A 62,174-nucleotide genomic window follows, 5' to 3' on the forward strand; every position below is an offset into this window, starting at 1 on the left:
GCGAATTCCACTGCCTAACATTGGAAGACATTATACTTTTTAAGATAAAATCGTTCAATTCATTATTTAGTCCATGATTCAGTTTCATCAAACAAATTCGATGCATGCACCGAATTTGAATGGCTTTACATTGCAATGCCTGCAAAAAAACTTATATACATAGAAGGAAGGCCTGACCACGTAAATCTGACCAAGACATGCATTTGCAATGTTAATTTGAAGAAGAAAAAACAGTTAAAAGGAGATTGGATAAAACAGTTGAAGACTACACGTCCATCAAAAAGATAGGAGAAAACAGTTGAAGAAAATGAAAGAAGGATTACATGCGAAACCGTCTAAACTCTAAAGAACAAGAAACCAACGAATGAAGAAAAATTAAAAAAAGAAAACATTCTGATCACTTGTAGAGTGTGTCTTTTAGAAATGATCCTGGTGTCCCTAGTCTTTTTGAAAGCCTCCTCATGAAAGAGACCAACAAGGTAAGCTGTATGCCCCACAACCAAAATATCAATAATGAAACTGAAAAGTTACTCCAAAAGCATAACCCATTTGAGAGAATGTATATGACAGCGTAAGAATCAATGACCTCACTAATCAAACAGTAAAAGAACATCATAAAAATCTTAGAAAAAGATGAAAAAAATAAACAAACCAAACAAAGAAGTATCAAAGAAAACATTCATAAAGAAAAAGTGAACAACCCACATCAGCAAATCCTAAAAGAAAACCCAAATATATATATATATATATATATATATATATATATATATATATATATATATATATATATATGACAGAGGACTGTCCAACCAAAGGAAGAATCGGACGACTCTCTTTCTCCATTGCTTGAGCATCTCATCTATCGATCGTACCTCTTATACATTTGTTCTTTATAAGATAAATATCAAATCTTTGCACAATCTTTGCAGTGTCGGGTACTCTCTCTCTCTCGTCATCGTTATGTTGAATTTTGAAATGATATAAGGTTGTTTCCATTTCTGAAGAGATTGGTGTTTGAGATCGATGGTTGTTTCATGATGGGTTTAGTTTTTTGGTGCACGCTGTTGTGCGTATTTCGGTGGGGATTTACTTTTGGTTATTCTTGTTTTGTCAAGATTCTTCTTTCCCGCTTTCCTTTCTCTCCCAACCCCCAACTTTAGGTCATCGTTTCCGAGTGCTGTATGGCTTTTGAATATCAAATCTTTCTTGTGCTTTTTTTGGGCATCATTGTTTTCTCTTCTGCAAGTTGATTCTTCATTATTGAAGTTTGCATCTTCTGTTTAATTTTGATGGTGGCTTCACATTCGGGTGATGTATTCCCAAAATAAGAGTTTTTAGCTTTTTTCCTCTTGTTGGGTTTTCAGGTTTTTTTTTTGGGTGTGTGTGTGTGTGGTGGTGGTCTTCAAGTTAACTTTTTTGTTTGATATTTATTGTTCTCATGATAATCTTCTTTTGGTTATTAGGGTACCCTCTCTTTTGGGTGTTTTTGAAATTCTCAAAGATTAAACTCTCTTGAAGTCAATAATGCTTTACTCTTTTTCAATTCAATTATGAGTTGTGATTTGTTCACCATGTGGGGTAGGTGGTTCCTATGTTTCTTGTAGGTTTTTTATTGCGTTCTCAGGTAGTCATTTTGCGTGATTTGTATTTTCTTATACCTTCTTGATTGGTTCTCTATATCCGATTTTTCGTGATATTGTTATTTTGTAGCTCCTCAAACTTTGTGTTGTTTTAACTTGTTTTATAGTTTGGTTTTGTCTTTGTTGTCTATAAGATGTTTGCTTGAAGTTGTTCATGATTTTGTTGTTTCTTCTAGCTTTTTTCCTCTTATTGTTTTTAGGGCATCATTTTGGATATTTTGCAGTTCTTCAAATATGAACATTTTTTTTTCATTTGAAGTTGATATCTTCTGTTCTTGTGTTGGTGTACTCTTCCTTCTTAGAGATTCATTTTGTTTTAGTAGAAAAATTTCTGTCATATTTAGAAGTACTCTTCTGACATTTCTTGGGATCTGAAAATAAAGGAATTTTGGGGGAATTCATGTCTGCATCAATAGCTGAAGTTACTGCAACTCCCGCAGTTGCTGGTGACCCTTCAGCAGGCCATACTTCTAACTCAATACCAACACCAAGAAGGAGGACAGTGGTTCAGACAGAAAAGAGTTCCCATATTGAAATCTTGACGGATAAAGGGATCCATGGCTCCAATGCGGTGAAAGTCATGGACGGAAAGGATTTAAACCATGTGGTAAGAGGAGATTCGGTTGTTGATAAATATAAAGATACACCATTGAGGAAAGGTGTGCCAAATTCAGCCATTACACCCAGGCGTAGGAAAGTTGCCATGAAGCCTGAGAAACCCATATGGAAGAGGTGCATTAGTGTCACTGTGAAGTTTATTATTCTCATTCTTGGGATTGTTGGTTTTGTGAGATTGATATGGTGGCATGGCAACTCCGCTGCCTATGTTGCTCCCTTTGGGTCACTGGATTATGAGCATAAGCTTGCAGAAATTGAGGGTTCAATGAAGGCTGCTGTGAAAATGATGCAGGTTCAGGTTGAGGCCATTGACCACAAGATCGAGGGCCAGATTGGGAGATTTAAGAAGGAACTCATTGAAAAAGTAGAAGAGCAGAGTGTGTTGCTTGGGCACAAAATCAGAAAATTGGAGGATAAAGGATAATTTCTTGAAGGGAAACTAAAGGAGCTGGAATTTTTGTCAAGGGAAGATGTTTCACGGTTTCTGAATGAATTGATTAACAACAAAAATTTTGAAACTGGTGACCAAGAATTGAACTGGGACAAGATAAGGACTATTGTTAAGGACATCATGATGAGAGAAATTGAAAAACATTCAGCTGATGGGCTTGGAAAAGTAGATTATGCATTGGCTTCTGGAGGTGGAAGGGTGATCAGGCACTCCGAGCCATATTATGCAGCCAAGGTCAGCAATTGGTTTCCATCTAAAAGTAGCAATGGAGTTAGTCCAAGCGTACAAAAGATGCTTGAACCTAGTTTTGGAGAGCCTGGTCAGTGTTTTCCATTGAAAGGGAGTAGTGGATTTGTTGAGATCAAGTTGAGGACCCCTATAATACCAGAAGCGGTCACTTTGGAACATGTTACAAAGGTAATTTTCTTGTTCCAAGATTGTGTTAAGTAAGTTCTAAATCTTGTATAGCTATAATATGTTTTATTTATTGGATGTTTTTGCTAGATAAGATATTGTTTTTCAATTGAAAAGTTGTAAGATGCTGAAATGTCAAACTAATATTAAGTATTCTATATATATTTTGAATATCATGACCTATTTTTACCCTTGACTCGTTTATTGTTGTGGTTTTATACATTGTTGGTTGTTTTATTGGTACTATTTGAACATAGGAAGAAATCATTTGTCTAAAATATCAAGACTAACAGAACATTAATAACTCAAGCAATGTTGCACATTATCCTTCAAATATCTTGAAGCAGCCTTCTTTTTTAACAAATATGATCATGTTTCAGTATGATGTACTGTGACAAATGCTCTTCATTTTCAATAGATGCAAATGCAATCATATCTTAGTGTTATGTGTTATAAGTGTCATAAGACATAAAATATAAAAGTGGAGGAATATGGTTGGATCCATCAATTTGTGGCATAAAAATACTAATATTAACTGGCACTTTGGCTTGAAGCCATTTTTCAGGGGGTTGTGCTTTACTGCAGAATAAACAGGCTTAAAATGTAGGATTGCTTTTATGTTTGATTTTGTTTCGAGTTAATGCTCATTCATCCTTGAATGCATTTGTTAGTTTCTTGATGAGTATGATGGGGTTCCACAGTTTATCTTTTGATGGCATTCATTCTTTTATTAATGGGTGTTAAAATTCTGTCCTTGCTTCCATTTCAGTGACTTAATTTGGGTATAATTGAGTTTCTGGTATTGAATATGATACTCAATATTTTGGAGCATGTATTTGATAGGAAGGGGGAAGTTGTCTTAATGTTTTCACCTTCTCTTTGCAAAACAATCTTCCACAATGACATGATATGATAAGGGTCTCACGCCCACTCTTATAACACAATTTTTCATCACCTTCGGGTCTAGTCAGGTGACTAATTTTTCATTATGCACCATTAAATTTTGAAGGACGTTGTGAAGAGCTGAAGGTATCTGAATGCATTTTGTAAGGACCTACTTAATATTGGTTAATTGGAGATATTTGGATTATCATGTTATAGAGTACAACACAACCTTCCAGCTTATGTTGTTACCTAGTTTTGTATTTGTCAACAAACCATAAGTGTGTGCCTTGATGGGCTAAAGAATATTCCTGTGATTAGATCTAGGAGATGCAGAAATCCCCAAGGAGGATTTAAAGAGCAGTGTTACAGATTAATAAGATATTTAGTGAAATTGAGTCATTGTCAAATCCTAAGACATTTTTTATTGTTCTTTGCTTTTTGCACCAATAGTAGAGAGAGAAAAGGCCTTCCTATTTGAAAAGTGGTAATTAAGAATTTCTAGTTAGAAAATTTAATTGTAAAATGGTGGATGTAGTCCATTAATGCCTGGGAAGTTGTTCTCATTTGTACTAGATATTATCAATTGATTTAGCGACCTCGGTAAATAACTCTTCCTCATGGAATATTAGAAAACTGTGGGTTTAGCTTCAAGTAACAAATACAGTGTCTTGTGAACCTTATTTCCAAAAAGAAGCATTAGAGTTACATGGGAGGTCCTGACAACCAGTTCAAGTGGTCATTAGAGGTCTACTGATATATTCAGTGCTTTAATTTTTTTCCCTCTTGTTTTTTTACCTCTTTTCTCAAAATAAATATTATTAGAGAGATAAAAACAGAGGTGAGGATGATATCAATAAATTGCTGCCAATATATTTCTCCTAGGGTTTTTAAGTTGCGATCTTCCAGTATGGAGATGACGGGACGCCCTCCTATCATTTCTCATGATTGTTAAGTGAAGCGTCATTTATGTTCTTTTATTACAGGGCTAGGTCTTGGTATGGTAATGTAACTATTAGATATGCTCTATTATATGGCCAAGAAGTGATGAGAAGATAAAAGACACATGGATATGGTGCATTTATGAGAGTGGATAGCCTCAATAAAAGGAAAAAGTTGAACCATTTGAGATGCCTTGAGCATGTCTGAATGGATGTGAAACCTCGCTGCATAAATTCTCATTTTCATAAAATTAAATGGCACTTGGGAAGGAAGATATCAACAAACGCATTGAGGGAGGTCATGAAATATGGTATTGAGGAAATACTAACTAACTTGTAGTTTAGCCTTTTATTTTCTTCAGTCAAACAGGGAAGGATGAGAAAAAAGTAGATGCGTAAAAGAATGATATTAAAGCCAGTTTCTGCCACGTAAGCAAAAGGAGGAAAGGTTTCTTAGGAAATGTGCTTTATTTTTCAGTCAGTAGTAGAATAGATAAAGCATCTTAAGAATATGAAATAGCATTACTCTTCTGTTGTAGCAACAAATTGTATAATGAAGCACACTAAAAACCCAAAGTATTATGTGTGGACACATTGTTAACAGCTTCACCTGATCAACCTTGTCCTTTTAAAATCCACCCACGAGTATTTCTCCAGACCAGACAGAATATTAGTGAGCATACGTTAGCTACTCTCCCTCTCTCTGCATTCTTTCAGTTTCATACTGTTGTTTCGTGACTTTATTTGAGATTTATTTTCGACTATTTTTTTTTGTGAGTACTTTTAGACTCCATGTGATTTCCCACTGGACTTGTGTGAACACCCCAAATTTTTCAAGGTTTTGTAGAATGACCTTTTTGCCCCTAACTCCACTTTCTGAGAAAACCAAAGCTAAATTTCAATCGTTCTTCAGATTTTCTGAATTAAATTCCATATTGATATATTTAAATTCAATTCAAGATCTGAATCCAGTACTTTAAATCCATATTTCCTCAAAATTCGGATCCAAACCCATCTCTGAAGAAATTTTCTCAAAATAGCTTTTAAATTCTCAGAAAAATTCCCTTTTGTAAATATTTTTGCAAAAACACAAAAAAATTAGTTTTAATCTTTGTTTTCTCACAAATCTTAGGATTTTTTATCTAAAAATACAAAAAATGCAAGATAATGCAAAAACCAAAAAAAATGGGAAAATTATGAGTAAAACGAATGAGTTTAAACCTTTTAAGTCAATTTTGCTAAAAAAAATCATTTTAAAAACACTTTTTTATGAAAAACTTTTGAAGGAGCCTCTTTTTGGAAAATCGAAAGTTTTTTATAAAACCAAAGCTTCACGCATAAACTTTTTCTCTCTCCTCTATCGCCCACCGAAACCCTCTCTTTTCCAAAACCCTCCATCGCATTCCTCCATTTCTCCTCGCAGAGCCACCCATCGTGGAACCACCCGCCTTCTCCTACCTCTCCCGTCGATCTATAACCGAATCCCTCCTGAATCTTCTTCTTCCTCTTTAAAAGAGGCACGAAGGGGAAGGGTTCAAGGGTCGTCTTCTACCCCTCCACCTTCTTCTCCTTCGACGATCCATCTTCACCATCACACCCTTCTTCACGACCTTCTAATCGCCTCTTCACCTCTGCATGACCTCTTCTTCTCCTTCACGGATCCACCCTCACCCTAGAATCCGTTATCACCCCACCATTGCACTTCTCTTCTCAGATGCCTTCCTCTCCACTCCGATTCTGAAAGGAGTTCCACAGTCGAGCTCTCATCTATTGAAAATCCCTGCCAAATAAGGAGGTCGATATGTGGCAAACGATCCGTGATTTAGGTCAACTATCTCTGCTGCAGTTACAGGTAAGTAAGCACTTCTTCCTTCTGGGATTCTCTGCCGAATTCTGCCCTCTTCATTATATTTTCTTTTGTTTGCAGATTCTATCTTCTGGTTTTCTTTTTCTTTCTCCTTTTGTCATTTTTTTTGTTTTCTTCTTTTCATACATATATTTCCTTTTGATCTTCTCCACTTTACCCCATTAACGCATTCCCCATCATCCTGATTTGCCTATGACAGATTCAGTCGATGGGTATGCAATATCAACGGAATCTATGATTCCAACATATTTCGTTCTCTTTTTTTTCCAAAATTTCTTTATATTTAAGTAATTTGAATATCAGTTAACTCTGTGTCTCCTCTTTGTTTTATATCATATTCCCTTTTTCTGTGGATTTTCCATTTATCTCTGAAAGCTATATTGATTTGTAGATTCGACACTTGACCTTCCAATTTCAGCGGTATTTGATATCAGTTTTGCCCGTTCAGTTAAAAGATATGTGACGATTCACGAATTCCCCAAGGCTGTATAAAGGGGAGTGGAGTGTATAATGTTCATCTTCGGTCATCTATGATTAAGTTCTTGTTTGATGTGGGTCATGAATTCTCAGTTAATAGGGCCATGAGAAAAGTTTGTCGGCATTCCTGAGATCTGAAAATAGTTTGGAGATCAAGTATATAAGAAAACATAGCAGAGAATGGTCGGGTTTGCGCTATAATGCTTCTTGTGGGTTAACCTCATCCTCTGAGACATCATAGATAGCATCTCCCCTATCTTCATGTTTCTTTGATTTTTGCAATTTATGGTAAATTTCATTTGCCCATCATAAGCATCCATGTCATCTCTTATATTCATGTTACATTGTGATTTTATACATCTTAAACATTCATGGCGTCTGATCCCTGCACATTAGCATCCATAACGGTGAATCCATGAAACACCAGATTCTGCGCATGAGTAAGTATTGATATGCTCTATTCAACGATGGTAAGCAAAGAAGCACTGGGAAGAAGCCCACTGCTGGCAATGGCATTTCAAGAGGTCAAATCCAGATTTATGAGGTATGTGGAATTATCACTGAATGTCTGTAAATCCACTCGTTGAGTTGCTGAAGGACCAACGAGTAAAGGTTTCATTCGTCAACCCTATTACAATCCATGTTTTCCATAATATATTATCTGTATTTTGTTTCCACTATATTGCTTGATTTCGTTTTTTTGTTTCTGCAACTCTATTTTTTTTTTGTTAGCATATGCGTACCATCTCTAGCATCATGTGATCTGCTAAAGATCATACCCTTCCCCCCCTCCTAAATCTAAGGATGTGATGACAATGAATTCGTAAGACTTGACTAGTCGGTGAAGAGGATAGCAAATTTTCCTCCAGGCTTAGGTTCTTGTGCATTTCCTAAGTTTGACCTTGATGAACACCTTCAAGTCCATTTAAGGTTCGATAGTCTAGACAAAACGAGTTTATTACTTGATATCCCAAATCAAACTGAAGACCACTGGATTGAAGGTCACTCAAGAGAAGATAGCAATATTCTAGTGCTTAATTCAGTTTCTCAAAGCATAGACTTTGGTGTGAGCACTGAAGAATCCTATAGAATAACGTTTGGATTGTGGCTGCTTCTTCTGAATCTATTGAAACTCTGCTGAATTCTGTTGGACAGGGTGAGATGAACACTGACAAAGGGAATCTCTCCTCGTCTGGGCCCATAGTATCACTTGACAATTGGTTGAAAATTTCACCTCCACTAGCAATGGATGCTCCAAATGATAAATGACTCACATGAGAGGAAAGCAGGTAGACCTAGCAGCTCGTCAGCAGATCTCAACTGCAGTTGAATCCTTTCAAGATACTGATGCTGAGTTACTAGTGAAAGATAAAAAATAACTTGAAGGTGCGCATCTGGAAGGTTTAATCCCTCAACAAACAGAGAGGAGTAACTTATTCAGCGAGGACCCATTACATGGTAAATCTGTTGTGAATGGTATAGTGGATTATGATTCTGCTTTTCAAAAAGAGGTAACCTCTAATAAGTTTATCAGCACAGCCAATGATGCCAATGCTACTATTGACAAAATTTTTTGGTACTAATAGATATGCACCCTATGGAAGATAGGAGAAGTGATCGGCTGGATGAAACACATCTGGTTAAATCCCCAAACCGAAACAATGCCTCGGTGTGCCAGAAGAATGGAGTCGCTTAACAGAAGACTTGAAACATTATGTGATGCACAACCAGTTTGAGAAACTGATAAACCACTTTTGCTATATTGTTGGAAATCCATGCGTTGCCTAAGCTGGTTTGTATTAGAAATAAATTAACATTGTGAGGAATTTTCTAATCAGGAATTACCAGACTTCACTGGTAAGCATTACCAAAACAAGGCCACGGTAAGTCAGTAGAAGGCAATTTACAGCTCCTTTGTAGGCTGGTTACCCCTCTTTTCTTGAAAGAAGATATCTACAGGTATGTATTCTCTTTATACTTTCTGGGGGCATTATGTTCTGTTATTATATCAAAATCCTGTTATGTTATAACAAATCATATTTCAGTACATATGTATTTTCAATTCACTGTAGTAACTCACATTTCATTACAGCAATCCTTCTTTCATTGCATGCACATTTGCTGATTTACTGCATTACACACACTCCCAGCAGAATCACCACTCTTGCACAGCCTTTGGCACTTCTAGCATATTATTTGACATGCTTTTAGCATGTCATGGAACATGTCGTCAGCATATCAATTAAGGTATTAAAAGCATATATTCTGCTATCAAAAGCACCAGAGTTGACTCTCCCTCACTGTACATGTTCCATCCTGAGAACATAGGAATCTCATATAGCCAACTGTGGCTATACCCATACCTTCACATTTCTGCACTTATAACTGTGTATATTCACTGCACTACCAGCACACCATTGTCCCTCCATCCCTATCAAGCCTCCAATGACAGTCGGACCCTGTCTTTAATCTCAGCCATGATAGCCGAAAAGCTAGAACATCAGTAATTCCATTTGCTGCAGCTTTTTCCTGCATAGCTTAAACAACAAAACAGGTTGTGGGCTTGCTTTATCTGGTTCATGCAAGGCCCTGGCCAACGACTGCCAATCAACTAAGGCCCCATTACAATAGTCACTGGTGGGGAAGGGTCTGATATGAACTCGGCTTCTCCATAAGCAACTTTCCTCTGTTGTACTCTTTTTTTCCCAAAACACCTGTAAATAGCATTGCAACATATCAATAGCACTTCTTCCCAGCCTGTAGATGCCAGTATCACTCTCATCTATCTATGTTGCATGTATATCACTGGAGGTGTATATATGTATGTATGTATATATATATATCATTTTCCATCCTTTTTTTCATATATATATCTTGGCATATGAGCCTTTTCACTATTGATATATGTGATTTTTCTTCTCTTTTCATACTAACCCGGTTGTTTTGCAGGGAATATGTGGACAAAGTCATTGCTTTGAGTTGTAAATTCAATTTTGTATATTGTAATAAATTAGATCTTAATGAGAAGTTATATTTCTTGCTTTAGATAGGATGTATGAGCATTGTAAATGTCATAAATGGCTCATTTTCATGCTTTTTGCCTTTATTTCTCAAATCCTCACAATGGTGAAACACTAATGGCACATGCACCATTTCGTAAGAGGTAATTAATCCTAAGTTGATGATTTACATCAATGGCCATAGTTAGGATGTAAACAAGACTTAGTATTTTTATCTTTTATAAAATAACACTGGATCCACACTGGACCCTTTTCCAAAAATCATCATATTTTCTTTAAATATTCTCCTCTTTTATCAGAATTTAATCTAAAATTAACTCAATATACATACCAATGACCATAGTCAAGGTATATTGAGAGTTAATTTCATTTTAAATTCTATAAAAGTACCAAAATGTATTTTATTCTTTACTTGAATTTAAATGTAGTTATTACATAATACATTCAATGACCATAGTCAGGGATGTATTATGTCTTCAACCTCATTCTTAATTCATTTAAAGAATGGAATAACTTTTCAAAATCCAATTTCCATTATTTAGATTCATTCATCATTTAGGATAGAATTGCATCATATTTTCAAAAATTCCTTTTAAAGTCCAAGTGATTGTGAATATCTCTTCTTCAAATTCCTATTTCAATTCTATCTCATTTCCAAACTTTGAAATCAAATTCAAAGTTTCAAATTCAACTTGATTCATTTTATAAATTCCAAGTTCAAGTTCAAAAGTCCAATTTGACTTTGAAATTCATTCTCCAAATCAATTTTGAAATTCCAAAAATCCAAAGTTAGATCCTAATCTCAACTTAGTTCCAGATTTTCAAGTATCAATCTCCACTTTTTGGATCTCAAACTTTAGATCCAAAATCCATTCTAGGATCCAGAATCCAATTCACCTTGGATCTCAGATTCAGATCCAAAATCCATTTTAGGATTTAGAACCCAATTCTACTTTTGATCTCAGACTTCATATTCAAATTCACCTTAGGATCTAGAACCCAATTCTACTTTGGATCTCAGACTTTAGATTCAAATCCACCTTAGGATCCAAAACCCAATTCTACTTTGGATCTCAGACTTCAGATCCAAATCCACCATAGGATCCAGAACCCAATTCTACTTTGGATCTTAGACTTCAGATCAAAATCTCATCCCAAACTTCAGATCCAAATTCCATTTCAAAATTCAGATCTAATTTCACCCTGGATCTCAGACTTCAGATCCAAATTTCATCTTGGATTCCAAATCTTGAATCCAATTCCATTTTTCAAATCCAAATCCCATCCTGATTCCGATTCTTAAATCCAATTCCATTTTCATTTCAGATTTCAAACCCAACTCCTATTTCTAGATTTTAAATCCAGAATTCAATTTTGAACTTTATTTAGAATCCAGACTTTGGACTCAGATTTCATCCTAAATTCCAGATTTCAAATCAATTTCTATTCTCACTTTCAATTCCAATCCGATTCCATTTTATCCTAGATTTCAAAATCCAAGTTTTGATTCCCAAAAGTTTCAAAAATCAATTCTATTTCTCAACTCTATTTTTCCCACATTTTATTTTAAAATTTCAAAAGTTAGAATTCAATTCCAATTCATCTCTATTTTGATTCAAAGTTCATTTACGACTTTGAAATTTCCTTTCTTCTCCTTTTATTTTCAACTTCAGAAATCATTCCTTTCAAAATCAAATTCTCAAACTCTGATTATTCCAAAAAAAACTTAGAACTTTAAATCTTAAGTTCTGAGTCAAAGACCATTTCTTCACTCTATTTTCATCTCAGAAACACTTGGAAAATTCCAAAATCATTTTTCAAAAGAGAGCATACATCCTTGCATTGCACAAGCATGATTCTTTGTGCATTTAAACTTAGAATAAATTCGTAGATAATTTCTTAGCAAAGCAAAAGGCATGAATTCGACCCTTGGTTCGATTACCCCTGGTAAAGGTGTCAGGAACGGTCGAACCTCGTACCGACGAGCGGATCCCGTCTCCCAGTTTTCTCGCAAATATTTCAAAAAACGGAGAAGAGTTATTTCTTAAATATTTTCAAAATTAAGGTCAAGTGAGACACCGCAAAAGAATTCCTCTTCTCTTCTTTTCTTTTCTCTTCTCTCTTTCTTTCTGCCCTTTTATTTTCTCCCTTCAAAAGGAGGAAATAGAGGTTGGAAAGAAAAAGAGAAGGAAGAGAGAGAACATTACGAGAGGAAAATTTTTGCGATGATCACAACATGTTAGTGCTTGTTTTGCCTTTTACACCTAATTCTATATTTACTCTGTGGAAGTCATGGACCAATGCTATAGTTGTATGCATCTGTATCAGAAAGCCTTAACTGGTATTGCTTGCTTGTGCCAATGTAAACATGGCAGTAACATCGAATCCATGGTATGTGTTTTGCTTTGTAAATTATACTTATGATGATTTATGACTTTGGAGTGTGAAAAACTTGCATATTTTTTGCTTCATCACAGTAAACAGTTCCTTTTCATGACCAATATACATGTCCAAGATATGATATGGTAGTTGTTAGGCAGGACCATAGAAAAGGTTATCTGTCAATGGTGTCTAGTTAATCCCAAATTAGCCGAGTTTCAACAACACAAGTATCTTTTGGACCCTGAAGGCTTCATATCAAATATCTGTATCCTTATCTTGGCATGAAAAGACACTCTTAGATGATCTATTGCAAAAAATTTGTCCATGCTTAGATTTTTCAGGAAAAGTTTTATGAGCAAGTTCATGCAGTTTTACTCTATGTCCATCATAGCCTTCAAGACTTGTGAAAGGAGAAACTTTTGTAGCTTTTGGCTGGTCTTACCCAGAGTTGCCAGTCGGGTAAGTGGGAGCGGGAAGCGAGGCACATCCAAAATTTTAGGAAGTGGGAAGCGCAGGACGATTTAGAATTGAACCAGAAATCGTCTTGGAAGCGAGAAGAGAAGCGAACCGGATGCAACCTAGGAAACGAGGGGAAAGCAAAAAAAAAGGGAAAAATAAGAAGGAAAAAACAAAAAAAGGACAAAAAGTAGGGGAAGCACGCTTCCCAGTACCTGTAGGAAGCACCACGTTTCGTGCTTTGGGGAAGCATACTTCCCTGGGTCCTATGGCGCTTCCGGTAACCCTGGTCTTACCACTTCCCACCAGGTTAGGCCCATTTCTGTCAGACTGATCACTAGTAGCAGGTCTTTGATATTTTTTATTTTTTGTTAATGACACATTCCTCTAAAAAAATGAGTCTGAAAAAGGTTGTTTGGTTGAGAAAAAATGGATACCTGAAAAGTGAAAAGGAAAAGGTTGCAATGTGGGGTTTTCTTGTTATTGTGGGTTATAGCTGGCTCTGGGGTACTTCACTGCGGTGCCATGTTTTTGCTCGTCTTATGGTTTGGGTGTCTGCCTTACTATTGATTGCAGAGAGCAGAGTATTAGCTTGACCAGTGAAATTTGTGGTCTAGTTAGCGTGCTGCGTCAAAGTCAAAGTGGAAAGGACACTTTTGTTCAGGAAAATAAAGTAAATAATTTGAATTTGTTAAGATTATCTAGACTTTGGATAATGCTTGATTTGCCCCATTTTTATACCATTGTTAATAGTGGCAGCTTTTTTATCTCATTAAAGTTGGTTCCGTGTTTCAGATTCTACATTGTCATTGTCTTGTGTGATGCTGCAATGTTGAGTTTTCTTGTTTCTGTGGGTTATAGCTGGTTCTGGGGTACTTCACTGTGGTGCCATTTGTTTACTCTTGTGCTATTGTTTGTGTGTCTGCCTTATTGTTGACTGCAGAGAGCAGAGTATCAGCTTGATCAGTGAAATTTGTAGTCTAGTTAGTGCACTGTGGCTAAGTCATATTGGGGTGATATTTTAATTTGAAGAATTTATTTAATAATGGGATCTGATGTATATGATGCTGTGTAGATTAGAGGTTGAAGTGTATTCAAAATTGGAAATAGTGGAAGATAGTTTTCTTTAGTTGGGGGTATTGGGAATTTTGTAATAGCTCCAAAGACCATCCAAAATGCTGAAGGCATGCTAATTAAGAAACAAGAGAGATTTGTACGACATGATTGCTGAAGTATTATTGAAAAACCAGCGGGAGCTTGGGTGGGAAAATTTATGGTTTTATAGTCTGTAAACAAAAAGGCTTCACTTGCTTGTGTAGAAGCAATTTCTCTTGAGAGAGCGTAAGAGGTTTAGTGTCCTGCCATCGTTAAAATTTCTGAAATATCTTTTTGTTTTTATGTTGGGTATGTGATCCATTTTTTTGTACAAGTTAACCAGTTTGGCTGTTTATGCAGAGCGTCGCTTATGACAGGACCAGTGCCCCCAAGGAGTTCCAGATTTCTGGTTGGATGTATAGATCTCATGAAGAAGCATCACTTGAATCAGATAAGAAGGTTTTTCTGGGTGAATTTGTGTATGATCTTGAGAAAAGCTATGTGCAGAGTTTTGATCTAAAGCCGTGCACAGCAGGAAGCTGCATGGTTGATGTGATCAGGCTTGACATTATATCGAACCATGGAAGCTCGTTGCACACGTGCATCTATCGCTTAAGAGTTCACGGATCAGAATCAGACTCCCTAATGCCGATTTCTAGCCAATCTTAAATATGCAGACGCGTTGAATATTGCTCAGTTTTGTTCCTCTCCTCAACAGTAGACTGTAAATCCGTGTTTTTTTGTTTAGTTATCTGATTTTTGTATTTCCTCGACACTTGAAATTTTTTTATTGCTTTCATCTTTATTTGAATTCATTGCCATACTGTGAATGTACTGAGGGTAAAAAGGCATCAGATATTGGTTCTGTAATGTGTGAATTCGGGGTATACATGGCATTAACAAGAAAGATTGAGATACATGTACGAGAGAGAGAGAGTTGTGGGATCCTTTTACAAACATGACTTGCATAAATGATTCAGCACTTAATCACCACCCTCCGATTAGGGCTGTCAACGGGGGTCGGGTTTGGTTCGGTTCCCAGGTGAAACCAGACCCAAACCTGATTTGAGATGATGGTACCTGGGTTTGATCGGACCCACTATAAGAGAAACCATACCCGAATCATATGTCTTACATGAACCAGACCTGGACCATAATCAGTAAAATAATATATTTTTTTTATGAATTTTACATTGAAAATGTGTAGATCTTAATTGAAACTCGGGTCGGGCCTGAGTTTGGTATGAAATTTCATAAACCATACCCGGCTCTATTTATTAATTGAACCCTTCAGGTCTGACCCGGATTTTAATCGGGCCTTCTCTTTTATCACCAAACCCTAACCCTAACCCTATAGGGTTTGGTCCGGGTCAAACCTTACTCATTGACACCCTTACTTGGGAGGGTGTCCGAGTGCCTATACGACTACAATCTTGACTATTGTTTAGTTCTTGATGATATCGCAATAAGACCCTTGTTCGAAACATCTAGCTTTAGGGTGTGTTTGCATCGCGGGACAAGCGCTGCGTGGACAGGACGTGCAGCGTTTCTACTGGACTCTGTGCGACTGGTGCATCCCGCCAAAAAAACACCGCACACTGCAAGGGATGCAGTGCGGCACACGTTGTCCAGCGTTATAAAATGTGGTACATGCCATGCACAGAACCGCTTTGTACCCCGTGCATGTTTATACTGCGATTCAACAACGCCCTTTGGTTTTCTTTTCCTTTTTTTCTTTGGTTTAAGATAGGCAAGCAGGGGGATCACCATGACCCTCAGTTCAGTTATGATGGTCAGCCCAATCATCCAGCTATCTCATTCAACCCCTTTTAATAGCAATTTTTTCCGAGTACATATTTAATTCACAAAACAAAAAACTTGCGATACAATGGTAGAGTTGTTCATTTCTAAAATTGAACGGATTAAAATCCCTTGTCTTCTCGGCGATGACGATGTAGAAATACCGGTGTGCACACTTTCACCGACAGGGACCTGTCAAGCCCGCACAACCTGTGCTCTGATACCAATGTTGGGAAGCTATATCGCACAAATCCGAATTCGCAGCGGGATGAAGGCGTCGCAGTTACGCTCGAAATCGCCAGAGGGGTCCGAACTCTCAACTCTCTTCTTCTTTTGCTATGAATTGTTGTGTATCATTTGTTGTATGTTTCATAAACTGTTTCACTTGCATTTATAGACAAAGAAGAGAGTTCAAGCTTTGAGACACAACCCCTGGGAGAAATCCTTTCATTCCTCAAGAGACTCTTCTCTTGAACTGTGTCTGTTCAAGAGACACTTCTTTTGAAACGTGACGGTTGGAGTAGCCACTCCAAGAGTCACTTATGGCCATATGATCTTACAATATTTCCCATCGTGCAGGGGGAGGGGGGGGGATCTTAAGGATTTTATCGACCACCTCCGCTTGTCTGGCAGGAGCAGTTAGTGCACGTCACCTTGTGTTGGGACGTTGCAAGTTTGAATCCCAATAGTATTAGTTGTATAACTGGCAGGGGTCTGCCTAACCTCAGCTTTCTCTGTAAAAAAGAAAAAGGGTTTTATTGACCAGAGGCGAGCCAATGTGTGGTTGTGATGGGGGCAAGGGTTTCCGTTGGGTCTTTCCAAAAAAAAAAAAGTGTCAAGGCAAATTGATGAAAAGTACGAAGTAGAGAAGAAAAAAAAAAAAAAAGAAAGCGTTCCGTTGCCGGGATTTGAACCCGGGTCGCTTGGGTGAAAGCCAGATATCCTAACCGGACTAGACGACAACGGATTGTTGATATGTGATGCTAGCAAAATTTATTAAAACACATTTGGAGGGGCTAAAGAGAACGGGGAAGTGCGGTCGCGTGCCATTGGTATTTGGTAGGTGCACACCTGGCCTATTACTTTATCACCATGGAAATTTCGGGCTCATTCCCAATGGATCTCGCCAAAAAAACCCGTTTAACAGACCTGACCTTTTAGCTAGTAGAATTATTCAAGCACATCTGCCACTTGCAATCTAAGAATTATTGTTCTTATACCCCACTTCTTGGCAGATCGTACTCACCCCCAATCCCCATATGGTCCTAATGGACAGAGCGGATCCAGACCCCACTTCCAGGCATACCATGTGAGACTATGACCAAGGAATTTTGAATTGTGTTTGTTAATTAGCTCATATTCTTACATGATCTGTACCCATGGATCAACAATCATACTTTAATAGTTGACTCAAACTCGTTAGAAAGACTACAAGTTTCAAGCCTGCATGGTCTCGGGAACCCATTTCAAGGCCAAGGGTGTGTTTGGTATCGTTTTGAAATATGACCAAGTTCATGAACAACAATATTCCAACTAATGGCGCAACCACATCTGAGCTTCAGAAAACACTGGAGTTCATGAACCTGATCGTGTCCCATTTAATCTATGCCATGGACTCGCAAGCCTAAGAATAAAGTGGGTCAAGTCCCAAAATCAGTAGGGGTGCAAACGGATCAGACTCGGGCAGGATATTTACAATCCAAAATGTAAATAAAAGATCGAAATCTGAATCAGATCCGAGGAGGTAAGCCAAAATACATGTCATAATACTAGACCCGAAAAAAAAAATTGAACAAAACAAGCTATTTACATGTAAAAAAAAATAATTGGGTCGGGTCTTGAGTCGGATCAATTCTAGATCCGACTTAAAATGCTGATCTGAATTCAACCCCAATCCTAAAGTAATTTTAGTGTACACTTGGATCTTACTTAAATGATCCATATCCAGGAAAAAACATATTGAACTCGGATCAGATACATATCCGATCGGTAGGATATCCAATCCATTTGCAGCCCTATTTGACAGTGACTCAATTTGAAAATGGCTTGGTGTTATGCCACATGGACACATATCTTGGTGGAGTGTCCCCCATGAAATTTTGAAAGTCACCCATCTCAACATTGCATATTCAGCGCCGCTGACAGCCACCCATCTCAACATTTCTCAAGATGAAGACGACACCCAGCTTGAGAAATGCCAATATGGGTGGGGGGCCGTGTGGGTGATGCATGATATGCAGCTGGGGCTGCATTTTATGTGATCACTTAAAAAATAACAAAAATGAGTGGTTTGGGGTAATGGTGGAGCTAAGAACTTAAATTAGGGTAGGCACATATTTTCAGTAATAAAGAAAATTATTGAAGAATTGCATAGTACCATATAATAACATGCATGTATACTTTAAAATTTAGTTTTATTTGATATAAAGATAAAAAATATATATCTTTCATGGATAATGCAATGTGGCCAAGCTCAAGTTTTGATTTTAAAATGCATTCAGCAAGATGTGAGAAAAGGACAAACACAAACGTTCTACAAATAAATACCCAATTAATTAGTTAATCTTTCAAAAAATCTATAAAGAATATCATAAATATTTTATAAATAGTTAGCAAAAGTTCAACCACTCAAAATGAAGCATAAAGTCAATAAATTAAAGTATTAATCTAATGAACAAAAGATAAACTAATAGAAAAACTGAAATATATTAATAATAAAAAAAATCAAATAGTTACTCTAAACACATACTTTTACAATTGGCTTCCTCTAATTTTTTTATATTTTGAAAGTCATTGGCGTTGGTGCACTGGAGGACAGTGATCGGCCAATGGTGAATGGCTAGCCGAAGGATGTTGCCATGTTCTGTTGCTCGTGGGATCCGAGTGAAGAGGGGTCACCCCCTACTGCACACACCACACGACCACAACAAGAGAAAGAGAGGTGGAGTAGAGTAAAAAACCAAATATTGCATATATATCAAAGTGCACACTGTATCAAAAAGAAGCTTTGGTCGATCCTTACAGCGAATTATGACCACTGAATAATCCTTCTCAGTGCAATCCATAGCAGTCACCTGAGGCCTAAGTTTGTCATCCTCATCACCTCTTTCATAGTCTCGATATTCAAGCATCATCTGGTTGAGCCTGATCCACTCTGTGTGAGTATGACCCAAAACCAGATGGTTGATTTATGGATTTTTTTCAATTTCTAGCGACTTTTTTAAAAACAAGAAATTACCGATAAAAACTTTTGTCACTATGGGCCGCACAACCACTTTGACTTATGTGGCCCACCTCTAAAAGCTATGAACACACTTGTACGCCAGTGGGGTTTGATCCAGTACCACAATGATACTGCAATAAACGTGTTAATGGGCCTTGCATATACCTAAATCTAGTGGAGTCCACAGACAGCACTGGACAAGTGTTGCGTGATCAGCAGGGCCTCACATCTTTTGTGAAACGTTGTTGCACCTGTGTGCGTTTGAGAGAGAGAGAGAGAGACCTTCACAGCCTGCCACTCATCAAAAGAGGAGAGCAGCTGAGATTCCATGGAGAAAAAGGCAGTTGGGGACCTCAGCTCTGTCTTAAACTTCTTGCAAAAGGGAAGCCATTGCTTGGAGAAAACAGAGGCCTCCAGGAGAGCATACAGTGTCAAGTCTGATCCGCCATCGTCAAATAGGTAGACGCTCAGCTTCTCCGGCGGGTAGTCATAGGCCATGAGAGACAACACAGTGTTGATGACGAGCAATGGCGGTTCTTTTGATGGATCTGCAGTGCACACAAAGATGTCTCGTAAGTAGGACTGGCTTTTTCAGGACGAGGGGAAGTTTCGATCACGTGGCCTAGCTTGCTTTTGCCACTGTTCTCATTTGTACTAGATATTATCAATTGATTTAGTGACTTCGGTAAATAACTCTTCCTCAAGGAATATTAGGAAACTGTGGGTCTATCTTCAAGTAACAAATACAGTGACTTGTGAACCTTATTTCCAAGAGAAGCATTAGTGTTACATGGGAGGTCCTGACAACCAGTTCAAGTAGTCATTAGAAGTCTACTGATATATTCAGTGCTTTAATTTTTTTCCCTCTTGTTTTTTTACCTCTTTTCTCAAAATAAATATTATTGGAGAGATAAAAATAGAGGTGAGGATGATATCAATAAATTGCTGCCAATATATTTCTCCTGGGGTTTTTAAGTTGTGATCTTCCAGTATGGAGATGAAAGGACCCCCTCCCATCATTTCTCATGATTGTTAAGTGAAGTGTCATTTATGTTCTTTTATTACAGAGCTAGGTGTTGGTATGATAATGTAACTATTGAATATGCTCTATTATATGGCCAAGATGTGATGAGAAGATGAAAGACACATGGCTATGGTGTATTTATGAGAGTGGATAGCCTCAATAAAAATAAAAAGTTGAACCATTTGAGATGCCTTGAGCATGTCTGCATGGATGTGAAACCTCGCTGCATAAATTCTCATTTTTATAAAATTAAATGGCACTTGGGAAGGAAGAGATCAACAAAAGAATTGAGCGAGGTCATGAAATATGGTATTGAGGAATGCAAACTAACTTGTAGTTTAGCCTTTTATTTTCTTCAGTCAAACAGGGAAGAATGAGAAAAAAAGTAGATGCGTAAAAGAATGATATTAAAGCCAGTTTTTGCCATGTTAGCAAAAGGAGGAGAGGTTTCTTAGGAAATGTGCTTTATTTTTCAGTCATTAGTAGAATAGATAAAGCATCTTAAGAATGTGAAATAGCATTACTCTTCTGATGTAGCAACAAATTGTATAATGAATCACACTAAAAACCAAAAGTGTCATGTGTGGACACATTGTTAACAACTTCATCTGATCAACCTTGTCCTTCTAAAATCCACCCACGAGTATTTCTCCAGGCCAGACAGAATATTAGTGAGCATAAGTTAGCTACTCTCTCTCTCTCTCTCTCAGTTTCATACTGGTTGGTGGACCGATATTCGATGAAGAAATCAAGAAGGAAACCTCACCTGAAATTGAGGATGTTTCTATGAGTGTGTTCATTTCTGATCCAGTCTTTCAAGAGATGAATGCAAGACCCATCCTTGTTAGAGAGTCCGATGAATTGTCTGACCTTTCTTCACTTTCTGACGTAGAAGATCATGAAGAGTTGTCTCACATCATTTGTGATAATCCTTTATTCATGGAGAATACTGGAGGTTGTCCAAGCTGGTTCGAGAACAACTTCATCTTTGATAATCCACTCTATGACGATGTTGATGAAGACATCAAAAATGAAGAAGCGTTTGCGTGTGAGGATGTCATCGATGACTTCACACTTGTCATTAATACCGCTATTGTTGAGGCGAATGTCGAAATTGAGAAGCTCAATCCAAGTCTTAGCGAGTCTGTGGACATCCTTGTCAATGAATCCAATATTTTTGAAAACTCTCGTAGTGAACCCAAGGGTGTTACGGTTTACACCCGCGTTGCGTCTGACATGATTGTCGACATTGTTCCGACAAGTCTCATTAGTATATCCATTGTCGAGTCAACTGTCAAAAAGGTGGATTTTATTGATAAGAATCAACAAGACATGTGTGTCAATGAGCGCTTAGATGTTGAAACTCCTTCTGCGGAATTGAATTTAGAGTCTTATTTTAGTCATTATGTAATAGGTCTAGTTGGCATTAAAACTCCAAATCTTGTTTATGACCACTAGGGTTTAGTAGATGATGTTGATTTTGTCTCTTTGATAAATCCTGATAGTACATTTGGTATGTTGTTACTTTGTGTTGCTTGTGATTTATCATGTGATTTTTAAACTAATAGCGCAAAATTTGCCATTTTGAATCACATGCTATATAGTCAATTGATATCTGATTCTGACCCAAATTGTGGTATTATCTGCAGAGCGTTGATGCAAGGTAAGGTCATTAAATATAATGTCTTAGATGCTTTTGAGATTCAATTTCATTGTTCTGCTTTGTATTTGTCTGAATTACATTTTATAGAGCATATTGCATTGCATTGCATCAAATATTTTTGTCATTCCAATATTGAATCTCTTACCCTGTTTACTTCTCTTCTATTTACCTTAAACAATGTCTACGTTGATTACATTTTGAACTTGTGTAGGGATTATAGAGTGATGCTTGAGCATATACAGGCTCCGAGGACAAAGCCTTTCGACCCAGGGGGGGAATGATGTAGAGCATCCTGAAGATCCAATCTTTGAAGACATTGGATCCAAATTCAATTCCAAAGATCCAATCCAAGATGCGATTCGAGGCAAATCCAATCGTGCAGGACTATCAGGGTCCAATTGGATCTCTGCCAACCCAGACCCATTTGGATTATCATATTTCAATTTTTGAGATATTTTGCATCTTTCTTAGAGATTGCATTTGGATTATTTTGATTCTATTTTGACATGTGAGGAATCACGTCAAACATGCTTTTATTTTTTTGTTTTTATTTTTTTTAGGAGCCAGATTCTACGGATTCAGATAGTTCTAGTGCCCTGTAGGATCTTTTTGTGGTACTAGAGGGTGTGTGGGGAATATGGTTAGATTTTTATTTTTCATAAATTTGCTTCTCTAATGTGTTTTGGTGCAGGGTCTATTTTGTTGCACGATCCAGATCCAGATCCAGACCCGCTTTTAAGGAGGGGTCGTAGGTGGCGCCATATTGGTGTGGTCCATTTTAGACCTCATTCAAATATGTGTTGACCAGTCCAAAGTCAAAAATATGGCTGTTGGACCATTTATTTTCCATTGGCTAAAAATAGCCTAGTCAACATCGTTTTTGGGGCAAGACTTGGGAAGGCCCATTGCCTCTTTAATGTGGCCCTTCCCAAGCACCAAGCCCTTAATTAGGGGAGGTCGACCAAGGGGTTGGGGGGCTTCTTCATTTTCATTTTTGGTTGTGTGATTGGTGCTAGAGTGAGAAAAATCAAGTTTTTGGTATGGTTGGTACTTGAGAAAAGCTTTTGAGTGTGGATGTTTGGTGAAAGGTTGCTTAGAGAAGGTGGAACCGTGTATCACCCTGTGAGTGTGGAAGTGGAACTCGTGGGTGGTTTCATTCGTTGAGGCTGATATAAACTTGTTCGTGGTGGTTGAGATTTTGGCACCTCCATTCGTGGCTCATTTGTTGTGGCGTCGGTTGCTTCCCAACGACGACCATTCCAACTTCAAACCGAATAATCGTGGGTTCTTCATTTTGTTTGTTTACTTTGATCATATGAAACTTATGTTAATCGTTTCATCTTGTTGAAAGTGTGACTAGTTCATTGAATATTTTGAATGCATGATTAGATCATTTTTATGTTAAAAAATAGGTTGCTCAATCAAGTTAATTCCCAAAATATTCAGTGTGATTCAAAACTCATTATTTCAACAAATTTCGTAAAATCGATGTCTTTGTTCGTCATCAATACCTTAAAAAAATGGTCATATTGGTCTCGATACTGATCTGATTTAGACGTTCTTTAGCTTCCTGAAAAGCTAAGGAGATTGTCTCCAACTTTGTATTTGAGACTATTTTATTATTCGATCGTTTAAAGCCCTAAAAATTGTTGTCAAAGTCTCAGACTGACTATAACCCACTGTGATTAATTTGGTTCAGAATACTCCTAGTAGTATTCGGTATTTTGCCGTTATCTGAAGATTCTCTACATGAAATTTAAAAATTTTTGATTCTGTGAAAAGCTAAGATTGTAACCTACAACTTTCATGTTTAAAGATTTTGCTGATTCATTGTCGTTGTATTCCAAAAATATCAATTTCTACTATTATCCAATATTTGAATTTTTATTCCTACAATAATATTTCTATATCATTTTGGATATTCAAAAATTTGTAGAGGATTTTAGAAACATCAAGAAATTATGATCTTTAATGTTCTGGAAAGCTCTGAATCTGACCTTCATTTTGTCAGTTGTGAGTTTGTCCAAACTCCAACGCTTGAAGGGTCAAAACTCCCTTCAAACAGTCTACCCCTAAATTTCGATAATCTGTGTATGACTTGTTTAGCAGTCCCAGTGTCACGTCCGTGGAGCGGTCGTTCCTGCTCTGAATCTGATGTTTTTGGATTCGTTCGAAAGCTGTGAAAATTGCACACAACTTTTATTTGGATTTCCTCTGTCGAAACAGAGCTCACAGATCCCGAAAATTTGTTTTCCAGAGTTCTATTCGGACTCTGTATCATTTCAACTTTCGCGTGCATTCGGATCTGTTTGGATCCTAGATCGGTGTGTACCGAGTCCACCATAGCATTGCATCAGTAAGTTTCTTCATAATCAATCCCTTCTCGTTGAGTATAGCCTTTTGCTACTAATCTAGCCTTGAATCTATCAATAGATTCATTTGCCTTGAGTTTCTTCATGAGAACCCATTTGCTACCAATTGTCCTATATCCATTAGGCAAGGTAGCTAGTTCCCAAACTTCATTCTTTTCTATAGAGTCCAACTGATCTTTCATGACTTCCTTTCAGAGTTCAGACTCATTAGAAGCAATCACATCTTCAAAACTCAAGTTATCAAGAGTTTCATCCAAATCCATGGAATAACATAATTCCTCTCCCAAGAATATATAATAATCATTCAAATACGATGGAGGAGTTCTTGTTCTTTTCTGTCCAGTTATTGGTTGTGAGGTTTGTTCATTATTCACAACTGGATCGTTATGCTCTAGATCTTGAATGGGTATCTCAGGATCACTTATGATATCCAGAAACATATCATTATCGTCAAGATCGAAAATGCTTTCTTGAGTTTCCAAGAATTATACATCTCTACTCTCTATAAATCTTTTTTCAGGATTATATAGATGATATCCCTTTGATCCCTTTGGGTATCCCATGAAGATGCATTTGATAGTTTTACTATCTAACTTGTCTCTCATTTGACTAGGAATTAATACATGATCAGGTGACCCCCACTTTCGTAAATGACTCAAGTCTGACTTCCTACCAGTCCATAATTCATGTGGAGTAAGCTTTACAGTTTTAAAAGGAACCTTATTCAGGATATACATGGCAGTACAAATTGCTTCTCCCTAGAATTTCTTGGGAAGATTTGCATGGGCTAACATGCATCTTGACATATCCATTAAAGTTCTATTTCTTCATTCTTCTACAATATTCTATTGTGGCGTATAAGGCATCGTTGTATAAGGAGTTATATTATGATCAGTGCAAAAGGTCTTAAACTCATTAGAGTTATATTCACCTCCTCTATCTGATCTGATAACCTGGATTTTTCTCCCTAATAATCCTTCAACTTCATGTTTGTATGCCTTAAACTTTTCTAGAGCTTTTGGTTTCTTAGAAATTAGGTATATGTATCCATACCTAGAGTAATCATCTATAAATATGATGAAATATAATTTTCTTTCATGTGTTTCTACGGTTAAAGATCCACAAATATCTGTGTGTACCAAAACTAACAAATTACATGACCTACTTCCCTTAGGAAAGGGTTTTCTTGTCATTTTCTCTGATATGCATGGTTCACATTTTTCAAATTCTACATTTTGAAGGAAAGGTAATAAACCCATGCGAATTATCCTTTTCATTTTATTGACATTTACATGCCCTAACCTTAAATGTCATAAATATGCATCTATATTAAATGCACAATCAATATAACCAGAAATATTCATTGCATTACTTGTAGAAGGAGTTACATTAAGACGAAAAAGACCATGGTCAGCATCATAGCTGTAACAACCACAAATTTTACACTAAAACTTAAAGAATTGTGTGGATTTGGGCCTGGGATCCGTTATTGGATCCAAAAGAAAAATGTGCATAATTGAGTATTTTAGTAATACAATATAAATAAATAAGTAATAATAATAAATTTTTTAAAACCATTGTTGGACTCAAGTGGATCCACTGCTATTCATGCGACCCGGATCCAAACCGCAATCGGATCTGGCATCGCAGGTCGTGGGTCGGACCCGGACCCGACCCACACCCTGTTAAATTAAAAGAGGGGTTAATAAGGGGGGTACCCGATATGGGTTGCCCGATAAAAAAAAATTTAGAGGGGAAAACCCTCTCCCCTGAGATATCGGGTGTTAGGGTTCAGCCGAACCCTAACACATAAGGAGATGGGAGGTGGGGGAGCACACCGCAGCCGCCGGGAGGAGGAGGAGCTCCTTCCTTTTCGGGAGGCCACCCACCTACAAAGGAGGGACCCCGAACCCTCTTTCCTCTCTCTCGCCATCCCCTTTCTCTCTCTTCTCTCTCTAACCCTCGGATTCCCCTCCCCAGAGCTCGGGCCTGCTGTTTGAAGCCGTGTCAGGAGACGCAACCGACCTCTCTGGTGGCGGTGCTGTCCAGGCCAACCGACCCCTCTCGTAGCTGCCGCAACAACTTCACCGAAAAATGGTAGGGTTTCTCTAATTTTTCTTCAGGTCGATCATGGATTGAGTGGGGTGTGGGTTGTCAAAACCCCAAAATGACTTATTTAAGGGGGGTTTTGGTTGCCGGACAGTCAATAAGATCGAAGATTGGGGGAAACTGGGTTTTTCTTACCGATTGGGTGTTTTGCTTCATTCTCGGATTAGATACTTTGACCGAAAGTTAGATGGAAAAATCTATCTCTTTTTTTTTTATCAAAAAACCCTAGTTTGAACTAGGTTCTTCTTGACCTTGGTCTGTGGGCTTTTCTTCAATCCTTCCAAGTATGAAAATGTGTATGACTGTGTCAAATTAGGATCTGATATTGCGTTGAATCATAGCTGCAATCATTTTGTATACTGGAATAATGAATACAGCATGCCTTAAATTAATAGTTTCTGTACGGGTAGCATTAATGTCTTACTACTGTGTGTATGGATATGTGTAGGGTTATTAATTTTACTAATTTAACTTGTGGGAGAACCTAACAAATAGCTGCTTTTGTTTTTGGGTCCAACCGAGTTATCTTGGTTCCCACCATGGAGGAATGTTTAGCTGTTAGTTGTTCTTTTTTTTTTTTTTTTATGTTCAGCATAATACAACATACTGAAATTAATGAGTTGAAATGTTAAATGATACTTAATTTAATATGGCTGAACAGTGTCTAGTTGGATTTATTGGTTTCTTGTGTAACTCAACATGCTGTGCTATACTTAGTACGGTAATTGGCTGAACCGATAGCTATTGTACATGCTGTAATCTAGTGAACTGTAATGTTAAATGATACTTAATTTAATATGGCTGAACAGTGTCTAGTTGGATTTATTGGTTTCTTGTGTAACTCAACATGCTGTTTTATACTTAGTACGGTAATTGGCTGAACCGATAGTTATTGTACATGTTGTAATCTAGTGAACTGTAATGTTAAATGATACTCAAATTAATATGGCTGAACAGTGTCTAGTTGGATTTACTGGTCTATTGCGTAACCCAACATGTTATACTACACTTAATTATTAAAATATATATATATATATATATTTCTTGTAATGATTGGGTGATCTAGTACCTTGAATTTCCTGTGATGTATAACTGAGATAGGTGGAATGGGCTTACAGTTTTATTATTTTCGGCCTGTATTGTGATACACATAAAAAGGTTATGTTTTGGTATGTTGGATTTTAGTATTTCAGTATGCTAGCTGAAAAATACCTAGTTGTCACTTCTCTTGTGCACGAACTTTCTTGTGTTTGTATTACTGAAATAAACTGAATGGGTCTTACAGTCTTTGTTATTAGATTTCACATAAAACTGCAAGTTCTCTTACATTCCAATTTCTACCTTAGAGTAGCAGTTGTACACCAATGATAGTTTGAATTCTTAAGATAATTCCTTGATCTCTTCACGTAGAAAATGAGTAAGACATACCAAATAAATGTTAGGTAGTGACATTGTATATTGCCCATACTCCGAGTAGGGGAATTTCTTTTCCGTGGAGCATGGTGAATAAAAAGGAAATAATATAGTGGTAACCTAAATGGGTAAATGATTAAGTAAGTCGATGTTATCCCTTTCTAGTAGTGGTGGGGTTGTTTGGGAAACCCTGCTCAATGGGCGATACGGGTTAGGTACCTAATGTAGGTACGTGAATTGATTCAATTATATTGGTAAGAAAATCCAATATTAATTTTTGTGCTTGAACGGTTTAAATGCACCGGAGCACTCTGAGTGAGTTTATGAAAATAATATGGAAAATGATGGGGTTGATTCATACACTTGGAAAAAAATGACTAAGGTTGGGAATCTACTATAGAAAAAGTATCGGGGTTTGGGAAAATGCCCCTACACCCTGAAGGGTTAACTAAATGAAAGGATTTACTCACTCAGATTCAGGTTTACCTTGGAGAGGGTAAGTGGTACAAAACTCCGAGGACATAATTTTGGTTTCGAGCTAAAGTGACTCGTTGGTCCCCAGTCCTCGGAGTTGGGGGACCCAGACTACCAATTGGTCCTAGGTGGTAGTTCTATGAACTTCTGCAGAAGTTAGGGATGCATCCTGTTTTGGTTTTGGCCTTTGAGAGTTTATCTCGGTCACTGGCCGCTCCCTTGGGATTTTCAGTCACAGTTAGAATGTTCGGGTTAATAAAACAACCTTGAATAATATACCCCCGAACGTTCTCTTCTGTGATGGTTGCCTTGGCCCGTGTGTACCCGTGGGATAAGAAAAGATAAACATCAGCTAGAACAGTTGGGTATCACTGTGTGGAGTCATTAAAGAGACATTTGCATACTTTTTCATCATGCTTTATATTCGGTACTTATGATGAAACAACATCCTAAATTGTGCATACATTAGTTAATTGAATTCATATTATGGATGTTATATAGATGTTATTCATGTTAGTGTAAGTTCTGCCTTAATTGCTTAATACCTTGCTTAATTGTTGTAGTTGCATAAAATGCTTTTTGCTTAAGTATAACTGTTACATAATCTACCTTTCTATGCAGATATATGTCTATTATTGCTATTGCATCGGATTCCCTATGTGTTTATGTTTAGACAGAAATTCCAACACAACACCCACATCACACCTGACACATGATCTACTTGCAAGAATAATTATAGTTTTCCTACTTAGACGTGGTAGTCTAATTCCTATAATTTTTATCATTTTCAGGCACAGAGTAGTCCATGGGCGAAGCAGGATGAGGCGCTGACCATGACTGGATTTATTTGTTCCCTAGCGGTCCTAATTGCTTTTTGATTGAAATTTTTGTTTTAAGACTGATGATGTGACAAACTCTATTTGGATTCTATTATTATTGAAATAAAAAAAAATAAATGGCGTGGTTTGCTTTTACCTTCCTGTATCGTTCTGAAATGCTTAACCCTAGAATCATTTGTTGGTTTAAAAAGAAGAAAAAAAAATCCTGGAAAAATCTGGGTTAAAATTTTGGGGCGTTACAGTTATGGTATCAGAGCCTGGGAACAATAAATCAAAGTTCATGATCATGCCACATCCTGAGATCGCTCTGTGAGTATATTTTATTTATTTTACTTTAGCAGTCATGATAATTACATTGTTTCTCCTATATAAGTATAAATATATATCTGTAATGATTTTTGAAACACTACAATTCAAAGATAGTAAAACTGTGTGTATTGAAATGATTATTAGATGTATCGTCGATCCCAAGCTAATTCGAGCACGGCGAATGAATGGCAGGACCAAAGGGGTTTCGTGATGGAAACTCTTGGTAATCTGGCTCAAACCATGGACACCCAAATGCGCCACCAGGCGGAGTTAGCTACAGCCATAAGTGAAAGGCATAATACGAGCACAATCACGTATGAGAAGTTCTTGAAGTTAAACCCGCCTACCTTCTCAGGCAAGGCCGATCCTGAACTAGCCGAGAGTTGGATTGCCAAGACAGAATGAGCTTTTCGGGTTCTGTCTGTTCCCGATGATAAGCAAACGGACTTCGGCACCTACCGCTTGACGGAAGATGCACAGAAGTGGTGGGACACCACCCGAACCATCCACTTTGCCGGAGTGGATACTATTCCATGGGAAGATTTCAAGCAGACATTTTTAGAGACATATTTCCCCCAGTACGCTCGTGATCAGAAGCATCAGGAGTTCTTGGAGCTTACTCAAGGACATATGAATTTGGTAGAATACACTACCAAATTTCGGACCTTGGAGCGTTATTGCCCAAATTTGTTCGCAAATGATAAAGCCAGAGCAACTAGGTATGTGCGTGGACTCAGGGACGAATTACGACCACGAGTGATGATAAATCTGCCGTCCACTCTCGCACAAGCCATTGAAGTGGCTACTATGCTGAATGAAGAATGGGAGCGATCAAGGAAGAGTCAAAAGGACACACCGGGGAAGCGGGGAGCCGGTCCGCCACAATATCACGGGGGCAAGAAGTACCAGCCACCTTACAAGAAGCAGAAGTACAATGGTGGAAATCGTCCTCCGCAGCAACAAGGACAAAATCGGGTGTGCCAGAAGTGCAACCGGTCCCACTACGGACAACCTTGCCCTAGAGACACCGGGGCATGTCTCTACTGTGGAAAGATGGGTCATTATGCCCGTTAGTGCCACAAGAAGATGGCGGATATGCAGAAACGTAATGCTGGAGGAGGGCAACAACATCAACCATCTCAGCAGCAGCAAACACCACAACAAAATGCACAGAAGAGGGTGCCTGGACGAGTATATGCCACCACTGTGGAGAAGTTGGAGAAAGGAAATCTGGTACAAGGTACGGTGTTTGTCAATGGTTGTGCTGCACTTGTTCTATTTGACTGTGGTGCTACACATTCGTTCATATCTATAGAGTTTGCAAAATTACTTGGTGCACCTACTGAATCTCTGAAACATGAATTCTATGTGTACAATCCGATAGGATATAATTCGATATGTGTAAACTACATCCCTGATGTCATAATTGTACTTGAAGGGCAGAACTTACCTGCTGACCTAATCTTGCTCGATATGACTGAATATGATGTCATATTGGGGATGGATTGGTTATATGAACATTATGCCAACGTTTTCTGTCGCCAAGGGAAAGTGGTGTTGTCCCGACCAGGATTGCCAAAGGTTGAGTTTCGACTCTCTAGACCTACAGTAAAGAGCCGAATTGTATCGGTATTAAAGGTCCAGAAGTATATGCGACAGGGGTGCCGAGCATTCCTAGTAAATGTATTCTCCTGCGAGTCGAAGGTCACACCATTAGAAGAACTTGAAGTGGTTCGTGAATTCCCAGAAGTGTTTCCGGATGAGTTGCCTGGACTACCTCCACAGCGTGAGGTGAATTTTCATATCGAGTTGGTGCCTGGGACGACACCGATCTCGAAAGCGCCTTATCGTATGGCTCCAGTAGAGTTGGGGGAGCTGAAGAAACAACTCCAAGAGTTGATGGAACAAGGTTTCATTAGACCGAGCATGTCACCATGGGGAGCACCAGTTCTCTTTGTGAAGAAGAAAGATGGTTCTATGAGGTTGTGTATAGACTATCAAATGTTGAATCAGGCAACAGTAAAAAATAAGTATCCCCTACCTCGCATTGAAGACTTATTCGATCAATTGCAAAAGGCTAAGGTGTTTTCAAAAATCGATCTTAGATCTGAGTATCACCAACTTCGGATCAAGGACGAGGATATTCCCAAGACAGCCTTTAGGACAAGGTACGGTCACTACGAGTTCGTAGTTATGCCATTCGGACTGACAAATGCTCCCGCCGCATTCATGGATTTGATGAATCGGTTATTCAGAGCGTACTTGGATACTTTTGTGATTGTTTTTATTGATGATATACTTATATACTCTGAAAGTATAGAACAACATCGTGAACATTTGAGGATCGTATTGGGGACTCTCAAGGAACACCAATTCGCCAAATTCTCTAAGTGCGAATTCTGGCTTGAGAAGGTCATGTTCTTGAGTCATGTTATATCGCGAGATGGAGTCACTGTGGACCCGGCTAAGGTTGAAGCTGTATTAAATTGGGGTTAACTGAAGAATATCAGTGATATCAGGAGTTTTCTAGGATTAGCAGGCTATTATAGAAGATTCATTCAGGACTTTTCACAGATTGCTATGCCCATGACCAAGCTCCTGAGGAAAGGAATCAAGTTCGAATGGACGGATAAGTGCGAGGAGAGTTTCCAAATCTTAAAGAAGAAGCTTACCACCGCACCAGTGTTGGCTTTACCTTCAGGTCATGGTGGTTTTGTGGTCTACTCCGATGCATCAGGTACTGGGTTGGGATGTGTTTTAATGCAAAATGGTAAGGTGATAGCATATGCCTCTCGCCAATTAAAGATTCATGAACGAAACTACCCAACTCATGATCTCGAATTGGCAGCCGTAGTGTTCGCTTTGAAAATATGGCGACATTACCTGTATGGGGAACAATTCGAAGTATTTACTGATCACAAAAGTCTTAAGTACCTGTTTTCCCAGAAAGAGTTAAACATGCGACAACGACGATGGTTGGAGTTTATAAAGGATTACGATTTTTCCATTTTCTATCACCCAGGAAAGGCAAATGTGGTAGCTGACTCCCTCAGCCGAAAAGCTGATTGCAGTTTGTCTAGTCTTTTAACAAAAGGGTGGAATTTGGTGGAGGAATTCATTGATTGGAAACTGTTCTCAGATATCGTGGGAAGTATCAAGTTATCTAATTTATCTGCCCATCCGGAGATCCTTACAAAGATTATTGAAGGTCAGAAGGAGGATCCCCAATATGAGAAATTGAAGTCACTAGCCCAACAAGAGAATTCACATTTCTCACTCAAGGAAGATGGCAGTATTTGGATGAAAAAGCGACTTTGGGTCCCTAGTAATCCCAAGTTGAAAGAAGAACTATTGGGAGAAGCACATAGGTTCAAATACACCGTACACCCAGGGGGCACAAAAATGTTTAAAGATTTACAACGAGGGTATTGGTGGAATGGAATGAAGCGTGAGGTCGCAAGTTATGTCTCGAAGTGTTTGACTTGTCAGCAAGTCAAGGTGGAACATCAGAAGCCTGGCGGAATGATGCAGCAAATGGAGATTCCACAGTGGAAATGGGAAGAAATTACCATGGATTTCGTGGTGGGTTTGCCCAAAATACGGAAACAACATGACGCTATATGGGTAATAGTGGATCGATTGACCAAATCGGCTCACTTTCTACCCATACGAATAAATCAATCCCTCGAGAGCTTAGCAGACTTATACATCAAAGAGGTTGTTCGACTGCATGGAGTACCAGTTTCTATTATATCAGATCGAGATCCTCGATTTACTTCTCGGTTTTGGGGTCAGTTGCAACAGGCCTTGGGTACGAAACTGAAGCTGAGTACTGCTTTTCATCCTCAAACTGACGGACAATCAGAGAGGACTATCCAGACGCTAGAAGATATGCTGCGAGCATGTATGTTGGATTGGAAAGGTGAGTGGGACAAGCATGTTATTTTAGCCGAATATGCTTACAATAATAGTTACCATGCGAGTATCGGCATGGCTCCTTTCGAAGCTCTGTACGGAAGACCCTGTAGATCGCCGGTGTATTGGGACGAAATTGGAGAACGGTCGATAGAATCACCAATCGTGTTACAACATTATACCCAACAGATCAAGATAATAAGAGATAGACTGCTCACGGCCCAGAGTCGACAAAAAAGTTATGCAGATCAAAGGCGCAGGGAACTCACTTTTGACGTGGGGGATAGGGTCTTTGTGAAAGTATCACCCACCAAAAGTGTGTTTCATTTTGGTAAGAAAGGAATATTGAGTCCCAGATATGTCAGACCTTTTGAGATTTTTGAACGGATTGGAGAAACGGCCTATCGTATAGCCCTACCTCCTCAGTATGCTCAGATACATAACGTATTCCATGTATCTATGTTAAGAAAATATCTTTAAGATCCGTCGCATGTCATCCAATATGAGGACGTAGATATAAGGGAAGACCTAACAATGGAAGAAAAACCAGTGGAGATATTGGAACGAAGTAAGCGAGTGTTGAGATCAAAGACCATTCCTCTCGTTAAGGTGAGATGGCAACACCATGGCATCGATAAAAGCACGTGGGAACCGAAGGCTAATATGCGAGAAAAATACCCCGAGCTGTTCGAGTAAACACCGACAGGTAAATTTAGAGGACGAAATTTTTTTTAGGAGGAAAGGATGTAACAACCACAAATTTTACACTAAAACTTAAAGAATTGTGTGGATTTGGGCCTGGGATCCGTTATTGGATCCAAAAGAAAAATGTGCATAATTGAGTATTTTAGTAATACAATATAAATAAATAAGTAATAATAATAATTTTTTTAAAACCATTGTTGGACTCAAGTGGATCCAACTCCTGGATCCACTGCTATTCATGCGACCCGGATCCAAACCGCAATCGGATCCGGCATCGCAGGTCGTGGGTCGAACCCGGACCCGACCCACACCCTGTTAAATTAAAAGAGGGGTTAATAAGGGGGCAACCCGATATGGGTTGCCCGATAAAAAAAATTTTAGAGGGGAAAACCCTCTCCCCTGAGATATCGGGTGTTAGGGTTCAGCCGAACCCTAACACATAAGGAGATGGGAGGTGGGGGAGCACACCGCAGCCGCCGGAAGGAGGAGGAGCTCCTTCCTTTTCGGGAGGCCACCCACCTACAAAGGAGGGACCCCGAACCCTCTTTCCTCTCTCTCGCCATCCCCTTTCTCTCTCTTCTCTCTCTAACCCTCGGATTCCCCTCCCCCGAGCTCGGGCCTGCTGTTTGAAGCCGTGTCAGGAGACGCAACCGACCTCTCCGGTGGCGGTGCTGTCCAGGCCAACCGACCCCTCTCGTAGCTGCCGCAACAACTTCACCGGAAAATGGTAGGGTTGCTCTAATTTTTCTTCAGGTCGATCATGGATTGAGTGGGGTGTGGGTTGTCAAAACCCCAAAACGACTGATTTAAGGGGGGTTTTGGTTGCCGGACAGTCAATAAGATCGGAGATTGGGGAAACTGGGTTTTTCTTACCGATTGGGTGTTTTGCTTCATTCTCAGATTAGATACTTTGACCGGAAGTTAGATGGAAAAATCTATCTCTTTTTTTTTATCAAAAAACCCTAGCTTGAACTAGGTTCTTCTTGACCTTGGTCTGTGGGTTTTTCTTCAATCCTTCCAAGTCTGAAAATGTGTATGACTGTGTCAAATTAGGATCTGATATTGCGTTGAATCATAGCTGCAATCATTTTGTATACTGGAATAATGAATACAGCATGCCTTAAATTAATAGTTTCTGTACGGGTAGCATTAATGTCTTACTACTGTGTGTATGGATATGTGTAGGGTTATTAATTTTACTAATTTAACTTGTGGGAGAACCTAACAAATAGCTGCTTTTGTTTTTGGGTCCAGCCGAGTTATCTTGGTTCCCACCATGGAGGAATGTTTAGCTGTTAGTTGTTCTTTTTTTTCTTTTTTTTATGTTCAGCATAATACAACATACTGAAATTAATGAGTTGAAATGTTAAATGATACTTAATTTAATATGGCTGAACAGTGTCTAGTTGGATTTATTGGTTTCTTGTGTAACTCAACATGCTGTGCTATACTTAGTACGGTAATTGGCTGAACCGATAGCTATTGTACATGCTGTAATCTAGTGAACTGTAATGTTAAATGATACTTAATTTAATATGGCTGAACAGTGTCTAGTTGGATTTATTGGTTTCTTGTGTAACTCAACATGCGGTGCTATACTTAGTACGGTAATTGGCTGAACCGATAGCTATTGTACATGCTGTAATCTAGTGAACTGTAATGTTAAATGATACTCAAATTAATATGGCTGAACAGTGTCTAGTTGGATTTACTGGTCTATTGCGTAACCCAACATGTTATACTATACTTAATTATTCAATATATATATATATATATATACCTTGTAATGATTGGGTGATCTAGTACCTTGAATTTCCTGTGATGTATAACTGAGATAGGTGGAATGGGCTTACAGTTTTATTATTTTCGGCCTGTATTGTGATACACATAAAAAGGTTATGTTTTGGTATGTTGGATTTTAGTATTTCAGTATGCTAGCTGAAAAATACCTAGTTGTCACTTCTCTTGTGCACGAACTTTCTTGTGTTTGTATTACTGAAATAAGCTGAATGGGTCTTACAGTCTTTGTTATTAGATTCCACATGAAACTGCAAGTTCTCTTATATTCCAATTTCTACCTTAGAGTAGCAGTTGTACACCAATGATAGTTTGAATTCTTAAGATAATTCCTTGATCTCTTCACGTAGAAAATGAGTAAGACATACCAAATAAATGTTAGGTAGTGACATTGTATATTGCCCATACTCCGAGTAGGGGAATTTCTTTTCCGTGGAGCATGGTGAATAAAAAGGAAATAATCTAGTGGTAACCTAAATGGGTAAATGATTAAGTAAGTCGATGTTATCCCTTTCTAGTAGTGGTGGGGTTGTTTGGGAAACCCTGCTCAATGGGCGATACGGGTTAGGTACCTAATGTAGGTACGTGAATTGATTCAATTATATTGGTAAGAAAATCTAATATTAATTTTTGTGCTTGAACGGTTTAAATGCACCAGAGCACTCTGAGTGAGTTTATGAAAATAATATGGAAAATGATGGGGTTGATTCATACACTTGGAAAAAAATGACTAAGGTTGGGAATCTACTACAGAAATAGTATCGGGGTTTGGGAAAATGCCCCTACACCCTGAAGGGTTAACTAAATGAAAGGATTTACTCACTCAGATTCAGGTTTACCTTGGAGAGGTTTTGTGGTACAAAACTCCGAGGACATAATTTTGGTTTCGAGCTAAAGTGACTCGTTGGTCCCCAGTCTTCGGAGTTGGAAGACCCAGACTACCAATTGGTCCTAGGCGGTAGTTCTATGAACTTCTGCAGAAGTTAGGGATGCATCCTGTTTTGGTTTTGGCCTTTGGGAGTTTATCTCGGTCACTGGCCGCTCCCTTGGGATTTTCAGTCACAGTTAGAATGTTCGGGTTAATAAAACAACCTTGAATAATATACCCCCGAACGTTCTCTTCTGTGATGGTTGCCTTGGCCCGTGTGTACCCGCGGGATAAGAAAAGATAAACATCAGCTAGAACAGTTAGGTATCACTGTGTGGAGTAATTAAAGAAACATTTGCATACTTTTTCATCATGCTTTATATTCGGTGCTTATGATGAAACAACATCCTAAACTGTGCATACATTAGTTAATTGAATTCATATTATGGATGTTATATAGATGTTATTCATGTTAGTGTAAGTTCTGCCTTAATTGCTTAATACCTTGCTTAATTGTTGTAGTTGCATAAAATGTTTTTTGCTTAAGTATAACTGTTACATAATCTACCTTTCTATGCAGATATATGTCTATTATTGTTATTGCATCGGATTCCCTATGTGTTAATGTTTAGACAGAAATTCCAACACAACACCCACATCACACCTGACACATGATCTACTTGCAAGAATAATTACAGTTTTCCTACTTAGACGTGGTAGTCTAATTCCTATAATTTTTATCATTTTCAGGCACAGAGTAGTCCATGGGCGAAGCAGGATGAGGCGTTGACCATGACTGGATTTATTTGTTCCCTGGCGGTCCTAATTGCTTTTTTATTGAAATTTTTGTTTTAAGACTGATGATGTGACAAACTCTATTTGGATTCTATTATTATTGAAATAAAAAAAAATAAATGGCGTGGTTTGCTTTTACCTTCCTGTATCGTTCTGAAATGCTTAACCCTAGAATCATTTGTTGGTTTAAAAAGAAGAAAAAAAAATCCTGGAAAAATCTGGGTTAAAATTTTGGGGCGTTACAATAGCGACCCCTGAGCTTCACTTTTCCATATTTCCCAATAGTGACCTTGTCACTCCGAAAGTGGATTTCGAAGCCCTTTTTAACAAAGTCTTCCACTGCTAAAAGATTCCTTCTCATGGAAGGTACATAAAGTACATTTGTTAGTAGGAGACTGGTCCCTTCTACCTGAAGCCTATAGGTCCCTATCCCGACCACATCACTATAGGTGTTATTTTCCATATACACTTTATGATCTCCAGTCTTCAACTCCTTCATTTTCACAAGCCCTTCCTTTGTCTTAGACACATGTCGTGTTTCCCCTAAATCTATCCACCACCCTGGAAGATCACTATCTGCGATCAGTGATTCAGATACAGTGCATACTAATTCTCGTTCTTCATTTGCTTACTTTCCTGGAGTATCTTTCTTGGTTCTAATTGAGCAATTATTCTTGAAATGCCCAACTTATCCACAAGAGAAACATGCTCCTCTGATTGCAGTCTTGGAGTTCTTAGTTTGCACTGAACGCGTCTTGTTGAATTTATTCTTCTTAAATTTCTTCAAGAATGTGTCTTTAGCCTTGAACTTATAAGAATTTGCTGAAAAAGATTCTTGAGTATTCATAACTTCTCCCTTTTTGTCTTTTGTCATGTGCACTTACTCAAGAGCTAATTGAAGAGGGAGTTCTGTTAAAGTAAGGCCTTTCTGGTTTAACCTCATGGCAATCAACAACATTTTCCATGTTGGAGGAAGACTATTTAATACAGTGGAAATTTTCATGCGCTCGAGAATATCATTTCCTGCTATGGCTAAGTTCTTAGTCATTACCAGCATTTGATTCACATGATCGACTACGTTATCTGACTCTTTCATCCTGCAAGAGTTGTACTGCTCTAGAAGAAGTTGAATATGGGTTTCTGAAGTCATATCATATTTTTTCTTGACTTCTTCCATCATCCTTTTTGCAGTGTCAAAATCTTCAAATACTCGGATGAGATCATCTTGCATAAATGTTAGAAGAGTTGCTCGAGCAAGTTGATTGTCTTCAATAAACTTGTTGTAAGCTTTCTTCTCTTCTTCAGTTGATTTATCAGTTAATGAAAATTTTGCATTGTTCAATACGTATAAGGTCTTGTAATGTGTCAATAGATATTCTATTTTTCTTCTCCACATTCTAAAATTCGTCTCATTGAGTTTTTCGATTTTGAACAACTCAACCATGACTACTCGATTTGCTATTTTCCTAATTATGAACAAATATAAGAATTAATAAAATATATTTCAACTAATATTTGTAATTCTAACTAGTTTTAATCCTTCTAAAGTAGTTTATCATGCAATACGCTCTTTAAGTATGCAAAAAACTAACAAAAATTGCTAAATGTAAGCACTTTTTGACAAAGATAAGTAACAAGTGATTTTCTGAAATTCAAAACCGCTTTTTTGCAATTTCAAAAATATTTAAGTGGGGTTCTGTGTAAACAAAAACACAAAAATCTGTTTATGCAACTTTCTGAGTTAAACAAAAAGTTCAGACACTTTTCTGTAATTTTCAAAAAGCAGAAGCCTTTTTAAGCAAAACTGAAAATAAAAACTTCAAAATAGAAATTTTGAGTTAAATAGAAAGGTTTGATCCTCTTTCTGTAATTTTAGAGAAAACTAATGCCTTTCCGAAATTAAGAGATTTCCTTATTTTAACAGAAAAGAAAGGAATCACCCTTTTGAAAAATAAGAAACGGTTTTTTCTGTTTTTCAAGATAAGGTAACCCCTTTTTTAGAATTTTTAAACCTTTTTTTTAACATTATACGTTAAAACAAAGAATATCCCGATTACGGTTCCTTTTCGTTAAAAGAAAGGTTCAGGGGAAAAAATTCAGAGAAGGGCCGCCGCCGCTGCCCGCCGAAGCAGTGCTCGATTTTCCGGCAAAAATTCTTCTTTCGACTCCCTTCGGCCTGCCGACGATTCCCAGGTAGCCAGAAACCCTTTCCCCTTCCTCTTTTTCGTGTTTGATGTCTTTGCATAGGGAAAAAGGGGGGTTCGGTCGGTGTTCCGGCGAGTGCTCACGGCACTCGGCTATCATTCGGCGGTAGGATGCCGCTTGAGACCGGGTGACCAGCGGTCGACACACGCCGCGGCAGTCGTCGCACGCTACTGCAGACGGCTTATCCGGCGGTCGTCGTACACTGCAATACCCGGCGACTAACCCCGGCAGTCTGAGGAAGAAGAAGGAGCGCGCCGCTGCTGGAATCTCCGGCAAGGGTTACTCAGGCAGGTTCCTCCAGCCTGCGCAGCTTAGCTCTTCCCCCTTCTCCTTCCTCTATTTCATTTTTTTTTTCGGCAACGGGCGGCAACCAGATGCTTTTTCCGGCAACGGGTTGCATGCGGGTGCGATTTCTGCTGAGCCGCCGGTTCCTATTCTGTTTGGGCGTTAGCTGCAGCCACCGCCTGTGATTTTTTTTTTCGGCAATGGCTCGCCGGATCAACCCGTACCAACGTTGGCCCGACTTTCTTCAGTCGCCTGCTACGTTTTCGGTTATCCGGCAGCAACCCTACAGGATAGAGGAAACCACTAAAACCCGATTTGGGCGTGCGCGGTTTCGACGCAAGCCAGAGTCGGTCCATGTGGTACCCTCTCTTTTGGGTGTTTTTGAAATTCTCAAAGATTAAACTCTCTTGAAGTCAATAATGCTTTACTCTTTTTTCAATTCAATTATGAGTTGTGATTTGTTCACCATGTGGGGTAGGTGGTTTCTATGTTTCTTGTAGGTTTTTTATTGCGTTCTCAGGTAGTCATTTTTGCGTGATTTGTATTTTCTTATACCTTCTTGATTGGTTCTCTATATCCTATTTTTCGTGATATTGTTATTTTGTAGCTCCTCAAACTTTGTGTTGTTTTAACTTGTTTTATAGTTTGGTTTTGTCTTTGTTGTCTATAAGACGCTGTTAGATATTTTTGTGCTTCTTGAAGTTGTTCATGATTTTGTTGTTTCTTCTAGGTTTTTTCCTCTTATTGTTTTTAGGGCATCATTTTGGATATTTTGCAGTTCTTCAAATATGAACATTTTTTTTCATTTGAAGTTGATATCTTCTGTTCTTGTGATGTTGTACTCTTCCTTCTTAGGGATTCATTTTGTTTTAGTAGAAAAATTTCTGTCATATTTAGAAGTACTCTTCTGACATTTCTTGGGATCTGAAAATAGGGGAATTTTGGGGGAATTCATGTCTGCATCAGTAGCTGAAATTACTGCAACTCCCGCAGTTGCTGGTGACCCTTCGGCAGGCCATACTTCTAACTCAATACCAACACCAAGAAGGAGGACAGTGGTTCAGACAGAAAAGAGTTCCCATATTGAAATCTTGACGGATAGAGGGATCCATGGCTCCAATGCGGTGAAAGTCATGGACGGAAAGGATTTAAACCATGTGGTAAGAGGAGATCCGGCTGTTGATAAATATAAAGATACACCATTGAGGAACGGTTTGCCAAATTCAGCCATTACACCCAGGCGTAGGAAAGTTGCCATGAAGCCTGAGAAACCCAGATGGCAGAGGTGCATTAGTGTCACTGTGAAGTTTATTATTCTCATTCTTGGGATTGTTGGTTTTGTGAGATTGATATGGTGGCATGGCAACTCCGCTGCCTATGTTGCTCCCTTTGGGTCACTGGATTATGAGCATAAGCTTGTAGAAATTGAGGGTTCAATGAAGGCTGCTACGAAAATGATGCAGGTTCAGGTTGAGGCCATTGACCACAAGATCGAGGGCCAGATTGGGAGATTTAAGAAGGAACTCATTGAAAAAGTAGAAGAGCAGAGTGTGTTGCTTGGGCACAAAATCAGAAAATTGGAGGATAAAGGAGAATTTCTTGAAGGGAAACTAAAGGAGCTGGAATTTTTGTCAAGGGAAGATGTTTCACGGTTTCTGAATGAATTGATTAACAACAAAAATTTTGAAACTGGTGACCAAGAATTGAACTGGGACAAGATAAGGACTATTGCTAAGGACATCATGATGAGAGAAATTGACAAACATTCAGCTGATGGGCTTGGAAAAGTAGATTATGCATTGGCTTCTGGAGGTGGAAGGGTGATCAGGCACTCAGAGCCATATTATGCAGCCAAGGTCAGCAATTGGTTTCCATCTAAAAGTAGCAATGGAGTTAGTCCAAGCGCACAAAAGATGCTTGAACCTAGTTTTGGAGAGCCTGGTCAGTGTTTTCCATTGAAAGGGAGTAGTGGATTTGTTGAGATCAAGTTGAGGACCGCTATAATACCAGAAGCGATCACTTTGGAACATGTTGCAAAGGTAATTTTCTTGTTCCAAGCTTGTGTTAAATAAGTTCTAAATCTTGTATAGCTATAATATGTTTTATTTATTTGCATGTTGTTTCTAGATAAGATATTGTTTTTCAATTGAAAAGTTGTAAGATGTTGAAATGTCAAACTAATATTAAGTATTCTATATATATTTTGAATATCATGACCTATTTTTACCCTTGACTCGTTTGTTGTTGTGGTTTTATACATTGTTGGTTGTTTTATTGGTACTATTTGAACATAGGAAGAAATCATCTGTCTAAAATATCAAGACTAACAGAACATTAATAACTCAAGCAATGTTGCACATTATCCTTCAAATATGTTGAAGCAGCCTTCTTTTTTAACAAATATGATCATGTTTCAGTATGATGTACTGTGACAAATGCTCTTCATTTTCAATAGATGCAAATGCAATCATGTCTTAGTGTTATGTGTTATAAGTGTCATAAGACAAAATATAAAAGTGGAGGAATATGGTTGGATCCATCAGTTTGTGGCATAAAAATACTAATATTAACTGTCACTTTGGCATAAAGCCATTTTTCAGGGGGTTATGCTTTACTGCAGAATAAACAGGCTTAAAATGTCGGATTGCTTTTATGTTTGATTTTGTTTCGAGTTAATGCTCATTCATCCTTGAATGCATTTGTTGGTTTCTTGATTAGTATGTTGGGGTTCCACAGTTTATCTTTTGATGGCATTCATTCTTTTATTAATGGGTGTTAAAATTCTGTCCTTGCTTCCATTTCAGTGACTTAATTTGGGTATAATTGAGTTTCTGGTATTGAATATGATACTCAATATTTTGGAGCATGTATTTGATAGGAAGGGGGGAGTTGTCTTTCTGTTTTCAGCTTCTCTTTGCAAAACAATCTTCCACAATGACATGATATGATAAGTGTCTCACGCCCACTCTTATAACACAATTTTTCATCACCTTCGGGTCCATTCAGGTGACTAATTTTTCATTATGCACCATTAAATTTTGAAGGACGTTGTGAAGAGCTGAAGGTATCTGAATGCATTTTGCAAGGACCTACTTAATATTGGTTAATTGGAGATATTTGGATTATCATGTTATAGAGTACAACACAACCTTCCAGCTTATGTTGTTACCTAGTTTTGTATTTGTCAACAAACCATAAGTGTGTGCCTTGATGGGCTAAAGAATATTCCTGTGATTAGATCTAGGAGATGCTGAAATCCCCTGGGAGGATGTAAAGAGCAGTGTTACAGATTAATAAGATATTTAGTGAAATTGAGTCATTGTCAAATCCTAAGACATTCTTGATTGTTCTTTGTTTTTTGCACCAATAGTAGAGAGAGAAAAGGCCTTCCTATTTGAAAAGTGGTGATTAAGAATTTCAATTTAGAAAATTTAATTGTAAAATGGTGGATGTAGTCCATTAATGCCTGGGAAGTTGTTCTCATTTGTACTAGATATTATCAATGGATTTAGCGACCTCGGTAAATAACTCTTCCTCATGGAATATTAGGAAACTATGGGTCTAGCTTCAAGTAACAAATACAGTGTCTTGTGAACCTTATTTCCAAACGAAGCATTAGAGTTACATGGGAGGTCCTGACAACCAGTTCAAGTGGTCATTAGAGGTCTACTGATATATTCAGTGCTTTAATTTTTTTCCCTCTTGTTTTTTTTCCTCTTTTCTCAAAATAAATATTATTAGAGAGATAAAAACAGAGGTGAGGATGATATCAATAAATTGCTGCCAATATATTTCTTTTAAGGTTTTTAAGTTGCGATCTTCCAGTATGGAGATGACGGGACACCCTCCCATCATTTCTCATGATTGTTAAGTGAAGTGTCATTTATGTTCTTTTATTACAGGGCTAGGTCTTGGTATGGTAATGTGACTATTAGATATGCTCTATTATATGGCCAAGAAGTGATGAGAAGATAAAAGACACATGGCTATGGTGCATTTATGAGAGTGGATAGCCTCAATAAAAGGAAAAAGTTGAGCCATTTGAGATGCCTTGAGCATGTCTGAATGGATGTGAAACCTCGCTGCATAAATTCTCATTTTCATAAAATTAAATGGCACTTGGGAAGGAAGATATCAACAAACGCATTGAGGGAGGTCATGAAATATGGTATTGAGGAATGCAAACTAACTTGTAGTTTAGCCTTTTATTTTCTTCAGTCAAACAGGGAAGAATGAGAAAAAAAGTAGATGCGTAAAAGAATGATATTAAAGCCAGTTTCTGCCACGTAAGCAAAAGGAGGAAAGGTTTCTTAGGAAATGTGCTTTATTTTTCAGTCAGTAGTAGAATAGATAAAGCATCTTAAGGATGTGAAATATCATTACTCTTCTGTTGTAGCAACAAATTGTATAACGAAGCACACTAAAAACCCAAAGTATCATGTGTGGACACATTGTTAACAACTTCACCTGATCAACCTTGTCCTTCTAAAATCCACCCACGAGTATTTCTCCAGACCAGACAGAATATTAGTGAGCATAGCTACTCTCTCTCTCTCTCAGTTTCATACTGTTGTTTCGTGACTTTATTTGAGATTTCTTTTCGACTACTTTTTTTTGTGAGAGTACTTTTAGACTCCATGTGATTTCCCACTGGACATGTTAGTGCTTGTTTTGCCTTTTACACCTGATGCTATATTTACTCTGTGGAAGTCACATGGACCAATGCTATAGTTGTATGCATCTGTATCAGAAAGCCTTAGCTGGTATTGCTTGCTTGTGCCAATGTAAACATGGCAGTAACATCGAATCAGTGGTCTGTGTTTTGCTTTGTAAATTATACTTATGATGGTTTATGACTTTGGAGTGTGAAAAACTTGCATATTTTTTGCTTCATCACAGTAAACAGTTCCTTTTCATGGCCAATATACATGTCCTAGGATATGAATGTCCAAGATATGATATGGTAGTTGTTAGGCAGGACCATAGAAAAGGTTATCTGTCAATGGTGTCTAGTTAATCCCAAATTAGCCGAGTTTCAACAACACAAGTATCTTTTGGACCCTGAAGGCTTCATATCAAATATATGTATCCTTATCTTGGCATGAAAAGACACTCTTAGATGATCTATTGCAAAAAAATTGTCCATGCTTAGATTTTTCAGGAAAAGTTTTATGAGCAAGTTCATGCAGTTTTACTCTATGTCCATCATAGCCTTTAAGACTTGTGAAAGGAGAAACTTTTGTAGCTTTTGGCTGGTCTTACCCAGAGTTGCCAGTCGGGTAAGTGGGAGCGGGAAGCGAGGCACATCCAAAATTTTAGGAAGTGGGAAGCGCAGGACGATTTAGAATTGAACCAGAAATCGTCTTGGAAGCGAGAAGAAAAGTGAACCGGATGCAACCTAGGAAACGAGGGGAAAGCAAAAAAAAAGGTAAAAATAAGAAGGAAAAAACAAAAAAAGGACAAAAAGTAGGGGAAGCACGCTTCCCAGCACCTGTAGGAAGGTCCACGTTGCATGCTTCGGGGAAGCATGCTTCCCCGGGTCCTATGGCGCTTTCGGTAACCCTGGTCTTACCACTTCCCACCAGGTTAGGCCCATTTCTGTCAGACTGATCATAGTAGCAGGTCTTTGATATTTTTTATTTTTTGTTAATGACACATTCCTCTAAAAAAATGAGTCTGAAAAAGGTTGTTTGGTTGAGAAAAAATGGATACCTGAAAAGTGAAAAGGAAAAGGTTGCAATGTGGGGTTTTCTTGTTACTGTGGGTTATAGCTGGCACTGGGTCACTGTGGTGCCATGTTTTTGCTCTTGTCTTATGGTTTGGGTGTCTGCCTTACTATTGATTGCAGAGAGCAGAGTACTAGCTTAACCAGTGAAATTTGTGGTCTAGTTAGCATACTGCATCAAAGTCAAAGTGGAAAGGAAACTTTTGTTCAGGAAAATAAAGATAGAAAAATAAAGTAAATAATTTGAATTTGTTAAGATTATCTAGACTTTGGATAATGCTTGATTTGCCCCATTTTTATACCATTGTTAATAGTGGCAGCTTTTTATCTCATTAAAGTTGGTTCCATGTTTCAGAATCTACATTGTCATTGTCTTGTGTGGGTGCCATTTGTTTACTCTTGTGCTATTGTTTGTGTGTCTGCCTTATTGTTGACTGCAGAGAGCAGAGTATCAGCTTGATCAGTGAAATTTGTAGTCTAGTTAGTGCACTATGGCTAAGTCATATTGGGGTGATATTTTAATTTGAGGAATTTATTTAATAATGGGATCTGATGTATGTGATGCTGTGTAGATTAGAGGTTGAAGTGTATTCAAAATTGGAAATAGTGGAAGATAGTTTTCTTTAGTTGGGGGTATTGGGAATTTTGTAATAGCTCCAAAGACCATCCAAAATGCTGAAGGCAGGCTAATTAAGAAACAAGAGAGATTTGTACGACATGATTGCTGAAGTATTATTGAAAAACCAGCGGGAGCTTGGGTGGGAAAATTTATGGTTTTATAGTCTGTAAACAAAAAGGCTTCACTTGCTTGTGTAGAAGCAATTTCTCTTGAGAGAGCGTAAGAGGTTTAGTGTCCTGCCATCGTTAAAATTTCTGAAATATCTTTTTGTTTTTATGTTGGGTATGTGATCCATTTTTTTGTACAAGTTAACCAGTTTGGCTGTTTATGCAGAGCGTCGCTTATGACAGGACCAGTGCCCCCAAGGAGTTCCAGATTTCTGGTTGGATGTATGGATCTCATGAAGAAGCATCACTTGAATCAGATAAGAAGGTTTTTCTGGGTGAATTTGTGTATGATCTTGAGAAAAGCTATGTGCAGAGTTTTGATCTAAAGCCGTGCACAGCAGGAAGCTGCATGGTTGATGTGATCAGGCTTGACATTATATCGAACCATGGAAGCTTGTTGCACACGTGCATCTATCGCTTAAGAGTTCACGGATCAGAATCAGACTCCCTAATGCCGATTTCTAGCCAATCTTAAATATGCAGACGCGTTGAATATTGCTCAGTTTTGTTCCTCTCCTCAACAGTAGACTGTAAATCCGTGTTTTTTGTTTAGTTATCTGATTTTTGTATTTCCTCAACACTTGAAATTTTTGTATTGCTTTCATCTTTATTTGAATTCATTGCCATACTGTGAATGTACTGAGGGTAAAAAGGCATCAGATATTGGTTCTGTAATGTGTGAATTCGGGGTATACATGGCATTAACAAGAAAGATTGAGATACATGTACGAGAGAGAGAGAGAGAGTTGTGGGATCCTTTTACAAACATGACTTGCATAAATGATTCAGCACTTAATCACCACCCTCCGATTAGGGCTGTCAACGGGGTCGGGTTTGGTTCGGTTCCCAGGTGAAACCAGACCCAAACCTGATTTGAGATGATGGTACCTGGGTTTGATCGGACCCACTATAAGAGAAACCATACCCGAATCATATGTCTTACATGAACCAGACCTGGACCATAATCGGTAAAATAATATATTTTTTTTATGAATTTTACATTGAAAATGTGTAGATCTTAATTGAAACTCGGGTCGGGCCTGAGTTTGGTATGAAATTTCATAAACCATACCCGGCTCTATTTATTAATTGAACCCTTCAGGTCTGACCCGGATTCTAATCGGGCCTTCTCTTTTATCACCAAACCCTAACCCTAACCCTATAGGGTTTGGTCCGGGTCAAACCTTACTCATTGACACCCTTACTTGGGAGGGTGTCCGAGTGCCTATACGACTACAATCTTGACTATTGTTTAGTTCTTGATGATATCGCAATAAGACCCTTGTTCGAAACATCTAGCTTTAGGGTGTGTTTGCATCGCGGGACAAGCGCTGCGTGGACAGGACGTGCAGCGTTTCTACTGGACTCTGTGCGACTGGTGCATCCCGCCAAAAAAACACCGCACACTGCAAGGGATGCAGTGCGGCACACGTTGTCCAGCGTTATAAAATGTGGTACATGCCATGCACAGAACCGCTTTGTACCCCGTGCATGTTTATACTGCGATTCAACAACGCCCTTTGGTTTTCTTTTCCTTTTTTTCTTTGGTTTAAGATAGGCAAGCAGGGGGATCACCATGACCCTCAGTTCAGTTATGATGGTCAGCCCAATCATCCAGCTATCTCATTCAACCCCTTTTAATAGCAATTTTTTCCGAGTACATATTTAATTCACAAAACAAAAAACTTGCGATACAATGGTAGAGTTGTTCATTTCTAAAATTGAACGGATTAAAATCCCTTGTCTTCACCTTTCATGATTAGCAGTAGCAGTAGTAGTGGTGGTTGTGAATGGTTAGGCCCCAAGCTTGAATATGCATGGTCAAGCATAACATATATTTGCCAAGCTGAGTTCAAACTAAAGAAAGTCAAATTTGATCCAGATCTGAACTTAGATCCAACAGAAAAATCAACCAGAATCCAAAAAGGGTCTGATCAACTAAGACCTAGCATGTATTCAGATCTTATTTTAAGATCCGTAACCTAAAATAAGATTTCAGATTCATATTCCAACCTAATCCAATCCATTCGACCACTTAGTTCCGTAATTAAGGTTAGTGATCAAGGTATAAACATCTAGGCCCAACACCCAATTAAGTAATCAGACTTTAGAGTTTAGACAGCTATGCTTGAGATCTACACATAAACCTGATAGACCAGACTTGGCTAAGCATTTAGGCCTTTTTAACATGGGCCAAGTCAACCCATGAACTCACACAAGCCCAGTTGATTCGCATTGACTCAACAGTCCTGAGTCACCACAAGCATCTCTAATCGAGTCAAGGGCCAAACATGTCCATTCCTTGATTGAGTCAACAAAAAACTAGGTGTAGTCATCTTGTTCAAAGGCTAGTAATGGCGAGATGTATGACCATAGTCGCAAATCTTGATATTCTAAGGTAAAATTTCGTGATAAATTGAAACTTTTTTTGGCAAGAAATATTGGCAAAATGTTGGTACCTTTATAGTTAAAAATATAAAGAACAATTTAAGGCATATGAAATGTTGGAAATAAGAAGTATAAAATTTCAATAATTAACCAGAGGCGAGCCAATGTGTGGTTGTGATGGGGGCGAGGGTTTCCCTTGGGTCTTTCCAAAAAAAAAAAAAGTGTCAAGGCAAATTGATGAAAAGTTCGAAGTAGAGAAGAAAAGGAAAAACAAAACAGTGCGTTCCGTTGCCGGGATTTGAACCCGGGTCGCCTGGGTGAAAGCCAGATATCCTAACCGGACTAGACGACAACGGATTGATGATATATAATGCTAGAAAAATTTATTAAAACACATTTAGACGGGCTAAAGATAACGGGGAAGTGCGGTCGCGTGCCATTGGTATTTGGTAGGTGCACACCTGGCCTATTACTTTATCACCATGGAAATTTCGGGCTCATTCCCAATGGATCTCGCCAAAAAAACCCGTTTAACAGACCTGACCTTTTAGCTAGTAGAATTATTCAAGCACATCTGCCACTTGCAATCTAAGAATTGTTGTTCCTATACCCCCCCACTTCTTGGCAGATCGTACTCACCCCCAATCCCCATATGGTCCTAATGGACAGAGCGGATCCAGACCCCACTTCCAGGCATACCATGTGAGACTATGACCAAGGAATTTTGAATTGTGTTTGTTAATTAGCTCATATTCTTACATGATCTGTACCCATGGGTCAACAATCATACTTTAATAGTTGACTCAAACTCGTTAGAAAGACTACAAGTTTCAAGCCTGCATGGTCTCGGGAACCCATTTCAAGGCCAAGGGTGTGTTTGGTTATCGTTTTGAAATATGACCAAGTTCATGAACAACAATATTCCAACTAATGGCGCAACCACATCTGAGCTTCAGAAAACACTGGAGTTCATGAACCTGATCGTGTCCCATTTAATCTATGCCATGGACTCGCAAGCCTAAGAATAAAGTCGGTCAAGTCCCAAAATCATGTCAAGTCCAAAATCAGTAGGGGAGCAAACGGATCAGACTCGGGCGGGATATTTCCAAATCCAAAATGTAAATAAAAGATCGGAATCTGAATCAGATTCGAGGAGGTAAGCCAAAATACATGTCATAATACTAGACCCGAAAAAAAATTGAACAAAACAAGCTATTTTACATGTAAAAAAAAAATAATTGGGTCGGGTCTTGAGTCGGATCAATTCTAGATCCGACTTAAAATGCTGATCTGAATCCAACCCCAATCCTAAAGTAATCTTAGTGTACACTTGTATCTTACTTAAACGATCCATATCCAGGAAAAACCATATTGAACTCGGATCAGATACATATCCGATCGGTAGGATATCCAATCTGTTTGCAGCCCTACTTGACAGTGACTCAATTTGAAAATGGCCCTAGAAGACTAGAACCGTGCAAGTATGTAGCCTAATCCTGAATAAAGTTCGAGTCTTTTATTATTCCATGCGAACCAGCAACTTGCAAAAAAAGAAAAACACTGAATATGGACCTAATTGAGCTTAGACCAAGCTTAAGTGAGACTAGGACTTGGTAGGCTTTGTCAATTGGGTTTGAGCCTAAACTAACTCTAGTTGGTCATGGTTTGGTGCTATGCCACATGGACACATATGTTGGTGGAGTGTCCCCCACGAAATGAGCAGACACGTGGACATGCACACGACATGTATAAGCAATTTTTTAATAATTTTGATGATTTTAAGTATTATTTTAATAAAATTTATTTAAATATCAAACAATAGTTTTTATAGATTAAAAAAAAAAACTGTGTCCTCGAGTCCTTTTTTTCAAAAACTTTTTAATTTGAGAGTCGAATCCACGTCCTCATGTGGACGTGTCTTTGTGACATAGGTTTGGTGGTACCACTTGTAGGGACCAGTGTATGCATTTAATAGTCAATAGCTAGATTGGGAAGGATCTGACATTGCACTGGGCTTCCCAAGTCTGCTGTGTCCCGATGCATTAAAAATTGGACAAAATAACATTAATGGAAGATGAATTTCATGCATTATTTAGTTCATTATTCAGAAAGGACAGGTGGACAACCACTATTTCACACAGTTCATGCTACTCGCCGGAATCCGCTTGTCTGGCCGGAATCTGACGGGCATAAGCCGACACCTTGATCATATCATAGTATTCTTTTATTTTTATATACTTACATGCAGAACCTGTAGGCTGTACCTACATGTTCCAAAATGACCAATTTGCCCCTGAGAATGCATCCAAGGTTCAATGTTCAAGGTTCGCCTTTGTAGTCAAATGAAAAATTAAAAGTAAGTGGTAGGAGCCCTCGGTTTTACCTTACATTTTAAAAGTACCTCCATGTTTTGAAAAATGGCTTTTTAAGGCCCATATTTTGAATGAATCTATAAAGGAACAATGAGGGTCATCAGGGAGCTCAAAATTAATGGAGCTGTAACGTTTTTAAAAAAATCAGGGCATTTTTTATGCAAAGACATTGCATATTCAGCGCCGCTGACAGCCACCCATCTCAACATTTCTCAAGATGAAACGACGCCCAGCTTGAGAAATGCCAATATGGGTGGGGGCCGTGTGGGCGATGCATGATATGCAGCGGGGGCTGCATTTTATGTGAACACTTTAAAAATAACAAAAATGAGTGGTTTGGGGGTAATGGTGGAGCCAAGAATTTAAATTAGGGTAGGCACAAATGAACTGTAAAAAAAAAAAAATCTATGATAATAAACTGTACTAACAAGTACAAAGAAAATTGAAGACATGCAATATTCATAATTTGGAATCTTGGTTAAAAACTAACAATATATTTTCAGTAATAAAGAAAATTATAGAAGGATTGCATAGTACCATATAATAACATGCATGTATACTTTAAAATTTAGTTTTATTTGATATAAAGATAAAAAAAATATCTTTCATGGATAATGCAATGTGGCCAAGCTCAAGTTTTGATTTTAAAATGCATTCAGCAAGACGTGAGAAAGGAACACAAACGTTCTACAAATAAATAGTCAATTAATTAGTTAATCTTTCAAAAAATCTACAAACAATATCATAAATATTTTATAAATAGTTAGCAAAAGTTCAACCACTCAAAACCAAGAGGAACATCATAAAGTCAATAAATTAAAGTATTAATCCAATGAACAAAAGTTAAACTAATAGAAAACTGAAATATATTAATATTAAAAAAAATCAAATAGTTACTCTAACGCATACTTTTTACAATTGGCTTCATCTAATTTTTTTTATATTTTGAAAAGTCATTCGCTTTGGTGCACTGGAGGAGAGTGATCGGCGAATGGTGAATGGCTAGCCGGAGGATGTTGCCATGTTCTGTTGCTTGTGGGATCCGAGTGAGGAGGGGTCACCCCCCACTGCACACACCACACGACCACAGCAAGAGAAAGAGAGGTGGAGTAGAGTCAAAAACAGATATTGCATATATATCAAAGTGCACACTGTATCAAAAAGAAGCTTTGGTCTATCCTTGCAGCGAATTATGACCACTGAATAATCCTTCTCAGTGCAATCCATAGCAGTCACCTGAGGCCTGAGTTTGTCATCCTCATCACCTCTTTCATAGTCTCGATATTCAAACATCATCTGGTTGAGCCTGATCCACTCTGTATGAGTATGACCCCAAAAAATGATTGTGCTTGCTCCCCTGAAATTTTTTTGTTACCTTTCAAAACATTGCACATAAGCTCTTTGATCTTAAAATGCCAAACCAGTTGCTTTATCAGTTACCGGCATCACTGCTTCAACTCTAGTGTGATGGGTCCAGAGCTTAGCATTCACCACACTGCATTTGAGGTTGGGAAGTACAACACAAAACTTCTGAGAGCAGCCCTGGCCGATCAGTGCTTGTTAACTAGATTGATGTCTACTACTAACTTTACGGTATTTAACCTTCTTATTGTAGGTGTGCATGTGGAAGCTGTTAGCTCAAGACCAAACAAATGACAATGCCACCAACTTCCCTTTGGCTTCTTTTCCGGATAGCATAACATCAGAAGTTGAAACCAAGTTAACTTTGGTTATTATAGTAACTCCATTTGAGGCATAAAATTAACAAAAAACAACTAATGCGCATATTCTAACCCACTCAGAAAGGATTCAAAGTATGCCAAGCTTGCACAGAGTTGATGAGGCTTTTTAACGAATGCCAGTTCAATTTGGACTAAGGAGCCCTGGTCATGCTAAGACTTGATATGCAGAGGTCATCGGACTTATTAAAGTACATTCACTCACTTGAAGAAGGCAAGCTATAGTATTTTATGAACCGGCAAGTCTTGGCTCATATATCAGAGCCAATTCTAACCAAACCAATCCAGTACCCTATATATCAACTAGAAACTTATTAATGTTTGGCTATATGCAAAAAGTCAAGTCAATCATGAGTTGGTTCACAACATATAAACATGATTCTACGCTATAAACAGAGGAATAAGAAGCCAGCAGGAAAAAATAATGATTCTGCAAACTCAAAAATGGTATGCAGTTTACGTATGGACAATAACATCAACAAGAAAACTGGTAGCCAATATTCAGCAAAGCCTCACATAATAACCCTGAAACTATATTTGGGCACCTTCTAAAAAGGTTGATAATATAGACAAATCGAAAATATTTAAAGCACTAGTTACAGATAAGTGTTCAAAAATTAACTAAGGAACTTAAGCAACCTAAAGAATAGACAAAGAGATAAGTGTTCAAAAATTAACTAAGGAACTTTAGCAACGTAAAGAATAGACAAAGAGAGAAATGACACTGACAAAAAATAAATTGAAGCCCACAAATGCACATAGGATGTACATTGCAAATTTCATCCGAAATTTTCTCATCTTTGAGATTTTTCCCCTCTAGATTTGTCACATTAAAAACTTCAACAAAAGAAAACAAAGAAACCTTCAGAACTAAAAAATTCACATAAATCTGGGCATATCCCAAATATTAAAAAAAAACACAAATCCCAAAAAAAGTATCTCAAATTAGGTAAAAATAAAACCAGAAATGATATTTAGGTAAATTGACTCTTTTTTTTTTAAATTTTATGAAGTACCAAACAACATTATGTAAAAAAGATGGCAAGGTGAGTGTTTTGATTTCTAATGTCATTTATTAAATTGGTTGTAGTGTAAATATATTTTAATAAAAAATAGAAAAATACTTAAATGATATTCTATAGGGCCATTAGAAAGAGAGATTTGGAAAGTAATTTACATGGGATCTTATGTAAGAGAGAAATTAGGAAAGCTACTTTAGGAACCCTATATGAGAGAGAGAGAGAGAGAGAGAGAGAGAGAGAAAGAGAGCTATGTACATAAGATCTAAGATTATGCATTTGATACATCTCGAATAATGTTCAAAAAATTGCTTCGACCTAGCTTATGAATTAGCATTTGGAGGCGAATTGATTTTCTTTAAGCAAAACAATAAGTTTTCCAAAACATGAATAAAATAGAGATCTTATATGAAATGTGTTCACAATATTATATGCAAGGGTCATGCAACCCCGCTGACAGCCGCCCATCTTGGCATTTCTCGAGATGGGCATGATCTGCATCTCGAGAAATCTTGAGATGGGTGGCTGTCAGCGGCGCTGCATCATGAAGTACGACTGCATAAAAAATGCCCTCATAAGAATTTTAGCTTATAGACATTTTAACGGTTTCCTTTTTCCTTTTTTCTCAATGAGGTCTTTTTAGTGATGTTATTTTTTTTAAACATGAGTAGGTTTTTTGAAACATGACTTAAAGATGATACCGTACATGAAAATTTCCAATGAAATATGAATACGAGCACATCCTGTGTCGGATCTAGCACGTAAGGTCCATTTTTTCAAATGTACGAGAAAAATAAGACCTGTATTTACCTTATGCAAGTGGGATGGAGTGGTTGGTCCAGATGAGGTTCTTGTTGAGATCTAGATCCGAATAGGGTTCAAAGCGATCAGTGGGTCCAGATCAATGCTGATCAGAATCCGAATCCAAATTCTGAGCAATCCATCCAAATCGTCCAGATTTTGATAAAATGGAATGAAAAATAAAATCCAATCTTGATTCAAATTTCATATGGTAATGATGGAACCAGGAAAAGAGCTGCAAGCAATTTATTTTTTCATGAAAAAGGTACAAACTGGATCAGATTGTAGGTCGAAATCTGCGATCTGAATAAAAAAAGTCTGATTTGCTGAATCTGAATCTGAATCTGATTCTGATTCTGATTCTGATTGGATCACACATTGAGATCTCATTTTAAGATCCATTTCCAAGAATAAGGTGTTAGATTCGAACGGGACGTCTGACTAAAACTGAACCATCTAAACTCTGGCTTAAACCTAGTCGACCAAGATTGGCAACCGCCAAGTTAGACTTCTCTACAAATAGGATGTAAATGGTTCGGATTTGGATCAGATGTGACCAATACCATATTCGACTAACTGCATGTTGGCTAAACGGATTGAAATTTAGATTCAGATGGTGAAAAGCTCATACCGGGTCTGCTTTTTTAACGTGTAAACGGATTCAGATATCCATCAAATCCAGATATTTGTTGAATTCGGTTGCAAAAAACCATATCCACATCCGATTATAATCATACATGGTTTTGGCTTACCAAATGCAACTAAATGGAATAGAAGTAGGTTGGGTATCGAATAAAATCCGATTCATTGACATCCCTTAGAAAAACACGAACAGCATCTTTGTCCGGGTTTGCTTCGGATCCTCCCTGTCTCAATCAGACAATTTATCCGGAATTCCGGATCCACTATTCCAGTCACATCGGGTCAGTAATATGTCGGGATCCGACCCTTCGACAGCCCACTTCATTTCTTCTATGGACCCAACTTCAAACTCATGAAAAAGATTGGTGATACACTGTTCCGGAAAACACATAAACATCAAGACAACCCATAGCCGCTTAGTCATGTGTCCGCAGTGGAGGGAATGGTTAGGTAATTAACTAAATGTTTCAGTCGATTCTGGAAAATAAAAAATAATTCTACAGGTGGCAAAGCACTATTTTTCCCTTTTCCTCAAAGTGACAAAGGAGTCAGCTAACTCAGCATGAATAAGGGCAATTTAGTCATTGTGCACCTCCCAGCTCAGACACAATACCAAACTCCGAGTGTTTGCAGCTTTTTTTTACTTTTTCAAAATGACAAAAATACCCTTAAGGCCCAGGCCCACCTGGCGCCAGCATCTGTCATTCCGTGAGGAGCCTCCTCACAAGGTCACCACAAAAAATCGTCGGTATTTTGAAAATATCTTCATTTATCGTGCTATTTTCAAAACCAGTATGATACCAAAAATACGTGTTTTACACATGTATTAAGGTTGTAAAATGTTTTTATTGATTTATTCTTTAGTTTTTTACTTACAATTATATGTTTTTTATATATTTATATTTTCTCCATATGTCAGTGTTTTGCTAGGAATTCAAGATTTTTTCAAAATATCGCGATATTTTCCCTCAGAGGGATTTTACCAAGAACAGGGCCACATCCCATTTTCGGGACTCCATCCGTGACCCACCCCACTACTACGGCTCGCCGGTTGGTCGGTCGCCGGAATCTTGCCAACTCCGGCGTTGACTTCGATCAACAAAAATGAGTCCAAAAGATTAGACCCAAATTAACTATGGGAATCACACAGCCTTCACACATTAAAAAATGCAATTTCAGTCTGAATCTACACCGGAAAACATATGCATAGAGAGAGAAAGTAAACAAGAAAAAAAAAGAAAATTTTTTATGAGCCAGCCGTACTTCTACTTCTCACATCATGAATTTCATCAGGAGAGCAGACTCTCCCCATCGACACCCATCTCTCTCTCTCTCTCTCTCTCTCTCTCTCTCTCTCTGTGTACTGTTTTTTCATACCATACCAACTTGCCCACCCACCTTTTAGCTGTCTGAAATGAAGAGGAAGAGAGTGTAGAGAGCTAAGGATGAGGGTGGGAGCAGATGGTCATCACCAGAATATTCTTGGTGGGTGTTGCTGGGGTGACAAAAAGAAGAGATGGGTAGTGAACAGTTTTGTACTTACTGCTTTCTTTGAGGCATGAATTTGCATTTCCTTCATTGATTATTGATGTCTTAGTTATGTTTGCATTTATGATCTGCATTCAATGCTGCTAATCATGCAGCCATTTCACATTGGATTCAGTTGGGGGTTTTTAAAGCTTCTATCCATGAGCAGTTTTAGGATTTGGGTTGTGGGTGAGTGGAATTTTTAGCTGTAGTGTCATGGGACTTGTGCTATTTCTGAAGACTTTGTATTTCCATCTCGTTTCTATTGGTTTAGTGTGATTAGATTTTTTCTTTGTGGGGAGAGAGTGTAGGCTTAGGGTTAAGTTATGGGCTTTTGGGGGTTTTATGTTGTTGGGGTCTTTGGTGTTAGGAGGCAGTTTTTTTGGTTGGTGTATGTGTTGTTGGTTCTGTGTGCTTTAGATTCTTCACTGGGACAGTCTGATGTGGATGCCCTGTTGGAGTTCAAGACAGGGATAAAGGGAGACCCCTTTGGGCGTTTGGATTCTTGGAACAAAGCTTCTGTTGATTCAGATGGTTGCCCCAGCAATTGGTTCGGTATCGAATGTGAAGCAGGATCGGTCAAGAAGATAGCATTGCCAGATTCGGGTTTGGTGGGGAGTGTCAATTTCTCGGTGATCAGTAGATTGAAAATGCTGGGCAATTTCTCACTGCCGAACAACAGTCTTCATGGTGGTCTGACACCGGAGGTTGGATCTATTTCGTCGTTAGAATATTTGGATCTTTCTAGTAACTCCTTGGATGGGCAGATACCTGCAAGCTTGACCAATTTGCAGAGTTTGGCTTATCTGGACCTGTCATCAAATAATTTCAGTGGAAGCCTCCCTTCAGGCTTTGAGAAGCTCCCTCGGTTGAAGTATATCGATCTGCATTCAAACAACTTGCAAGATGATGTTGGAAGTTGGTTTTCGCAATTGCAAAATGTGCTTCATGTTGATCTCAGTTTCAATATGTTTCGTGGGTCGTTCCCGAGAAATGTAAATAATCTCACGTTTACTGGATTGATCCAGCACCTGAATCTCAGTCACAATTGGTTGTCTGGGTCGCTCTTCACTCCGAATATGATTCCATTGTTTGACAGCTTGAAAGTGTTCGATGCAAGTTATAATCAGCTCACTGGGGAGATACTTGCTTTTGGTTCCATGGTTGCTCTTCAAACTTTGCGACTTCAGAGTAATCAGTTTTCTGGGGACCTACCCGTAGCACTCTTTAAAGAAAGTTCTATGGTCTTGAGTGATCTAGATCTTAGTCTCAACCGCTTTCAAGGTGATTGGCTGTGCTTTTGTTTATCTTGTAATTGCTCTTTAAACTATTTATTATCATGTCTTCTTCTTTCACTCTCGCATTGTCAAAATATGCCCGAGAGCTATTGTTGATTCTATTCAGCTCGTGGGAATTGTGAAAATAAAACATGGTAGGGCATATTAGATACTGTAAATACTAGCTTGCTTGTTTGGTACTCAATGCCTTCTGATTCTATTGCATGTTGTAGAAGAGATATACTAAGAGTTTTATGAATAAAATGGTTATGAACAATACCTTTGATCCTTGAATTTTATTAGAATTTAGAAAGTGCATAGTTGGTAAACGTGAAGGGTCAATTGAATCTTATGATGGAGGATTTGCTTCCACTAAAAATGATACATATGGGGTTCCAATATGAGAGCAAAGATGGAGTGTCCATGTAACTTAGCTTCGCTTATTGTGCGTGTGTTGTTGTAACCTGCTTCAGCACGTCATCTGCAGCCACAAAATTTCCCTGAACCATAGATGCTTCTTGGAGCCATTCCATAGGAATCATGATTATCAACAGTCTTATATGTTGAATTTCATCAATATAGGCATGTGGTTTTCTCTTTAAAAGAACATAATTATGTATGCCTTCACCATTATCAAGGAGATCGGATTGAATCATATTGCATTGTTGGGGGCTGTGGATTCCAGGTCCATTGTGTCATTCCTGGTTGAACCATATGCCGATATTATCAGAATACATGCTGTTTTTTATACAAGAGTTTGTTACACTGTCGTAATTTCTCTTGCCTCTAAATCCTCAGTGGGTGTGCAAAGCAAGAAAAATATGTTGTTGATTGTTGTGGGACTCTTATCTTAGAACACCATCCTCATGCATAAGGGGCTTGATGTCAATCTTCTTTTGTTTCATAAGTCACACACACACAAAAATAAAGGGGATAATAGGGAGAGAAGAAGAAGAGCGAATGGGAGAGAGAATCGTACCTGAACCGGATGGAGCTCTGGAGGAAGGAGGTGCCTCTTCTGAAGGCTGAGTGGATCGGGCTTCTTCGCAAGGTGAGAAAAGGAAACAGAAAAAGTGGGAAAGAGAAGGGCTCTCTTAATCTTTCTTTTCTAATCCTTCAAAGCAACTAGAATAAGCAAAGAGAAGGCAGTTGAGAATGCAAAGAGAACTTGAGTCCACTATTATCCAAAGTCACCCTAGAAACTCCATTAAACTATACCAAACAACATGGCATGTCTCAGTGCTAACTTCCCCACTTGACCTGTGGGATAGTCATTGAAGTCAAGTGCAATTCTTCTGCAGGTCAGCAAATTCCCACAGTCCATTCTGCTATCAACTCAATCTTGGATTGCTGAGCCTAATTGCTTGATTGCCTTTTAGGGGAATGACTCTTCTTTGTAAACTGATCATGTCTACATGCACACACACACACACACACACACACACACACATGCATGCACATACATGTTAATATTTGTAAGTCACCAAATCTCACATCTTTTAAAGGATTCTTTTGTGAAAAGATAATCCACAAAAAACGTGAAGATGAAAATCTCCAAGAGTTTTCTGAGAAATACCACTTAATTTTTAAATTTTCCCAAATAAATCCTTGCTGATATTAGTAACTATAACGCACACACACATGCATATTTGTGCATGTGTTTGTATGTGTGTATCTTGGACCCCTGAAACATATGTATGGCTTCTTTACTGAAGAAGATCCCTTCACTTATTACCTAAAAAATGTGTTAGATTTGATGACCAAAGTTGGTTTTGGAGCATGCACAATGGATCAGTTTTATTAAATGTTTCTAAATTTGAGCTTTAATATTATTAAAAGGATGTTGTTGTCTTCTTCCTTGAAAATGTCCATGCATCTTCAGTATTTTAAAGATTTTCATATTAAAAGATTATTGTACTACAATGAGTATCTATGAAAAATTTATGATTGTGCTAAAATATGTATCTATCACATATATACTTTTAAAAAAATTTACTTTATTATGCAATTATGGAAATGCACATGATGTGGCTGGGCCTCCTTATGAGATTGTGCACTATCAATACTATCTTTTTCAGTGATAAATGGCACTCAGGTGCAAGTGGGCATCTATCTCTACTTTGAGCTATGAACTGTGATCTGGAACTCAATGTTCTAAGCATATCTGAGTAATTTTTAGTCCAAATGAACCTACCTTAGTGAACCAGGATCTTTCAGCTTTCATGGCTTATGACCTACAACCAGTGAACCTGATTGCTATGGTTAAATGGCAAGCCTTGTGTGGAGGCAACAAGGATTTTTGTTGGGACCCAATTTTTCATTTGAGATGCAGCCAAGCACAAAAGGATTCTGCCAAATTCCATCAATTTTAAGATGGAAATGGCTACATTATTTCTATCCTTTTTATCATATGGGAAGATGGCAATGAGGTAGAAACCTTGGTCCCCCTCTTTTCATGGAATGATACCTTGTATACAATTCTCATTGGCCATGTCAAACCTAAAAAAGTTAACACCCTCAACAAAAATTATGTAAACAAGTAACATTGAGAGGAAATAAGGTTTCTTCAGTCACAATTTTAATGTATTAGTTAGGACGTCCTTAAGACTAAAGACTTAAATCATGATGTGCTAACTGCTTTTGCATTCAAAATAATGAAAATTGATTTGTCCAATTACTAGTTAAATAACCAAGCAGAAACTCATGTCAAGCCACCAAATTGTGTGTATGTAGATGTATGAGTGTAGATGTATGAGTGTATGACCACATAAATCTGTGCATATATATATGCACGATGCAGGCATACATGCACACTTAGAAATGTGATCAAGTTAACTAGAGGTCAATTTTGAGAACACTGGAGTGCTGGTGCTGTTCTTGTAAGCTAGGTTGGTAACTATATTACCCAGATCCTCCTATTTTCACCCATGTCCATGTCTGATACGTGGCAATACCAACGCTAACACTGACTTCAGGTCTCCAACTTTTAGCTCGAAACTTGTGGATGCTCCATTTCAGGTGCGACATTTACTAACATCTATAAATGCTTCATAGTATAATTTTAGGCTTTTCTTTTCTGTTTGAACTAAAACACAATTTTTTGGTTAGCTATAATTACAAACATCTTCATTATTTTAGGTGTCACATCTTCATGGCTTTTTAGGAATTGCCAAACAAGAAATTATGGGTTAGAAACTTAGAATAACATTTTTTTCATACATTTTATTACTACATTGACATCCTCCTTTCTATTTCAAAGTTCAAACATGTCTTTCTCCTTTTGGTATAGGAAAATGTTTATGCACACTGTTGTTTTTGTGCTCTAGCATTTTCCATGCCATTCAACATAAACATGTAGAAACTGGCTATGGTTTGTGTTCAATGTATTGCAGGGATCGTGCTTGTCAAAGGATTTTTTTTTTGTCAGACCGTCTATTGGTACCAAGAGAATCGGTGCAAATGGGCACAGTACTGCTATTTGCAGCAAGGCCAAATAATAGTAGGAGTCATGCCCTTAAAAACAGTGCCAACTCCGTAATTTGTGGCATCATTATCACTGGAAACTGTTAGTATGTCTTGTCCTATATATGTTATAAAAGCAACAAATGAAGGACTATCTTGCCAGATAATGTTTGTTCTCTCCATAACCATTAAAGTCCTCTTGATACATCATGGATGTTTTATTTTAGCAGGCATGGAAAATTTTCCCTTAACCAATATAACCTTTTAATGTTATCTTCTAGATATATCGAGTGAAATTTTAACCTTCCTGAGTGTTTTCTTCTTTTCGAAATAACCTTCTGAAGAGTTATTTGTGATGCCAATTCAGCCCTCAATGCCAAAAAATAACCAAAGCTGT

At 38.1% G+C, this 62,174-nt stretch overlaps 2 protein-coding genes and 2 non-coding genes across 4 annotated transcripts; 2 read left to right on the top strand and 2 right to left on the bottom strand.

The window, feature by feature from the left end:
• The first annotated feature begins 2,040 nt into the window (after positions 1-2,040).
• LOC149814071 (SUN domain-containing protein 1-like) lies at positions 2,041-2,682 on the top strand. The gene has a single exon (XM_089989874.1). It carries the CDS (start codon positions 2,041-2,043, stop codon positions 2,680-2,682), a length of 642 nt encoding a protein of 213 aa, XP_089846000.1.
• A 14,254-nt stretch (positions 2,683-16,936) lies between these two features.
• Positions 16,937-17,010, bottom strand: TRNAE-UUC (transfer RNA glutamic acid (anticodon UUC)). The gene has a single exon. It is a non-coding gene; the product is annotated as a tRNA-Glu (tRNA).
• Positions 17,011-39,603: 22,593 nt separating this feature from the next.
• LOC149814073 (SUN domain-containing protein 2-like) lies at positions 39,604-47,225 on the top strand. The gene is made up of 3 exons (XM_089988521.1): positions 39,604-39,742; positions 40,974-42,078; positions 46,717-47,225. Exons 2-3 carry the CDS (start codon positions 40,993-40,995, stop codon positions 47,023-47,025), a joined length of 1,395 nt encoding a protein of 464 aa, XP_089844647.1. The 5' UTR covers positions 39,604-39,742; positions 40,974-40,992; the 3' UTR covers positions 47,026-47,225.
• Positions 47,226-49,221: 1,996 nt separating this feature from the next.
• On the bottom strand, positions 49,222-49,295 carry TRNAE-UUC (transfer RNA glutamic acid (anticodon UUC)). The gene has a single exon. It is a non-coding gene; the product is annotated as a tRNA-Glu (tRNA).
• Positions 49,296-62,174: the final 12,879 nt, after the last annotated feature.

Source organism: Nuphar pumila, chromosome 15 (assembly GCF_984573655.1).
Source record: "Nuphar pumila chromosome 15, dmNupPumi1.hap1.1, whole genome shotgun sequence".
NCBI classification, from domain to species: domain Eukaryota; kingdom Viridiplantae; phylum Streptophyta; class Magnoliopsida; order Nymphaeales; family Nymphaeaceae; genus Nuphar; species Nuphar pumila.

Bases quoted from the DNA above. Each gene is read 5' to 3' on its own strand.
- LOC149814073 (XM_089988521.1), top strand. From the start codon at position 40,993: ATGTCTGCATCAGTAGCTGAAATTACTGCAACTCCCGCAGTTGCTGGT. The intron at 42,079-46,716 runs GTAATTTTCTTG...CTGTTTATGCAG, and splicing joins CTTTGGAACATGTTGCAAAG to AGCGTCGCTTATGACAGGAC.
- LOC149814071 (XM_089989874.1), top strand. From the start codon at position 2,041: ATGTCTGCATCAATAGCTGAAGTTACTGCAACTCCCGCAGTTGCTGGT.